Below are 72,089 nucleotides of genomic sequence, written 5' to 3' on the forward strand. Positions count from 1 at the left end.
TCTGTTGTGCCCTCAAGGCATAATATCGTGCACTCCATTTTTCAATGTCAGCCTGACCTAATGCCCACCGAAACTCTTTGTAAGCACGGCGGCAAATGGGCTACGGGGGCTGCCCAGAGTGAGCCAGCGTTGCACCATGTGCTGGCAGAGGAGCTTATTGTTGGCGTTTCCGGATAGCCTAAGTTTGTGTTCCGAGCTATAATTTTGTTGTTGTTGCTGCTGCTGCTGCGACTGAAGGAAGATTGAAAATGAAAGTGCTCGGGCCTGCCCACTAGCTCGAACTGAGCCACAATCGCTGCCACGTGTAAACAGTAGGAGAGTCAAAAAGAGATATGAGAAGAAAGACTGAGAGACTATACGCGCGTCGCAGCAACCGCGTCATCCGATACGACGGCAACGGTTTAGCAACAGACACACCAGGTGACAAGGAGCCCCCCCCACCCTCACATTGGGGAGAGCTCCCGGATCCCAGCCTCGTAGGGCCAGGAAGCCACCATCCCCATTTATCCGCCCGTCGCGAGCTATAATGACGTTTATAAAGTCTAGGGTAATCCCGGGTATCCCGGTAAGTGTAGACAGTTCTTCCGGCGCATTTTCTGATTATTTTGCAGAATTTAGTTGATTTGGAGAGCCCAAAACATGCGATTTGAAGTAATTGAGTAAAGTGCAGAGATTTATATTGCCAATTAGGTATAAGAGCATGTTATGAGTGTTTATAAAAAATTTTTGAACGGAAAATATGTATGCATTATAACATGGAATCAGGCCAGTGGGCTAAGCCCTGTTGAAGCCGATATAGGGCCGCCTGCGGCAATGCAACGGCGGTCCCATTTGGCTTGCAGCCATTTTTCGCGTATAGCGCAAACATTTTTTTGCATCTGGCCAGAAGACCTTGTCAATGAACTTATGTGAGCAGCTTGTAGGCACGCCCACTGTCCAGTCCCGGCACAGCTGATGTGAGATCTTAGTGGTTTGGTGTGTGCATCCCCAATTACGCTTAACGAAGTTTTCGCCTCTCCGACCCGCTGTATATATTCCACCTGTTGTCAAGTACCCTACTAAGGACAAAAGTGGGAAGCATGTGAGCGCGCCCTTTTTTCTGCTCCGCCGTGGCCTATGCGGTATCAACAGAAGTATCGTGTGTGCTGCTCTATTTGGGATAGCAGGAATTTTTCAGCAGAGAACCCACATTTATATTCCATCTGCCATCATGTACCCTACAAGGAAGCAACGAGGGCATGCTGTGGGCGCACCCTTTCTCTAGCTCCGCCTCGGCCTATGTGGAATCCTACAGCGATTTCACGTGGGCAGCCCCATTTCGGCTAGCAGGGGTGTATCAGCATAGAACCAACATTGACATTCCATCTGCACTCAAGTACCCTAGAAGGAACTGATGTGGGCAGCATTTGGGCAAGCCCATTTCCCAGCCCCACCAGGGCCTATGTAAGACCCTATAGCGGTTTAACGTAGGCTGCACATTCGGGCTAGCAACGGGTTTTTCAGCACAGAACCCACATTGACATGCATTCTGGCCTCAGGTACCTTAGAAAAGGCTAATGTGGGCGGCATTTGGGCAAGCCCGTTTTCCAACCCCGCCATGACCTTTACGGGGCACTACAGCGGTTTCGCATGGGGAGTCTCATGTGGGAAAGCACAGGTTCTCTCTGCGCAGAGGCCACGTTGACATTGTATCTGCCCTCAGGTACCCGACAAGGTAACGAAGTGGGCAGCAGTTATGCACGCTAAGGCTTGACTCCGTGTCGTGTTTTAATAAGCATAAGTGTTTTATATGGTCTTAATCAATGTAATATATTCTTTACCAAAATATCCAAAAGTAGGTGATGCAAAAAGTTGTTGCTTGAGGATAACAAAAGAACAAAAAAGCAGAAGCATGGATATTATTAAAGACTGGAGTTTTTCGTTAGGCTCCAAGATTACATCCTTGGTTTGAACTATGCATTCCTAGACGATTACTGCATCTTTCCACAAGTAACGCGTGCTAAGCCATCCTTACAAAACTATCAATTTTCTCCCTAAAGAGAATGCAGCGAGAAATAAGCACGAGGTATGAAAACCTGCCGTTTAACAGGTACAGAGACAACGTTTTCTGGGTGTTCAATTTTTTGCCAATAAAGGGGCTAACAGGCGAAGTAAGCAAGAAAATGCGCTCTAAGCGGCAGTGCGCCGAGTTTACAATTACAAACTTGGCGATTGGGTGACCTGCCAACCCTGGCTACCACTTTCCTGACGGCGTTGGTGTCCCCACAAGCAAGGGCTGGAACAGTGAACATTCACTGGCCTTGGTGACGTCGCAATAAATGGGACAAGGGTACCATGTGTCTCGCTGCGGGTGCATAACTGGAACAGCGCCCTGAACAATTATGTTCCACTCAAGTTCTGCTACTGCAACTTGTTAGGAGGCACCTCATAACGCACATGATACAAATACGAGTGTTTGCTTCGGAATTTTTGTGTTTGTTCTGCAATATACAATATTCAGGTTGTATATTAAGCCACTAGAATGTCCCGGTGGTTATGGTGCTCAGCTTCTCAACCGAAAGACGCTGGTTCAATCCCGGCCACGGACGTTGAATTTCCACAAATGCGAAATTTTAGAGGCCCGTGTCAGTACACGTTAAACGTCCCCAGGTTGTCCTAGTTTCCGGAGCCCTTCACTATGGCGTTCGTCAGAGCCTCAATATTTTCGCACATTAAACCCCATAAGTCATGAACCATTAGGCTGCCAATTATATCTAATTGCGTTTCCCCTAATTCAAATCCAGTTCAAATACTGAAATTATTCAGGACATGAAAAGATAGTTTGAAACCGTGCTTTAAGCCAGGGCTGGTGAAAGGTAGCCACCAAATGGTGACAAAAATCTAATCTTTGGAGTACTGAACCCTATATTGGATAGTAGCGAGCGAGTCAGGCGCGTCAGCATCACACTTTTATCTGCCCGCAGCATGTGTATCCCAGATTGACCGTTGCCACCCGAACGAGCGTGGTGCACTGACTGGACCACCCTATCATTGAACGACATCGGACAGCTACGGACACAAAGCGCCTGCGCAAGAACGCTGTGACACAGAAAGCTGGCGGCACAGACTATACAGGATGTCCCAGCTGACCTTAACCAGCGTTTAAAAAAACACGTGGCACTCTAAGTGCCGCAACCAAATCCATGTTTCTGGCTATTGTACGGGGCAAGTCACAATATTTCTTGTATTGCAATAATTGCATAATTACTAGAGATTAATTATTTCACTTTGCCTGCAACGAAGATAGACAAAAATTCTAACGAGAAACTTATAGAACGCCTCGGAAAACGTGTGAATGAACGGTTTATACCTTTCCATCTATTACGTATTAGCTTTTTTCGATCACTGCAGATGCCCGCGGAATACAAAAATACCACGTGACATGCCTACGTGCGCGCTGCGATTACAGTGCTCTCAAACGTTCCGCGTAGGAACGCACGGACTATTTAGCCCGGTTTGCTGGTGTCACCCCATCGCGCACTTTTGCGTGCGCTCCCAGACACCTTTAGAGCGTGTGGTTTAGCGGTCTCGGTCACAGAGGAGATGCCCTCTACTCCGCGTGGAAAGCTCAGCCTGAGACCAGCTACCAAGTGAAAAGGGGGTTGGTCGTTTGGTGCCCAGCTTTCGCCGGTCGCAAGCCAGAGAATGGTTTGGAGCCAAAGGTTTACAAAACAAAACAAGTTTTATACAGCAAACAGACGATAAAAAAGATTTTACTATCACTCGTACGAGCACATACAAAGTGATTTACAAATACAATGCACTCGTGCAAAGTAACAATAGAGAGAGATACAATTCAACAAAATCTTGCACCTAAAGTGCGCTAACACAGAGCGAGACAAATAAACAAAACACAGTTTGTTCACCGGGCACTGCGACAGTCCGACGACCTGAGGAGCACGACGGGACCGATCCGCAGAGGGGCGCACATTGCCTCGCTGGTCCTTACGGGGCTGGGCGAGTGGTGTTCTCCCGGGAGTCGACCGGGCGCGCTTCTCGAAAGCTTAAACGGCGGCTCGGGCTAACAGACAGCGGTTGAAGCCCCTCATTTAGAGGCGCAGACCGCGTCTGTTTGTTCTTCGCGCCAGGGCAGGCGCGCACATACACGCAGCTTCAACTGCACTAACTCCTTCTCCCCCTTGCGCCTGGCGCGCGACCCCATTGGTCGAGCGCGTAAACCACCTTCTAGAACAATCTAGGTCATTCGCGGCACCCTGAGTCATCGGCGCAGGAGCGAAGGGGAGATGGTATCACTTTGGCGCGGTCAAGGTTACCCCTTTCCGTCGACAACGAGCAATAAAGTTCTCCGACATTCCAGAAAAATCGACCCCGCGCGCGGCCATGCCCCCCTCGGCGCCGCGTCGGCGAGCTGAGTTGCAGCAGTACGGAAAGCTACGCACTCTCCGGGGGTCCTGCCCCGCTGTTTGTTTTTGTTTTATTTTCCCGCGCGCGGGCGCGATTGCTTAGGCGCAGCGTTGTTTTTTTTTCGAAAATGCGCCGAATTATGTGACACTGCCCCTTTCTTAAAGAAAATTATGCAGAATATATTCACAAAACACAAAATGCTTGCGCATATGCTTGCGCTCACAATCTATATGACGAATGCCAGAATACACACATCATTACAATGATGTCTGCACGCACACAACACTTGACAACCGTCACGATCCACTTCAATACATGCCGCAACTCCGCAACACATTAGCATAACACAAACAGGGTGCATTCAAGTTCAAGGCATGCTTGCGCCTATACTTCCAGATACATTTCCTACTTGCGCTTCCGTGATGCGCGCTTGAGGACCTTCGCTGTTCACAAGAGTCTCTTCACCTCGCGGGTCTTTTTCTCGGTCAACATGGGCTTCTGTTTCGCCCCAACTGAACCCTCCAGATAAACTTTCTGACTCGGAGAGAAATTGTGCGCTAAGGTATGCGCACACAAACAAGGCAATCGATGGATACCAGGGCAGCTGCTTCAAAGCACGCAGGCTCACAATATTGACCGGTGTGAATACCCTCTTGGTCACCTTCCCGAATTTTTCTCTGTGACCGAAAGACAGCTGAAGTAATGTGCACAAAAGCACAATGAACATGTCCACAACCGGCCTTAAACTGAGCCTAGCGGGAGTTTCAGACACCTTGTCCTCTTGAGCTGTCTTTCTTTCGCGTTTCGCTGCTTCCTTGTGACCATTCCGTGGCCCTTTCTTTCGGCTTCGTACAGCTTTCTCTCTCTTCCGTTCTTCATGCTTGACTGCTCCTTTGTTTGAGCTAGCACGCTTGCGCTTCCTTCGCCACTTATTTTTCGCTTGGCGTTCACTACGCTGTTCAGAAGAGCACGATTCGGATTGCTCCGTCTCGTGGCTACACTCTGGGCCCTTTGGAAATTTTGCCCCCTTTATATTTCCCAATATGAGGTCGTATATGGGGTGCTTCATGCACAGTGCAGTTAGTTTCCCGCTGTAGTATGGAGTCCGCACATGTACTTCAGCTTCCGGCATGCGCTGAAACGAGCCGCCCACTAACCGCACAAGGCTCTTCGTTCCAGTGAGATCCTTATCTCTCAATAACCTTCGTTTTATGATCACAGCGCTGCTTCCCGTGCCTGGCAACACTGTAATTGTTTTTTCTCATACCTTCCCTTTCAGCACAGGCATTCTGTTCATTTCGGCTTTGGGCAGCGCGTTCACTACGGCGTTCACGACTGGTACCTTCTTGCCGTTCTTTAGTTCTACAAACCCTTTTCCATCTTCTTCCTCCAGGTGGTCACCTGAGGAGGCCCGTACGCACGATACCTGGGGAATGGGCTTGCTTGGATTCGAACAAACTACGGATCTGTGCCCCTTCTGGCCGCACTTCAAACAAGCTGTTGGGCTACTGTTTGTAGCGCTGTTGCGGCAGTTAGATGCGTAATGGCTTAACTTGTTGCACAGGTAGCACTTTGGTGGAACCTTTGGGCTAAATAGGGCACCACGGCTGTAGGTTTTCTCCGCGCTCTCGAAATTCGTATTCTTAATCTTGGTCAGATTCCTTCATCTTTGTGCTTCTAGAAATTGGTCGGCAATATATAGCATTTCGAAGATAGTCTTGGCTCTTCTTTCCTTCAGGTACAGCGACAAGCTCGGGTGACAGCTACTCAGGAACTGTTCTTTGATGAGTAGCTCACGAAGTGTACTCTATTCCTGAACAATTTCTAAATGTTCTATCCACCGATCAAAGTAAAGACTTATTCTTGCCGCATACTGGGTTGCCGTTTCGCCATCGGTGGGCTTCCCTGTTCTGAATTTACCTCGGAATCCCTCGGTGGTGAGTCAAAAAGCTTAAGCAAGGCGGCCTTTACCTTGCTGTAGCTTGCTGCATCTTCCAAAAAAAGTTGCCCGAATGCGCTTAGAACTTCCCCGATGAGACACGTGCTAAGAACGGTAGCACATTCACTGTCTGACCAATTCTGAGTTCCCGCGATTCCTTCTAATCGCCTGAGGAACGCGTTGAGATCGTCCCTTTTTTCACCAAACCTGGGAAGGAATCGCAGGCATCTATCCGCAGGCCGCTGCCTTCTTCTCTTGTTCTATGGACTCCGCTGAGTGGTTCCCAGCAAGTTGAAGCTCAAGCTTCATGGCAAGCATTTGTTTTTCGCGTTCGAATTCTCTCTCTTTCTTTCTCAGCTTCTTCTCGAGCATTCTGTCTTTACTTTTCAGCTTTCTCTCTCTCCTGGTTCACCCATTTCCGTAGTTCAGCCCCGGACATCCCCATCTGGGTGCCAATCTCAACTAGCTCCTTCAAGCTCATTTTTGGATACTGAATTTCTCAAGGCAAAGACTACCTCTACACGGCGGACCTCAATAACCGCTTCAGCGCCGCACCTCACAATATCGCTCTGCTGCTAAACACTCGTTTACGACCTCTTCGTAAACTCCTTCCGACTCTTTCTCCGTTCTCTGAGCACACAAAGCACCAAACGTCTTGTCGCGAACACCAGAATATGTCACCACTTCGCGCACTTTTGCGTGCGCTCCCAGACACCCTTAGAGCGTGGGAGGGTAGCGGTCTCGATCACAGAGGAGATACCTTCGACTCAGGGTGGCAAGCTCAGCCGGGGACCAGCTACCAAGTGAAAAGGGGGTTGGTCGTTTGGTGCCCAGCTTTCGGCGGTCGCAAGCCAGAAAATGGGTCGGAGCCAAAGGTTTACAAAACAAAACAAGGTTTAAAACAAAAATATAAACATACAATTGCAAACAGTACAAATTGGTTGGTTTGGTGTATGGGGGTTTAACGTCCCAAAGCGACTCAGGCTATGAGAGACGCCGTAGTGATGGGCTACGGAAATTTCGTCCACCTGGGGTTCTTTAACGTGCACGGACATCGCACCGTACACGGGCCTCTAGAATTTCGCCTCCATCGAAATTCCACCGCCGCGGCCGGGATCGAACCCGCGTCTTTCGGGCCAGCAGCCGAGCGCCGTAACCACTCAGCCACCGCGGCGGCTCAAACAGTACAAATTAAAACATGCAGTAAATAAATGAAGAATGAAATAATGATATAGTGCAACCTTACAATTATCAAGTAGACGATACAATTATACACTAGCAAAAAGTACAAGCTGGAAAAAAGAAATCGTTTTACACAAATACACAATTCACAATGAGAATAAGATGCTAGAGCAAAATTCAATCTAGACAAAGAAAATACTGCTTTAGTTTGTGACAAGTAACGTGCTCAAGAGCAACATTATGTATATGAAGGTTGTTAAGTAACCGCGGAACTTTATTTTTTACTGTTTCAAAACCGTAATTATTCTATATATTTTAATCTTCCATTGACCAATCCATTTTGTGTTCTACACTTGCTTGTGTTTTTGTGTATTTGACAGCTACCTGAGAAAATATGTTGTGTTAGTAATTTCACGCTTAAAGGCACGACAGAAGCGGAAGTCATATATTTTGGTGAATAAAAACAATAATTGGTTTTGGGCGAAAGGAAATGGCGCAGTGTCTGTCTCATATATCGTTGGACACCTGAACCGCGCTGTAAGGGAAGGGATAAAGGAGGGACTGAAAGAAGAAAGGAAGAAAGAGGTGTCGCTGTGGAGGGCTCCGGAATAATTTCGACAACCTGGGGATCTTTTACGTGCACTGACATCGCACAGCACACGGGTGCCTTAGCGATTTGCCTCGATAAAAACGCAGCCGCCGCAGTCAGGTTCGAACCCGGGAACTCCGGATCAGTAGCCGAGCACCCTAAATACTGAGCCACCACGGCGGGTATATATTTTGGTTGCCGGCAGAATTCTGTATTTGAGAAAGAGTTCCTTTGTGTAATATGTTCTGTGTACATTTGCTATCATCGTGATGAAATTTTTCTTTAACAGATGCAGTCTTCGCAAGTTTTATTGTGATATTGAGGCCGAAATTTAACTACAGTAATTGAGGTGGGAGTGAAATAGTGAGTGATACAAAGTATGCAGCTCAGTGACTGGCTGTGTTTGACAATTTCGATAAATGACACTAAGTATTTGAGAAATCTTTGTAACAGTGTAATTGCCGCGACATTTGGTGATTAAAGAAGACACCTAGTGATTAAAATACTGAAACTACTTCTATGCGGACAGAGTTAAAATTTATTTCCTTGGTTAGGTTTAATGGCTTGTTCTTACCTCTAAAGAATTACAACTTTTTCTTCGCAACGTTCAATTTCAAAGCGTTCTTCTGTGATCATTCATTTAGATTTTCTAAATCATGATTTATTATTTCTATATTGTCAATTATGATGTCGCCAGAAAAAAAATGGTGCTATGATCCGCATAAATTACGAATTTGGTTCAAGGAATCGCTAGAACTGTTTTTAATGTAAGCGTTAAAAAGAAACAAACCTGGAATACTATTCTGTGGAAAACGACAGTGAACTGGTTTTATTTCTGATAGAAATCCAGTAGTGCTGCCTGCTTGTTTATGATAGGTGAGATAATATTTTATAAAAAATGATTCTTGACGGACCGTACGAAAATAAACAGTGTGGAAACAAAGCGTCCTTTAGCGCGCATAACAGGGCTTTAGACGTACGACATGGACAACTTCTGGTCTTACGCGGCGTCGCTGAGATGCAGTCATTGCGCCAGAGAAGTCTTGATAATCCAGTTCACCCAGCCGACGAAGAACCTTGTACGGGCCGAAATAGCAGCGCAAAAGCCGTTCACGCAATCCGCGGCGGCGAATCGGCGTCCAAACCCAGACTTGGTCTCCTAGCTTGTGTTCCGCGTTGGATCTTCGTAGGTTGAAGCGTCTGGCGTCGGTCCGCTGCTGGTCTTTGATCTATAATCGGGAAAGTCTTCGGGCGTCTTCTGCGCGTTGAAGGTAGGCGGCTACGTCGATGTTGTCTTCTTCGGTAACGTTGGGCAGCATCTGTGTGGCCTCCTGCACTGCGGTGTTGTAAGCGAAGACGACGTAAGGCAGGATGACGTCCCAGGCCTTGTGTTCGGCATCGACATATATGGCGAGCATATCAGCAATGGTTTTGTTCAGGCACTCGGTCAGTCCGTAGGTCTGTGGATGGAATGCAGTTGTTCTCCAGTGGCTGGTGTGGCTATAACGCAATATGGCTTGCGTTAGTTCCGTCGTGAATGCTGTTCCTCTGTCCGTGATGAGCACATCGGGGGCGCCGTGTCGCAGAAGAATGCTCTGCGCGAAAAATTTGGCGACTTATGATGCTCTTCCATTCGGTAGGGCCTTTGCCTCGGCGTAGCGCGTCAGGTAATGGTCGTTATGACGATCCACTTATTTCCAGACGTTGACTTCGAGAAAGGGCCATCAAGTCCATGCTGATCTGCTAAAAGGGCCTTGAGGGGTTGAATGGGGTGCAGAAATTCTGCTTGTCGTTTGGGAGGGGGCATCGTCGGTGGCAATCTCGGCAGGTTTTCACATCATGTACGACACCGGCAGACAGTCGGCGCCAGTAATAACTGTCTTGAATGCGGCGGAGAGTGCGAGTAAACTCGAGATGTCCAGCTGTCGGCTCGTCGTGTGAAGCGTATATAACTTCGCAGAGACAAGCAGGTACAACAAAGATCTTGAATGAAGCGGAGGGTGAAGAAACCTTGCCCTCCAAGTACTTGATGAACCGTTTTAGGTCGGGGTCCGAGCGTTGCTGCTGTGCAAAAGAGCTGGGGCTGATGGGTCCCAGGAAGGCGCTCTCATCGTCGTCCGGCGGCGGTGCATCTACAGGGGCTCGTGAGAGGCAATCGGCGTCAGAGTGCTTGCGCCCGGTCTTGTAAACGACGGTGATGTCAAACTACTGGAGGCGCAGACTCCGTCGAGCGACGCGGGCCACAACAGCGCGTGGTGATCGCTGGCCGCATCGAAAGGTGGTCCGTACAGGTACGGGCGGAGTTTCGACGTAGCCCAGATGATGGCAAGGCACTCCTTTTCAGTTATCGAATAGTTAGCCTTGGCCTTGGAAAGGGAACGGCTAGCGTATGGGATGACTTTTTCCAGCCCGTCGCTTTTTTGAGAGGACGGCTCCTAGGCCCACGCTGCTTGCGGTGGTATGAGCTTCAGTATCGGCGTATTCCTCAAAATGCACGAGGATTGGTGGGGACTGCAAACGACACTGGAGTTCTTTGAAGGCTTCTGCTTGCGGCGCTTCCCATTTAAGTGGCACGTCTGCATTCGTCAGTTTTGTCAGGGGCTCGGCGATATGCGAAAAGTTTTTCACAAATCGTCGGTAATGTGCGCACAGTCCGAGGAATCTGCGCACTTGATGGCGTCTATAGCGTTCGAAGTCTTTTGAGGTGGTCTTCAAAGTTGGAGGCGAAGAAGACGAAGTCATCTAAATATACAAGGCAAATATGCCACTTCAGGCCGGCCAGCACTGTATCCATTTTCCATTGAAACGTCACTGGTGCGGAACAGAGACCAAATGGCATCATCTTGAACTCAAAGAGACCATCCAGAGGGATGAATGTGGTCTTCTCGCGATCTCTTTCGTAGACGTCATTTTGACAGTAGCCGGTCTTGAGGTCCATCGATGACAAATACTTTGCGTTGCAGAGCTGTTCCAGTGTGTCGTCGATGCGAGGGAGGGGGTAGACGTCCTACTTTGTTATGTTGTTCAAGCCGCAATAATCAACGCAGAATAGAAGTCCGCCGTCTTTCTTTCTCACTAGACCAACCGGTGCCGCCCATGGGCTCTTTGAAAGCTAGATGACGTCGTCGCGAATCATTTCTTCCACCTTGTCCCAGATGGCTTGTCGTTTTCGCAGAGACACAGGCTAGGGTCTTTGACGGAGAGGGCGGGCGTGCTGCTCGGGTTATAGTGATGCTTGGCAACTGGCGTTTGTCGGGCCTTCGGCGATGACGAAAAACACTCGCTGTAGCTTCGAAGCAGATTACGGATCTGGTCTTCTCTGTACCGGGGCAGGGCTGGGTTGATGTCGAAAGTGGGCGAGTTCTCTTGATCAGGCGAATCTTCTGCGGATGGATCGGAGAGGGCGAAGGAGTCTCGTACGTCGGATATTTCGTCGAAGAAAGCAATCATCCTTCCTAACTTAATGTGCCGGTATTCGTCGCTAAAATTAGTGAGCAGTACTTCCGCCTGGCTATTGTGGAAATGCGCCATGCCTCTTGCGATGCTGATTCCTCGATCTAGAAGAAACTGCATGTTCCCCTCGATGATGGCTTCAGCGTTAATGGCTTTCGTGGCGCCTACGGTCACGATAACGCTTGAACGGGGTGGGCCGCTTACTTCTTCCTCCAGGAAACTCAGGGCAACGTGATTTCCCAGAGTTTTCATCGAAGGGATGGTCTCGTCCGTCCAAAGCATGATCAGCGTGGATCGCAGGTTGATGATCGCCTGATGCTCATTAAGAAAATCCATGCCCAAGATCCCTTCGCAGGAGCACTGCGGTAGCACAACAAAGGTCGCAGGATAGATATGTCCTTCGACAGTCACTCTCGCTGTGCATCGTCCTGATGGCGTAATGAGGTGGCCCCCTGCGTGCAAATTTGTGGGTCATCCCAAGCGGTCGTGACATTCCTCAGCTGCGCAGCAAGTGTTCCATTCATCGACGAGTAATCGGCTCCTGTGTTGAGTAGAGGGGTAACTTTCCGGCCGTCGATAGTCACTTCTAAGTCGGTCGTCCTGGTTCTTGCGTTGCACGTCGTCCTAAGCGTCTGGTCACGGTTTTGTCGGGTATGGGAATCATGAGTAGAACGTGTCGTCGGAGCTTTTCTCGGTAGCGGCGTCGTTTTTAAGGAGGTTCGCGTCGTGGTCGAGGTTGTCATTGCATGCAGCGTCGGCGTCTTCGTGCGGCATCGTCGTTGGAGAATCTTCGGTGTTTCGCTCGGGAGGAACCTCGCCTCCAGTGGTTGCTTGCCGTCATTAAGGTCCCCTACGTGGCTGGGAGACCTTCCACGTACCGCGGCTGCCTAGCTGCGGCGTGGCGCCGCAAAGCGGGAGGCTGACGGCGATGGTGATTGCGAAAGGCGGTTCGGCGTGTACTCCTCCCGACGCAGGTACTCGTCGATAACCTGCGGACGTTGCCCGAAACGTGGTTGTGGGGCATCAACAACAAAGCCTCGAAGACTGATACGTCGGCACGGGCAGCGACGAAGAATATGGCTGGCCTCACCGCAATGGAAGCGCAGCGGATAGTTGCCAGAAGTCTTCCAGGCGTCGCACTTCCTGGGGCTTGAGCGTCGCTCAAAGACTGGGCGGGCGGGGGCAGAAAGGAGGCGTTCGGGAACAAGTTGTTCATGTCGGAGAGGAGGTAGGTGTTGTCGTTGTGGCTGAGGAGTGCGTATTTCAGCGGCGTAGGTTATGGTCTGGGGTTCTGTGGCCGTCGGATTGCCAAGCGCCTGTTGCACTTCTTCCCGTACCACATCCATGAGAGTCGCTGCTTGGGGCTGCGGGGAGGACGGCAGTATTAGGCGCAGCTCCTCGCGGACGATTTCGCGGATAACTTCCCGCAACTTATCGCTGGTGGTGGTCGTCGTGTCCGGACGGATTGCACAGAGAGAAGCCCGGTGATACTGCCGAGACCGGACGTCGAGGACCTTTTCGATCGTGCATGCTTCTTGCATGAATTCATCGACTGTTTTTGTCCGTTGGCGGATGAGGCTGGCAAAGAGTTGTTCTTTTACGCCGCGCATTAAAAACTGAACTTTCTTTTCCTCGAGTTGAGTTGAGTTAAGTTGAGGTGTTGAATGCTACAGGTGGGGTTAGCCTTGCTTTCTCGGCCGGCAATTGCTCCACCGCAGCGTCCCTTCGATATTAACAATGCCGCATCTACCCCGCTAAGCGCACAGTCTCTTATAATAGCACACATTCTCTCCCGCAGACACCATCTATGCACACAATCAATCCACACAGTTCACATCACAGTCCACTCCAGAAGTCACCATCTATGCACATATTCAGTCACAGTAGAACATAGGCCATTGTAGTTGCACACTCCATACACACATTCACTCACAGTATAAAGTAGTCCACTCAGGAAGACACCATCTACGCACACACTCAATCGCAGTAGGCCATAGTCCGTTCCTGCTGTCACCATTTAAAACAAGATCCGTGTTCTGCAGAAATGTTAAAAGAAGGCGTGCAGCCTCCCTTCTGCATGTCTAGTTTCCACTCGGGTAGACAATGTCCTGCACTGTGCTGTGACGGGTTCCTGTCTTCTTGAAGGAAGCGAACATCACATGCCTTTCCGCGTTGTACTCTGGGCAGTACATAATATAATGTACGATATCCCCGCACACACCACATAAAGAGCAGAGCGGAAACGATGCTATGCCGGTCTTGTGCATCCATGCAGGAGTGCGAGCAGAGGCCGTGCGAATTCGATGTAGAAGGGTCGCCTGAGATCTTCTCAGTCCCTTGGTCACACATGGCTTGTGGGACGCACTCCACAAGGTACTGGAGTGATCGAGCACCGTTTTCCTGCAGAGACTTTTCCCATCTTGAGGTACTTTTTTGATAGAGTCCTTGAGAGAGCTTTGTGGGCGAGACTGTCTGCCACCTCATTACCGTTGACTTCTATGTGAGAGCTCACCCACTGGAAATGTAGAGTAAAGCCTCTGCTGTGCAGATTCTGCACCAAGCGCAGAGAGCTTAGAGACAAGGCGTCAGTAGGGAATCCGCGCTCTAACCTCTGAAGGGCAGATTCTGAAGCAGTTAGGACGACAACAGGTTGAGCCGGACAAGACCCTAACTTCCGTAAAGCCGCCTCAATAGCAACACTTTAAGCCGTTGTGGAGGATACGACAGCAGTACAGCGTACGGACCACTTACTGTCCTAAGAAGGAATGTAAAAAGCCGCTGCGCTAGCTTGTTTGACCTTGTCCACAGAACCATCCGTGAAAATTTGAAGATGGCCAGCATACTCTGTTTCCAAGTATTCCAGGACAAGCTAACGCGTTGCTGCCAAAGGAGAGCTGCGCTTTGCGCTCACATGGGGAATTGTGACCTTACAGTCGAGGGTCGGAAAAGACCAGGGGGGTTTCACCGTTTCCTTTGCCTTCGGACATTAATGCCTAAAGAACTGAGAGTATTGAGTGCCAAGTAAGCCTTCGACTCATATCTCTTGCAGAGCCGCTGGAGAAGGGATCGCCCAGCTACCGTCTCTCCTAAGCGGTCAAGATGCATTAATAGTCTCTGAGAAGCGATAAGGCTAAGAGGTTTCGATAGGGACTCATGAAGTACTGCCTTATTCGCAGCCGCCTGGGGAACTCCAATGGCTCTTCTTAGGCCCTTTCTGTGGAAAACTTCGAGACGCTCAAGTTGTGATGCCGAGAGGGAAATTAAAGGTAATTGATACATTATCCGGCTGACCACCAGCACTTCATGAAGTTTGACCATTGAAGAAGGAAGGTTTCCCCATTGCTCGCGTGCAATTCTACGGATCACATTGAGACGAAAAGATATAGATGAAACAATCGCGTCTACAGCTTTTAGCCACTGTAGAAGGGAGTCAATAACGACGCCCGGGAAACGCGCGTGGTTGAATTGACGGATGCAAGAGTGACCGAGGTCTATCTTAAACCGCGCTTGACGTCTTCTTACACCTGGAAACAGAATAAAGCCGGATTTGTCCACTGACAGAGACAACCCCACACCTTGAAGGTAAGCTTGTGCGGAAAGTAGAGCCTGTCGAGCTATCAGGGCTAATCGCTTGTGTTGGTAGCCAGTAATCCAAATACAGATGTCAGCATAAAGTGACGTACGCACTTGCCTGCAACTTTTTTTCAACGAATCGGGTAGGCCAGCCATTACGGCGTTAAAGAGCGTGGGGGAAAGAACACTTCTTTGAGGCACACCTCGTGATAGAACCCTTTCGGTGCTTAACGTACTCCCTAACCGTACACGAACCACGCGATCACTTATAAACTTGTAAATGAATCTTAAGATATGGCCCTGTATGCCCATGCCTTGCAAACTGTTTAGAATTGAGCTCTGAAGCACGCTGTCGTAAGCTTTCGCAACATCAAGAAAAATGGCTAAGGTGGAAAGGCCGAAAGCTCTCTGGTGTTCAATCAGACTGATCAAATCTAAGACGCTATCTTGGGCACTAAGACCTCGGCGGAATCCTGTCATACAAGATGGCAGCGCCTTGCTGTCCTCAAGCCACTATGATAAGCGTTCATTTACCAGCTTCTCCATCAACTTAGGTACACAGGAGGTCAATGACACAGGGCGATACGAGGCAAGGTCTGTCATGTCTTTGCCAGGCTTCAGTACTGGAACTACATGTGCCACCGTTCATGACGGAGGAACATCGCCAGTCTCCCATACTCGATTGATGAAGTTTACGAGCTCCTTTCTGAGTTGCAAGGGCAGATTATTCAGCATTTGTTTGGTGATGCCGCCGGGACCTGGTGAGCACCGGCGCCGAAGGCCACTGAGCGCAGTCTGAAGCTCACGAAGCGTGAACGGGACGTCCATGATAGACCTGGAGGAAGCAGGTGGGTTATATACATTTCTATTCGAGAATCAGCGCGTACGAGTGCGTCTGCAAATTCCTCTACCAAGCCCGCAATAGGTTTTTCCTTGCGTATGGCAAGAGCTCCAAAAGGCTTCGAAGGGCGAGATTCTCCAGCAAGGCTGCCAATAACTCGCCATATTCTCGTCATCGGTGAGAACACAGTCAAACTAGCACAGAATGAGGCCCATTGCGACCTGTACAGCTTGTTCGTGTGCCGTCTAATAGCAGAATTCAGCCTATTGAAGGTCGTCTTCAGTTGCCTGTCGTCCTTCTTCCGCACGAGTTGGCGCTCCGCCCTTCTTCGCGCTGCGCAAAGGTTCCTGAGTTTTAAATTCCGGGGCCGGAAAATTGTCAGGTAACTTGACCGCCGTAGTTGCTGCTAGCTTACTAGAAATCATTTTGTCAACAACATCACCAGAAACACGTTCTAGGTGCTCTCTGTACTTGTCCCAGTTGACCACGTTGCTAATTTTAGGACCATGAATACGAAAGTCGGCAGCAAACACAAAAATCGGATAGTGATCACTTCCCATGCGGTCAGGTGCTGTTGACCAGCTCACGCGGACGTTAGGTGAATGCAGTGTCAGGTCTATAGCTTTCGCTGAGGCTGGAGGCCGGAAAAAAGTGCGGCTTCCGTCATTGGGAACACACAGGTCCAAACTGTCAATAACCTCTACAAGTTTTCGCCCACGGGAATCCGTGTTCCTGTCGCCCCAAACGCCATGATGGCATTGAAATCACCGCAGATTATTCTAGGTGCTGGGCAGCGGTCGCAGAGCTGCTGTAGAAACAAATCTAATGCTACCTTCTTCCGCGGAGACACGTACACGGATGCAATAGAAAGGGTTCGAGAGCCGAGCTGTATTCTCACAGCCGCTACCTCAATGTCATCCGTGCAAACATCGGCAACGCTTAGAGAAACATGTGGAATTTCTCTTCTTATGTAAAGCGCTGCACTTCCTGCAGGAAATGACTTTATGCTGCAGTTTTTATGGGCGACATATCCAGTCAAACATCTCCCGCTTGGCAGGCCAGCTTCTGACGGGGTTAATACTGGAACACAAGTCTCTTTCAAAAATAGTTTTAGTTCAGCTAACCGACTTAAAATCCCAGCGAAGTTCCACTGCAATATAAACGGCACTTTTCGGTGCATATGAAATACACGAGGTTTACCCCCTTCAATTTTAGTTCGCAAGGAAGTTTGCTGCGAACGTGGAAATTAGGGACTCTAAAGAAAGCACCAGTTGAAGGAAGTTCTTCAGGTTACCAGGCGCCATCGCTGGAACATGTGAACGGAGGGCCCCAAACAAAACATGAAGAAGGTCAGACATACCTTGATTTTTGAGCTCCTTATTTTGCGAAACGCACTCACTTACAACATCGACAAAAGGTGCTGACGGGGACACACTTTTCCTCGCTCATGTCGGGGTCGGCGCGGCGAAAGAGGCGCGTAACTGCGGATGGGCTCGTTTGTAAGCTGGATTCGTAGCCCGAGGAGTCGTTCGATCTTTCTTTCCTCACGAAAGTGGTGAAAACCTTCAAAAGTTTCTTCTTGAATAGGTTCCAAGTCGTTACGGACGAATCGTGGATTTCGTACCACGTACGTGCTGAGCCCTCTAGTGAGAAAAATACGTGTCCAATATTTGCCGCATCATCCCACATGTTGAATGATGCCACGCGCTCAGATTGGTCCAGACATTCTTCGGGGTCTTTGCCTAGAGATCAATTGAAAGTTGGCGACACCTGCGGCTGTTGCAGTACGATCGGTGTCGACATCTTTTGCGAGGGTGTGGTGCTTGTAGCAACGTCTTTTCGTTGTCGGGTGCAGTCCGGCAGGCTCCCGAACTCAGGCTGCTCTCCCTGGAGACGTCGGCTTGTCCGGTGACCTGGGGCCTCGTCCACCGATGCGAAGCGTAGGGGGCTGACGTCGTGACTTGATGGGGCCGTCCGGAACATGAAAGGGAACCCAGCACCTCAATCAGATGTAACGTAGTGGCGATGGCAGTCAGGAGGGATGAAGACGGACAAAAATTCTAAAAGAAAACTTTATTAGGATGACTTGCGCCTACAATGGACTGAATCACTCGGCGGCAGCGAAGCGGCAAGCGTGCTCGGCGTTGGTTGAACAGAATGGCCCGCCGCTGTCGGCCGTGCTCAATTTAAAGCTGATAGCGAAATTTCGAGATAAAGCGCGCAAAGTTACTAGAACATTCTGGAACGATGTGGAATCAGTTCTGCCTGGCTTCGATCAATCGAGATAAATCTAGTCGCATCTTGCATAACAAACAAAGCGATAAAGCGGCTTGCCGCAGCTTTGAAGAATGAACAAACACTTCAAAGATTTGCGGCAATATTTAGGCTCAATAGGAGGTACAAGCTTAAGGTAGTGCAGGCGTATGCGTCTACATGCAGCCACGAGTACCAGATTGTTGAGAGCTTCTATGAAGATGTATAATCGGCAGTGAAAAAGTTAAATCACAGTACACTGTACAGATGGGTGACTTCAATACGAAGGTGGGCAAGAAACAGGCTACCGACCAGGCGGTAGGCAACTATGAGGTAGGTTCAAGGAATAACAGGAGAGAGCTATTTGTAGAATTCGCAGGTAGAAATATTTTACAGAAAGTGAGTACCTTCTTCCGCATACGATAGAAGAGGAGGTGGACCTGGAAGAGCACCATTGGTGAGACAAAAACTAAAATCGACTTCATACTATTCGCTCAACCTGGCATCCTTCAGGATGTGGACATCGTCGGAAAGGTGCGATGTAGCACCACAGAATGGTAAGGTATCGAGCTAGCTTAGACGTGAAGAGGGAACGGGAGAAGCTAGAGAAGATGTTCAATAACGAGTTAGCTGTAAGAGGGAAAAGAGAGGAATTCACGATATTCCTGCAGAAAAGATATTCTGCTTTAAGTGACAAAGATGATCTTAATGTTCATGCAATGAACGACAATCTGACACTTATCGTTACGGAGTGTGCAGTAGAAGTAGGCGGTAGGACTACTCGACAAGATACCGGCAGGCTACTTCAGGAGAAGAAAGATGATTAAGAAATGGCAAAGCATGAGGGCGTCTAACCCAATAGACTGAATAGAACTAGCAGAGATATCGAAGTTGAGAAATAAGCGCAAAGAGGGGGGGGGGGGAGGGTAGTCGACATAAGGAAGTATAATATGGAGAGAATCGAGCATGCTCTAAAGAACAGAGGTGGCCTTAAAGTGGAGAAGAGGAAACTAGGCGTACGTAAAAACCAGATGTGTGCGTTGTGAGACAAGGAGGGCAATGCCATTAGCAATACGGATCGGATAGGTAAAGTAGCCAAAGAGTTATACACAAATCTAGTAGGCAATGTAATTAGAACGTTAACGCGAGAAACTGTAGCGCTCAGAAATGCGTATTCCCACCGGTAACGAAAGCGGAAGTAAAGAAAGACTTAGGAGGAATGCAAGGGGAAAAGCAGATGGTGAGGATCACGTAACAGCAGATCTCTTGAAGGACGGAGGAGAGATTGTGGTAGAAAAAGTAGCCACATTGTATACGCAATGCAATATGGCGTCGACCGTACCAAAAGCTTGGGAAAACACAAAAATTGTCTTAATTCATAAGAAAAAAGACGCCAAGGACATGGAAAAGTACACTACGATAAGCTTACTGTCCGCCGCCTACAAGGTATTTACTAATGTAATCGCTAATATAGTAGGGGCAACCTTAGATTTTATTCAACCAAATGATAAGGCACGCTTTTATAAAGGATATTCCACAATAGATAATATTCACACTATCATTCAGGTGATAGAGAAATGCGCAGAATATAACCAGCCCCTATGCGGAGTCTTTATTGATTACGAGAAATATTCGACTAAGTGGAAAACTCAGCAGTGATACATGCATTGCGGAATCGGGGAGTACAGCAGCCCTAAGTCAAAATATTCGGAGATGTCTATAGCAACTGCACAGCTACCATAGTCTTCCATAAAGTCAGCAATAAAATTCCAATAAGGAAGGGCGTCAGGCAAATAGACACGATCTCGCCAGAGCTATTCACCGCCTGTTTACAATAGGTACTCAGAGGCCTAAAGTGGGAATAGTTCTGGATAAGAGTTAATGGACAATACCTAAATAATGTGCGATTCGCTGATGACATTGGCTTGCTCAGTCACTCAGCAGGTGAACTCCTAATCATGATCAATGAGTTAGACAGGCAGAGCAGAACGGTGGGTTGAAAACTTAACATGCAGAAAACCAAAGTAACGTTCAACAGTCTAGCAAGGGAGCAGCAGTTCACAATAGGCAGCGATGTGCTGGAAGTGGTAAAGGAATACGCCCACTTGAGGAAAGTAGTGACAGCTAATCCGGATCATGAGAGGGAAAGAAATAGAAAGATATTAATCGGGTGGAGCGCATATGGCAGGTTCTCTCAGATCACGAACGGCAGTTTACCGATATCCCTCAAGAGAACAGTGTGCAACAGCTGTTTCTTACCGTTACTCAACCACATGGCAGAAACGTGGAGGCTAACGAAAACAGTCCTGCTTAAGTTAAGGACAACGCAGCGAGCCATGGTAAAAAATGATAGGCTTAACCCTAAATGTCCGGAAGCGGGCAGAGTGGGTGACGGTACAAACGCGGTTTAATGACAACCTTGTAAAAATCAAGAGGAAGAAATGGGCTTCGGCAGGGCAAGTAACTCGAAGGCAGAATATTCGCTGGTCCTTAAGGGTAACAGAGTGTATTCCAAGAGAAGATGACTGTAGCAGAGGGCGGTAGAAGGTTAGGTGGGCGGATGAGATTAAGAGAGAGAGAGACTCTTTAATGAAGAAACAGAGAATTTAGCCGGCGTTTCAATATCACTGGCATGCTACTCTGCGTAGGCAGGGGAATTTGAGAGATAAAGACTGAAGGAGAGCAGCGTGGAAGAGGTGGAAAAAAAAACGAAGATAAAATGCAGCCATGAAATGGGTACTAAGGATACAGTGGCGAGTATTGATGTAACCTGTGGAATGATGGAGTGCATAGTCCGACGAATGGGCTGACGAAGTTCACTGCAAGAAGAATGCATGAAGGTAACCTGCAAGTGAATTTAGAGCTTATCGAGATGTCCAATGTCTTTTAAATAAGTAAAAAGAAAGTTCATTGCAAGTCTCTGTTGCCTGAAGCAGGCTAAGGGGCCTAAAACATTGTCCATTGTTAGGGGCACTGGGCAGAGCTTCTGCATGCAGAAGTTTGCAGGCATAGGGTGGGCGCAGCTGGCAACGGACAGGGTTAATTTTAGAGACATGGGGGAGGAATTTGCCCTGCAGTGGGAGTAGTCAGGCTGATGATGATGGTCACTCCGGAAGATACCGTGATCTTAATATAGCAAGCGTGACTTATGAGTTGAACGGTGGGAATCCAGACTTCCTCGTGAATTGCCAGCCTATATCAGTCACATTAACAATTAAATCAATATTTGAGAAGCTTCTAACAAAACGAGTGTTAAGCTTTTTATAACGATACAAAGTCATAGTTCCTAATCAGCCCGGAATTGGACTGAAGAAATCCACAAGCACAGCCGTTACATCTATTGTTAATACGATTTATATTGCTTTACGCGACAAAGAAATAGTTATTGGTATATTCTTAGACCTAAGCAAAATAGTTGATACGGTTTACTGTCAGTTATTATAAGGAGTCTAGCTTGCTACAGATTTCGTGAAGAAGCATTAAAATTTTCGCAAGCCACCTATCAAACTGACAGAAAAGACTACATGTAGAAGCACAAAATTCCGATTTTTTGCCTAGTCTCACTAGGGGCACTAGACTAATCGTTGTTATTACTAATTTTGTTTCCTCGTTAACAAATGATTGCCCAGAGTTCATATAAGGTGCGGGTGCCATTATATATGCTGAAGACACAGCTGTACTCATTTGCGGTAAAGAGTTATTAAATGGAATATATTGGCAATCAAAATTAGGTGACATCCAAATGGTTTCAGGCCAAAAAATTGACGCTAACCTGCACAAAAAGTAATGAGATAATGTTTTCACATTCAGGCACCAAAAATAAAGCTCCTATAACTTTAAAAATTGGCAACTCGGTGACTCTGGACTTTTTATTACACTTCAAGCAAAACATTATTAACGTCTAAAAGAAAAAAAGTCAGGCCATGTTTTGTGCTGTATGAAGCGCCTCACAGCTTTTCACTAAAAACATTAGGAATTATGTATTTCGCAATTTTTCTCTTCCATCTTACATGCTGTCTTGAATCACAAATTTATACTTATTCTTCCTATCTGGAACCGCTCAGCGTTTTGCCAAACGGTGTTTGCGCATTTTCATCTTTTAAATTTACTTAGATCATAGGAGCATCCCTTTTTACCAATCATCAGATTATGCGAATCACAGTCGCACGCGATTCAAAGTAGCATATGCTGGCCGTACACTTTTGCGAAATAACAATCCTCTTCTGCACACGAATTGACGATAATTATATTTTAACAATCTGGTATTTCACAATTTATGCAGGATGGAATTGTTAGCATATAGTCGCACAAAGATATCAAACACTCTCTCAGCAGCAGTGAAAAGAAGCTGCAATTTTTCGCGCTCACTGAAGGACATGATTAACAAAAAGAAATTTCTTTTCGTTGCTTGAATGTAGTTCTATGCTCCAATTACGTTTTTCTTGTTGTACAGAGGGCAAAACGCTTGTATAGAACGCAGGAATTTTGCATTCCGAATCGCTCTGGGCTGCGCGCGCTACATACATAAATAAATGTAAGCGTCCATGCGTATGATGCATGGGTTCATTTTTGGGTTTTTCGTGGTCGGAAGCTTTGGCGCGCAACATTTCTTGGAGTCATGATTCCCCCGTTGCACTGCGGGATAATAGCGAGCGAGCGACTTAAATTTGCATGCAGAACTTCGCAGCCTTCCGCGAGATCCCAGATATCCACTATTGAAAGCACCCGCCGCGGTGGCTCAATGGTTACGGCGCTCGGCTACTGATCCGGAGTTCTCGGGTTCGAACCCGACCGCGGCGGCTGCGTTTTTATAAAAGAAAAACGCTAAGGTGCCCGTGTGCTGTGCGATATCAGTGCACGTTAAAGATCTCCAGGCGGTCCAAATTATTCCGGAGCCCTCCACTACGGCACCGCTTTCTTCCTTTCTTCTTTCACTCCCTCCTTTATCCCTTTTCTTGACCGTGCCTTTAAAGAGACCGTAAACACCTTGCCCCAATTATCGTTTGCTCGTTAGAGGCGACGTAGCTTAGGAGAAGAATTAAAAACTTATGCTACGATACAAGACTATCGCTTTTTGTTGGTAGTCAATCCCTGCTAAACCTGACACCATCGAACCGTCAAATGCCCCACCCCCCACAGCCGATAATGAGCGTTACAATAAATTCGTTAAACAAGGTTTATTATACCTCTAATTTAATTGCACTAAGGTAGTTTCAAACAACCTATCAATAAGCTAAGAGTGGAGATGTGTATTAGAGACACAAGCAACCAGCTGCCCATGGGACGCCACTGCCCGCACTATAGAATTCACTTCTCCAAAATGTTTTCAAATGATAGGAAAGAGCAGCTCTTATCCTCGTAGTAAACGGCGACAAGTTGCAAAGAAAAACCTATAGATAGCTGAGATTTAATCGAGTAAAAATAATCTTAAGCATTGCACTCCGACCTCCTCTTAGAGCTGTGCTTGTGCGCAACTAGCGACGCAACCCGATTACAACCGGGGCCTCGAACTTTGAACTCAGTGGGGGCGCTACAATCGGCTTTAGCCTGCATTTCTTTGCCAATTTCAAATAACGATTTAAAATACGAATGCACAGTGTGATTGCTTCTCTTTAACTTGTCCCTAAATTTATGATTGTTGACACTAATACTAACCCTATCGAGGCTCTTCGACAGCCTAAGGCTCCCCACTGCATGTTATACTTTACACAAATAATTCGAGAGCTATGTAAACAGTACCAGTGTCTGTTCCCGGTACATTCTGAAGAGCAAATTATCCATGGAGGGACCCTGATACTTTTCAACAAATGAATGGCCAGATTTCACACTTCCCTGGACACTTTCCCGCCTCATTCCTCCCTATCTTATGTCCTGCACTACCAAACAAGGACGCTAATCTCTTGGCGTTCGCACTCCACAAACCGCAGGCTTATGCTAGACGGAGTGGTATTCTTTTCCCCTATTTGGGCAGGGATGGTTCTCACCCCTAATCGATGACCGATGGTTTGCAAGTACGCGCCCTAAGACGATTCACTAGACATTTCTGAGGTGCGTCACTTGAGCGCAAGGCTAGTGAAGGCACCTGTCATCTGCATCACCATCATCATCATCATAATCCTGACTACACCCACTGCAGGGCAAAGGCCTCTTCCATGTCTCCGCAATTAACCCTGTCCTTCGCCAGTTGCGCCCAGCGGTTACCTTTAAATTAAGGACCAGCGGTTTCCTTGCCTTCGCATTCCTGCCCTGCCAAAACCCATTTCTTTCTTTCGATTTCGAAGGCGCTTTTGCGCGAATGCACCTGTGTTTTTCTTTTATGTCTTATGCACTTCTATATGCGAACGCCTCCCATAGAGGCCCGCTTGAGTCGGAAGGGCGGTCGCCAGTTACTGCACGTGAGTTACAGTCTGCGTCACCGTTGTGTAGAGCGCTCGGGCGGTGCACTTCCCTTCAAAGAAATCCAGAACTTGTCACCGCCTCTAGGGTCCAGAAGTAACACTTGCACGGAAGTAGTGCCAGATATACTCGCAAACGATGTAGAAACGAGCACATTTCCCATGAATTAAGGACTGCTCTGTAAATTAATTTTGTTGTGTACATAATGTAGCCAGGATTTTCAAAAAAAGATAGAGTGCCGTAAGCGAGCGATACGAACAGTGTGTTGTCACCTAGTGTTCACTGTATTTCACTTCTGTAAGGAAGTAAACTAGCCGATACGGACTAGCTAACTTTTTAAATACTGGGTTCGGGAAAAAGATTCGAATTTGAAATTCGCAGGTTACTTTAAATATAGGGCCTAGAATATACTGACTTGTGTCCTGAGCGTGGCCGCCGGAGTGGCACAGAATACGTTACCTGCTGGAGGCGGCCGCGCGGAGCGCTGCGTAGCGAGAGGGTACGGCTCCGTCGAGGGCTGCGCGCTCCACGGTGGGCGGACTGGCGATTGCGAAGCGGGTAACTTCTGTTAACGGGTCATGTTTTTGGGTGCGCAATTATTTATTGATAGCTATAAGATAACATCTGGATGAACCCTATTTTTAATAAGGTTTAATAATAGATTTTGTAATGCTACATCCAGACTGCTTGAGCCGTAAAGCCGTGGGACCCACCTCACATGCTGCGCTCACTGTTTCTGAACATGCAGAAGCTAGAATGAGTGACGGGAAGTTGTTTTGACAAATTTTTTGCTGACTGATGGACTGTATCGGCTTTTACGAGCAAACTCAGTGATATGCTGTCTGTGAGCCAGGCTGCAGTGACGGGCTCTTGTTGAAATTCTACCGCTCGCGGTTCTTCAACCTTTCTCCACACACGCTCATTTCGAGGTAGCACACGGAAGGAGCAACTATTGCTTGATTGAGATACAGCGAATGCAGGTTACATCAGCACTCAGCACGCATGTTCTGTGAGGGGTGCACAAAGATCCTCAGCGATATTTAATTCTCGTTCTCAAGTAAAATGCTTATCTTTGCCCTTGGTTCTGGCTGCGTTGTTTATTCAGCAGTTATGCCTGAATACATCGCACTGATGTTGTTTATGTACACTGCTATTCCCTCCACCTCACTCCCGCTGATGATGATGATGGATTTTTATGGCGCAAGGGAATCTGTAGCCAAAGAGCGGCATGGAACAAGGTTAATTTTTTCTACTCAAGATGGTGTCAACAACCCATTTCCGAAGCACACAACCTTAAATAAGCCGAGCACCGGGCCAGGCGAAAGCTTGTACCCTTTGTATCACTGGGGGTACACGGCGGCACTGGGGATCGCACCCCGCACCTCCCGCTTACCAGGCGGATGCTCAAACGACTATGCCAAAACTGCGCTGCGGTCCATCACTCCCCCCATATAATATCCTCCTAATGATGGCCTGGGGCTAGCGTTACCTGAATAAAAAAATGAATAAACACGTTTAAGAGCGGGGATACATGCAGTGACGTAGTCTCAGCAGATTTAGTATATCTTGCTCCCCTTTTCTTTGTTGTTGATGCTTATAGGAAACAAAATCCTTTCAAAAATAGTTTAAAACTACAAATGCCGACATTTGTTGACACGCTCAAGGCATGCTCTGTAGCGTAGGGAGTGAAGTGTTTAAAACATTCTTGACCTCACCAAAGCTACCCACATATAGTTAATATTCCTACTGAAGAACGAAAAAATATCGTGATTAATTAGTTTCGGCGCGTTTCAAAGGGCGCCGTGTGTTTGGCAGCTCGAAGGGACCCCCCCCCCCCCAATAAGAATATAACTAGGGTAACTCACCACAGGCATAATCGACAGTCACTTGAGCGCAGTTCAGGGTGCTTCGTTTTAAAAGGTGACCCGCACAGTCGGGGCAGACAGTTATCACTTTATGTTTTGCTACATAGCCAGCAATACTTCAGAAGCATCTGCCCTATAGTCTTTTCTGTGTACCCTGCATGCGCATTTTTAGAAGGCGCCTTTGAGATACTGCTCCATACAGGCATCCATGGTCAACGTAGACCGTCTTCAGAATCAAGGATTTGATTTGTCTTGCATGAGTCGCTTTCGTTCAACAAAGCTTGGAATACTGATTGTGAACAGTTGCAATATCTTAGTTTATATGGTATAAAATACTCTCACTGTAACACAGGGCCTAATTATCATTCCAGTATATGAAAGCCTAATCAGGCCGGACCTGTTTTCTAGCCCATCTGGCTTAAGAGGTATATTTAAGTCTTTTAAACCCTAACCTATTTAAGATAAAAACTACAGTGCACCTAATTTCTACTGCTTACATTTGCTTAAAGTGATTCTTTAAGAGCTGCGAAAGCGTTAGATGGCCAAGCGGCCCACGTAAAGCAGCACAGAGGCAATGAATGCAGAGTTACGGCACAAGGAGCACCCTGCTTGTCGCTTTACTCGTTGTTATCCCAGAGCTGTTTTATTTTCACTGTACGCTGATGCTTCATCAACAAAGCATCGGATTGGCGCAGAAGAAACAAAATGCGAGAAAGCTCGTGGGAAAAAGCCACCACGCGCGGCAAGTCTTAACGAGAGAGGCCAGCGAAGGCGGCAAAGCCGGCGCCTGTGGCACCCTGCCGACACACCGCGCCCTCTGTCGACAGGCATCACGGACGGCGCCACCCTCTCGCACGGCGGAGCCCGTGCGCTCAGCACACTAGTCAGTTTGTTGTAGGCACTAAGGTTTGAAGAACAGGAGGGTGGAATGGTTTGCAACAAGGCGCCGCTCACGTAGCTATTTTAAGGGATGAAAACGCGCCATTCAAAGTATATAAATAAAGCGAAACACATCTGACCGCCCCAAAACGTGCTTGCACAGAAAAAAAAAGTCAGCTTTTCAACAGAATGCTCTCTCCTACAGGGCTTTGCGTTTGTACTGGGAACGGGATATGAGGAAACTTAAATTTTCTGTCTAAGCTCCTGTGCTTTTCTATCTTTTAATCTCATATGCTTTTTTTTATGGCCAGTGAAAAAGCTGCTTAACGGCACAGTTTCAAACTTTCAGCACGGCTGTTTTTCAAGGTTATCTACAAATTTCGAGTGAAGAGTTCTCTCGCGAAGCGAAAATTTTGAAAGTGTGTTAGTGCTCCCCTGTTTGCGAAATTTGCGCTGCTAACGCAACTCTCAACAGCACGGAGTTGGCTTTAAGCGCCTAGGATGACATGACCTTCAAAAAACTAGGTGATATTTAGCTAAGACACCTCGCAGAGGCTCAATCTGCGGATTTTTAGGAAAAGCAGTCAGACCTTTTTTATTGTAACATTTTTCTACATCGCAATCATCTATTTTAAATCTGTGTAGTGGCACACTAGTAGACAAAGACACACAAAAAAATTGGCGGTGGACTAACTCTGGTTAAACCTGGAGTGACGTGTAAGCTACAGCTGGCCGTGTGAAACTTGGTCAAGTGACCAACCACGTGACGAACCACGTGATCAGCCACGGCGCCGCGCCGCGGGCAGCTACTCCGCACCACGTGGCCAACCAGGTGACTGCGTGGCGGCGTCGCCACGCTGAAGGCTTGAAATGCTAGCATAATGTAGCTATCGCTACAAAAGAAAATCCTGCCTTGCGCGTTGCTTAAAAAAAGAGCAACGAGAGGAAGCTAGCGCTCACTGAAAACTTGTCCGAATAGGCAAACGCTAACGTTTCTATCTTCGAAGAACCGTTATGTGGCCCTCAATGACCTGCTTAAAGCTGTCATGATACCCTTTAAATTATAGATAATTCTACCGTTCCTGGACAATTAGGCGTCAGTTCGGTCAAGGCCCTTCAGCAAAAGTGAAATCGCAACAAAATATTATGATTCTGTATGCGGCCTTGATATGGAAAAACGGGGTGGTCGCCTCAGCATCACCTGAGATTAGCTCTTGAAACTGCCTTAGAAACGAACGCGCCCAGATCGATGCAGCATATTCTCATCCAAACATAAAAATCGCAGGTCCTGCTTCGTCTCCTCTTCAGACATGGTCGATCATTTTTCATTACCTTTGCGACGCGTGTATATCAAAAAAGCGCCACGGCATTTCATGACTCTTCTTGTCAATGTTAAAGCGTTTGTGATATTTCGTGCATGCCACTTTTATTGTATTTGCGATCATAAAATAAAATTCTGGCCAGATATTTTGCAACCTTCATGAAATAACAAGGACTTCTTTGAGCATAACTTTAAATGTAAAGAAAATTAGCAGGAATACAATCACCGTCAGTTTATTGTCTTCGTATGTAGTGATTTGTTTGGCATTGTCGCCCTGTCAGGGCGCTAAAATTTTCTCCAGCGCCGTGCTGATGCAATTAGGCCTTCATTGTTTGCCCTCTTGGACTTGCGTCACATTTAGTAGTGGCCAAAGCACACTGAATTTTGCAGGTTATGCCACAGAAGACTCTACAGTGCTAACCAAGCTTTTACCTGTAAGCGCCCGCATATAATTCGAACAGTTCCAACAGAGGGTCTCAATTGTGCCACAAAACCTAAATACGTATAATAGGTCTTATGTTCAATCGAGCAGCCTGAAATGTAAAGCTCTCCTTTTTATTGGCTGCAATAATGATCTAAAAGGAGCGCTGCTAAATTTACACTTTCCTTTCTCGCGTTCGTGCCACTGATGAAGTGCGCACATAAACGAAAATGTGGAAGACTGATCGCAGTGCACAATTTTCAAGAGATGGCTAACCCGGAAGTCAATCAATAGCGGGTCACAGTGAGAGCATGCGACTTTAGTTTAAACGCAATCTTTTTATCGAGTGACCAGGAAAAAAAGGGTCAGCCCATGACGACAGTGCGGATTTAAAGTTATTAGGGTTATTAGCATTTCTGTGCAGTCGGGAAAATGTTGAGATTGTATATATATTCTGAAACTCACACCACAGCTTGTTTAGTCTCCACACATTCCGTACAAACTCTACATGACCACACTAGGCCGACCATTTCTGGGTCAGCGGGAGCCTTTACAGAAAGGCGTGCAGATCTCGAGGCCTTCCGGATAAGGGATGCAGGAGCAGCCATCGCTGCACTGTTGTCCCTTGTTAATTGGATCGCCTATTTGGGCTACAAATATCAAGCGCTAAGTTATACCGAAAACTATTTGAAAAATTTACCGGTCAGCGTATCATCCCTTCAGAAACTCTACCGTGGAAAAGAAAAACATTCTCAGTAAGGCGGCCCATTATTACTGCTAATACTTTTGCAATATCATAAGAGCTAAAGGTAGTGCACCCTATTTTATTGGGCCATTTCAGCCAGCTATTGAAATGCCACTGAGAAATCCAAATAAATACAATGACGGTTATTTCCCTCAGGAGTAAGCGGTTCAAATATCGGACAAGTAGGAAAAATTGGTAAGGACACTTCAGGGTCTGACACGATACCGTAGTGGGTTAGGCTTTCCATTTTGAGCAGTTGACACCTTTTAACGCTTTAATAATTTTTTAATGCTTTCAATTGCCTATTTAATAAATGACACATACTATATTTTCTTAGCATCTTCAAGCACTGCCTTTTCATACTGACCATTTGACACGTTTGAACCCGACTTATTATAATTTCTTCAATTCAGTGGTTACTTAATTACAATGATTTCAATAACTGGTCATCGCCTGTCCCACACCAACCAATCAAAAGTCACTAGAACCAAAGATTACAATGATACGATTTTTTTACGCAGCCTTCGATTACTTCAGACACGCGGTGCCGACTGCAACTACGGCGACCGCTTTTCGACGGAACAAGTTGTATATGCAATCGCGAAATAAGGCTTTATACATGAGATATTGCATACAGTTCGAATACTAACTCCTTACAGACCACTAAATGTTTTAACGTTAGGGCGGTGACATGATTAATATTGGGGGCTACAGCTCAGCTGATAGTATTGATTACTGGAGGAAAGGACAACCTGCGGAAAGGAGGGAAACCGCTGGTCCTTACTTCATCGTTGTCCTTGTATGATAGATGTGTGTAATATGCTTTTTTCTTGCACAGCTCTTTGCCAACACTCCTTTATGTAGTATGTGATACGGTGCTATATTTTTCGGCGTACTCTAGAAAGTACATTTTGGTAACTCATTGCGGCCTTTCCCTTTGAACAAGTCGTTTTGCATATTTAGAGAACCTTTCAAATTGAAAGCAACTTCGCACTTTCAGACACACACCAAACGGGAGCCGCTACACAAATTGGCACTATTTTTTTATGGTTTACAGTGCATGCAACTGAATTTCTAGAGACACAGAATGCCGTACTAAAGTTCGATTGAAATACTGTTTTCTTCAAAAACAAAAAATGACCGAATTTACATCCGCAGATGACACCACAGTTGCTGATGACTCTTAGCGCCTCGGACGCGAGGATATGTTTCCAATCTAGGCAGCGATGGCAGCTTGTCGATGAAAGTGAAACGCTAAAACCACCCGTGTGATGTGCGGTGTCAGTGTACGTCAGGTCACCAGGGGGTCGACAATATTGCGGAGCGCGCCACTACATCGCCTTTCTCACTTTTCAGTTTTTCATTGCCCCTTTCATTCCTTGCTAAACGGAGTGGTTCGAGTGTCTACCGAGATGAAGACGTGAAGGAAGCCAACAGCTACCGAAATTAAGTAGCGTAGGAGGCAGTTTTTCTTACAGTTTTGGGCTTAATCGATGAGATATGAATAGGGCATTTATTAGAGGGCAGGTATTAGGCGCCTGTTCCCGCATTCCGAAGTAGCCGGCTTCCAAGACACAGAGCGATACGCCACATAGAAGGTGGCTGCCCCAGAAAGGTCCTGAGGTGTCGTTAGCAGCGTAACAAGCCACCTAGAAGCAGTTGCAGGCGGCAGGTAGAGAGCTGCGCTCAAATCGCTCGGCTGACTATTGTAATTATCTGTCTCTTTTCCATCGCTCAGAAATGACTGATCAAAAAACGGAAGCAAAAACAACTACATGCCACCGGTGGGATCTGAGCCCAAGACCTCCGAATTTCGCATCTTGCGTTTTAACAATGAAGCTATGGCTGCGGCTGTCCAGTCTTCTGCGTTCAAGGGTATTTATTTTCGTGTAACCTAACCTTGAGCATTTTAATCAGCGTGAGCCTGGTCTATAGTAGTGGATGTAGTACATTCTGTATTAGCGCAAGCGCCACGTGGAACGCGATCGAGCGAAGAGGGAGGAACCTGTGCGTGGACTCTTATGATACCAATAGCATCAAGACTGCCAGAACCCAGGCTTTTTGTTATGCTATTGAGCGAACAGGGGAAGGGCAAATTAGGGGCTCGTTGTGACATCGATATGCAGGAAGCCAACAATCACCACAACGAAGTACAATATAGCAGTGTATCTCTTTTTTGTAATTTGCGGGTTTCGCTTGAGCTATTTAGTCTTTTCAACTCCTTATTGCTTAGACAGTCCTGTATTGTACGGATGTCTTGCGCGTCGTGAGTCCATTGAACGAGAAACATACCAACATTTACCATAATTTCGGTATCGGTTGCCTTTGATAAAGATTCAGCTCTTTGGATAAAAGTGTTGTAAAAATGTTGCCTCTTATATATAACCGCACTTCGACACAGCTAAAAAAGGAAAAGCAGATACCCCCCAAACGAGGCCCTCGACCCAATTGCATCGACTGAATTTCACGACTGCGCGGGTAATTCGTTTAAATCATGCTTCATCACCTTTAATCTACCAGCACCTGCGATGTCATGCTAGAAACTCCAAGAGAATTTATCATGACGTCTTCAGAATCGGTCGACGCCATTGGCTGAAGGAACTCCTGTTAGGGGCATTTTCTGCTTCGCTCTTGAGTTGTGTCCTACTTTATAGCATATAAAGGCAAAGCACTTCACTGCCTCTTCCCAAAATTTTTCCAGTGAATGATGAACATTATTCGTTGCGGGCTCATGTGAGAGATAATTTCCTGTTATCTCGACGACATCGTCGTTTCTTCCGGAACATTTTCTCTCCTATCTAATGCGCCTACAGCGTGTTTCCGTGTGCCTTGCGTACACGGAGCTACAAATTAACTTGAAAAAATATTATCTGTTGCTTAGAAGCTGACGATATTAGGACATGTCTCCAAGTGTCAGCCGCGTTATGTATAGATCTACCGTGGCGGAGGTTACGATGAGAGAGGAAGAATGCGCGCGCGTCTTCTAATGGTTCGAAACTCGCTGCTGAGAGCGAAGTCAAGCAGCGGCGGCGCCACGTGCCTAGAGTGGCGGTTGAAGAGGAATGTTAGTTGAGTCGGGTGCCGCAAGAAAGGTTTTGTATAAGTGTTGAAAAGAAAATTCCGCACGTATGTTCTCTGCGCACACTAGCGATATCTGAAACTTCCAGCGAGCTTTCACGCACCCGGAGGATCCCCTTCTAGAGCCTCCTTTTGAAATTTTTGCTCGCTTTGTAGGGGGAAAACACGGGGGACACTAAAAGTCCTCCATATCGATACGAAGGGATAGCGTTTATGGGTCGTTTCAATGGATTGGGGTCCTCTGCAGATCACTTCGCAGGCAAGGACACTGTGCGACAAGATACGCAAGGACTCCCCTATTCGAATGAATTTGCGTTGATGGCTTCAATATAGAGGCAGGGTCTCAAACTCGCCCTCCAAGCGACGCAGTTCCGATTTCCAAATATGTGCCTCAATATTGTTTCGAGTGAAAATAAATTACTTTCTTACACGTTACAACGCTTTTGTGTCTTAGTGCTACCTTAAATTCAAATTTTTATCCTGACATGATAAATATTTTCATCGAACCCTCAACCGTTGTTCAAAACATAAAACAACAGCGCTGCAAGCCCTTTCGTGCCCAGGTGCCCACCTACTATAGGATTCATCGCCCTGCTCTGCCTTCCAGGGAGTGTCTCGAGCCTGATCTCACCCTGTAATGCCCTCAACAGCCGAGTATGTTACGCAGCTGTGCTTCGCCCTGGACAGTCCTTGAGTTGCATAGCGCAGCCTGCAGCATCAAGCTTTCCCTTACATTCCCACTGACGTGGAGAAGGCGACTCCTTGTTCGTCCGTGGCTACTCGGTGCGAAAACTTTTACAGACTTCTGACGATGACCGCATGGCATTATGGTTACTGACGAACGATATGCGCTCTATGTCTACGACCACCATGACACTATGTCTCTTGGTCGCCTTGTTGAGGAAAATGTTGACGACCCGCTGTCACCATTTGCTGGCGACTAGTCAGTCGACCCTCTTTCCATACCCTTTCCCTGCGACCCTTGCTGCAACCAAATCAAGATGATACGTAAATTTCGGTGCCCATCCTAAAATTCTGCTTGTTCAATAGCCGTGGCCCCGCCGCGGTGGCTCAGTGGTTAGGGCGCTCGACTACTGATCCGGAGTTCCCGGGTTCGAACCCGACCGCGGCGGCTGCGTTTTTATGGAGGAAAAACGCTAAGGCGCCCGTGTGCTGTGCGATGTCAGTGCACGTTAAAGATCCCCAGGTGGTCGAAATTATTCCGGAGCCCTCCACTACGGCACCTCTTCCTTTCTTCTTTCACTCCCTCCTTTACCCTTCCCTTACGGCGCGGTTCAAGTTTCCAACGATATATGAGACAGATACTGCGCCATTTCCTTTCCCCCAAAACCAATTATTCAATAGCCGTGGGGCATCAGTATTAGCATCATGCACCCCCATTATCATCGGTCGAGAAAAAAAAGGAACCGAAATATGGCTCAGCTCCGTCGGTGCCTGTCGCTCGTACATATCACTTTTTGATTACAGCGTTCGGTGCGAACAGTGCCAGTACTTGTTGCCTAGCACAAATCTGCTTTCTGATGTAACTCGTTCATTGCAAATTTTAGTTCCTAACGAGTTCCCACGAACGCGACACTCTCACGTATAAAATATGTAATGTTAAAGGCAGGCCGCATAATATTTTCTTAGGGTTAACCTCACACGGAGTAAATACGTGCATGGCCCGGCTGAGTAAAGATATAGCTAGAAATACCGACAGAATAGACAGCTTTAACGACAGTATAGCAATTATTGCACATAAGCCTCATGTGGGGTAAATGGTGAAGGATATATAGGCACATAGACCCACGTCCAGTCATGATGATTAGATGGCTGAAAGATTTACCAAGACGAAGTATCGGCAAAACATTTGGCAACAACACTCAAGACTGCATACGTGTGAGAATTTCAAAGCATTTAGGTGGTGATTTATGGTACATTGTAGAATGACGATGAGTACCGAGTTGTGGCTATGACTACGAAGCATGACTAGGCATTATTCTTGTACAAGTCTGTAACCTCAAATCACGTTAGTTCGCAAGTGCTGAATCATGTTGCGTTGCTGAAGCAGAGCTGAGTCCTGCGTCAGGACTATGACTACGAGCGATGACTTTCGTAGGTCATATACTTTAGTTTTCATCATTCGTGACTATGAATGTAATTCGTATACAGTTGTTGCGGTGGCATTGTACACCAGCGTACGGCATCATCCGAATTTCGTACCATGGACGGCGATCGGCGCCGGCTTTGGTGCTATTGAGGTATATAATGTCTTGCTGGGATAATTACAGTTAAAATGCCGTGCACCTTCCTTATAGGAGAGTTCTTAGTTTATATTTAAGGGCACAGGCAATGTCGCTATGGCTAGTCCCCAGGTAGGTATCTGGGGCTTATCCATACTGCAAATGACATTGTCCTCTTTGTTTCTAAACGCATACGTCTGGTTTTTACTTATGCCTAGTTATACATCTGGTTTTTACTTATGCCTAGTTTCCTCTTTACTGTTTTTGGGCTAGCTCCGTTCTTTAGGGCATGCTGGATTTTGTCCATATCAAACTTGATTATGTCGGCTCCCCCCCCCCGTTGCAATTATTTATTAACCTCGACAGCTCTGCTAGTTTTATTCTCTCTGTAGGCTTACATTCATGCTTTGACGTTTCTTAATCTGATATTTCGTCACCTGAGAGAGCTTGCCGCTATCCTGTCGAAGCATCCTGCAGCCTACTTCTACTGCGCAATCCGTAATGATAGCAGCGAGATTATTGTTCATTGTTTGAATATTAAGATATTCTTCCTCAGTTAAAGTCGAATATCTGTTCTGCAGTGGTATCCTGAATTCCTCTACTTTCTTTCTTACCGCTAAAGCGTTAATGGGCTTCCACTTGACTAGTTTCTTCCGTTCCCTCTTGAAGTCAAAGCTTATTCGAGACCTTAACAATGTGTGGTCGCTACACCGCAACTTTCCGAGGACCTCCTTTCAGAGGCCTACTAGTTCTGGCGAGCGTTAGCTGCCTTCTGGCGCGCTGCACCAGTTTCAATAATATGCCTATAAATGTCTGGCGGTTTAGCATTGCTAAGCAGGAAATATTGTTCGAAAGCACAGCAGGCAACTCAAATTTCGGGGATGGGCAAAACTCATTCTCCGGATACCCCAGTTCCATTCCAAACCTGGGTCAACTCAGTTTCCAAATTTTTGGTTTGGGCCACCCAAGTTTCGGAGGTGGGCCAAGCCCATTTTGGGGCGTCTAGTATCGGTTCCGAACATTGACCAATCAATTTTAAATTTTTTTCAAGCCGGTCGAATACTATTTTAAGACAAGATCAAGCCTCTCTTCCACCCAAGCACACCTGTACTCACCGGCAGTCAAATTCGGCCAACGTCGTCCCAACGGCAGACTTCGGGTGGTCTACTTCATATTTAGGCCGGAAAAAGTTGGGGGTTTGCAGTACTACATATCAGGAACTAACTATTCAATTTCCGTCGATTTCTGTCAAGCTCGCATGAAGGTGATTTCGAGTGGTCAAAGCCATATTTGGGTTTGAACTATGTGATGGTAAGTTATAATCACATCACCAAGCTTCAGAGCCGTGGCCAAATCTTTTTAGAGGTGTTTTTACAGCCGCTGCAAATTAAGTCACGTAACCGGCCAGGAGGTATGTTTCACTCATCCCACGGCTTTTGCCAGGAATGCAGCTAGAAACGTTTTAGCAATAAATAGTATTCTTCTTACTCAAAAGCCAATATGAAATTTCTAGGACATCTGGGGTGAAACACCCGTTATATAAGAGACATGCTGCTGTAGCACATCATACGTGAGGACGGTTGGAGGCATAGGCGGCTATTTCTCGCTAGCACCGCCTACCACTGTGGCTGCTGAGGGCAATGTGCGGCCCCAGGAATCAAGGATATCGACAAGGATATGGAACTGAACATCGATTATATGTAATGTCGAGTTTATTCGCAGGGCGTTCTGCTGAAATGCTAAGCCCAAGGTACTGGGCAGCGATCCTCTTCGGCAATTCCACAGTTCCAACTCGTCTTCACCTTCTGTATTCTGCTGCGCTATATGGCGCCGTCTGTTCCATTATATTATTTATTAGGTTCATTTGTTCCGGATTTTATTAAACACGTTTTCATTTTTATTAGGTTCATCATGAACTTCAAAACCGCCTTTAATATTAGAAACCACTGCCATTTGATTTATTTGAATGCCTGATTGCTGCTTTCATCTAATGCTGCCGGCACGTTGCCGTCGCGCCAAATGATTTGGTAACGGATAAATATATGTGTGCAGAATACGGAAACAGGGCTGTTACGAGGGCAACATTTTGTAACTGCTTTATGGGTTCACGCGGTAATTCACGTGGTGTTGCCTATTGCGAGTCCACATTTTTGTAGCCTTGCTTTAAAAACTTGCTTAAGGCAGGCATATCAGGTAAAGAAATTTATATGGAAACTGTAACCGCGCAGGGCGTAAGAAATGTTTTCCCTGACAAATGAATGTAGCATTGTCTATGAACCAAGGGACATACTTTTAAAGAAGCGCCATGCCATATGCTTTCAGGACTCCGCCGCGTTTTTCATACTGTGTTTTATAAGGTAACACATTAGGTGACGTTCTTGATGCTGTAAAACCGTGCTGCAGATAAGGCCGGCAGCATATGTCTCCATAACAACTGGCGTCAGATTAGCTGGTGCGGCCTCGAGCACGTGGAGAATGCTGGTATAGATTATTTCTCTTGGAGGTTGCGTTGCGCTATTGAGCAATCAAGCGATATTTGATAAGGTAATAGCGACGAAAGAGGAATAGAAAAAGCGGCATACAGTCGATATATTCTTGCCGACTGTCGATAGCGTTTTCTGGTATCTCAACCGTCCTTAAATGTCACGAAAGGCAAGTTTTTTTCATCGGAATGATGGACGAGCTCGAAAAACATGTTTCTCTTTTACTTTGCACAATTCGTAACTTCGAAACAACGATCTTCGCATGTCGCCTTTGCTGGCTGTCTGCGACGATGAGCTGAGGCAACATCAGTACGCATAGTTTTGAATACGAACTGAAGAAGGCACGAGACGCTCGGTAACGTTGTTTCATGTCGAAATGCTGTAATTACAAAAATAACTAATGATGTGGCTGCATATTGATGGCGTCCATGAGTACCTTTGGATGCGCTTGTGCTGTAAATGAGACTCAGTCGAACTACCGAGGATGAGTAGAGTTATACGCCGCGTATACTATTTAGTTCGAGCCACACGAAGTCTTGCTCGCCGCTCCCAAAGAAAAAAAAAACAGGAAAGTCGAGATTCAGGAGCAGATTTTAATATTGGAATCTTCTCCTAAATTTCAGTTTGACTTAAAATGCTTTGCTTACTGTAAGGCATCAAAAATGGTATTGATGTTCTGGTTAGAGGTCTCAAGAGCTAAAAGGGTTTGTGCTAGTTTTAGTGGATAGGAGAAAATATGTTTTGTTGAAAAAAAACTTATTACAATCTCAAAATTCGCATTCTGCAGGAGATGTTCAAAAGCATTCGCTTCCTGTCTGTCTATTTTTAATTGTTATCATTTGCGCCTTATTTAAATCAAAATGTTTTGCATGAGTTACACAGTATTAAGTCATTTATAGACCGCAATCTCCATACAACGCAAAAAAGAAGACATTTAGAAGGTTACAACTTCTAGGAACTTTATGTGAACGTTGACTCCAGCCTTCCATGAGCAGGCGCGAAGGCTGTCAATTTCAATATTTCATAATAATAATAAAAATTACCCTTTATTTTCCATCATTGTTATGAGAGACGAGGCTCCCACCCCCCCATAATTAATAAAAGGGGGAAAAAAAGCTGTTAGCAGAACAGGGTAGCGTGTACAGAACAATAAAATTGCACTCGACGACACATTCATAGATTGTCGGCACAAGATTTGCAGAATAAAAAATGACGACATTTGCACGAATTATGCGCAGAAATTTGTTTCGTCAAAAACAAAAACCAAAAAGGAAAGAAGTAAGGTAACAATTTACAAAAGGAAAAAGAAAAAACAAAAAAGGAGCCATTATTGTTTCCACTAGAAGCAAAATAGTGATAAAAGTGAAACTTCAGAGCCTTGAACACCCCCCCCCCCCCCCCCAATGTCCAACTTTCGCTCTCAGAAAATAAGGAAACGCAACAATAAAACTCCCACTTTTCACATTACAAAATGCAGGTTTCTTTAAAGGAAAAAAACGAAGAATCACGATCACGGCAAAATCAAACAAAAACATTGCCTACTAGAACATATCAAGAGCATATCAGAAATAGCTTCAGTCGCAGATAAACCTAATCTGATATCAAGTTTAGATGCTCGCTGGAGTTGAAGGCCATGTTTATGTAGTGAATTCAACAAGTTTGGAAGATGATGCCGTATCACCTGTTGTCTATCATTTGTGCGACATAACACTTTATTCCATATCTGCCTTCACTGCTTTCATGCTTTATGCCATCATCCTCGATATTTTCTACGGGTTGGGACACACTCAAATTCAACAGTTTACAGTGATTTATAACATCGGTACCCTTATATATATAAAAAAGAATCAGCCGATGTAAAAACTCCGCGCTGGACGCTCTAAGCGCACCTGTAGACGAGAACATAAGGTAATTCGCAGTGTTTTCTAGGTATGCGCAAAAAAGGCGGTGAGACCAGTGGGAAGGGGGAAGAAGTCGAAGAAGATGTTCGATCTGTTTTCGCCACTGCTGTGTAGTTTTTCCTAATATTGGCCAATTTTAACGAAATTTATTCATTTTCTTCAAAGACAGCCGCATCTTCAAGGCCCTACTGTTCTTATGGGACAACAAGGCTCCTAATAATCCTGGACGTTCGCAACCTCGGTGCTTATTTTAGAATTATCATTTGCAGCATATCTATATTATTGTTTTATGCATGAGTTACGCAGTAGTGAATCATTTGTAGGCCGGAATAACCATATAAATAAAAAGAGAGAATTTTAGAATGTTATAGCTTCCAGGAACATTATGTGAACGTTGACATTAGCTTCTCATGAGCGGGCGGGAAAGCTTTCAATTATAATTATTGCATGGGAACACTGCTGTGATGCTTTATGGCATCGTCCTTGGTCTTTTTTGTAGGGTGCGACAAACTCATATTCAACAGTTTACGGTGATTTATGGTTTATAGTTTATCCGGGTTTAACAGCCCAAAGCGACTCAAGATATATGAGGCACATCGTAATGAAGGGTTCCAGAAATTTAGAACAGCTGGTGTTCTTTAACCAGCGCTGATATTTCACAGTACATGGGTATCGAGCATTTCGCCTCCATAGAAATTCGACCTCCGCAGTCGGGATTGAACCCGCATCTTTCAGGTCAGTAGCCCAGCGCCGTAATCACTTAGCCACAGTGGCGACTTGGTGATTTATAACATTGATACCTGTACAACTCCGTAGTGGACGCTCTATGCGCACCTCTAAACGAGGACGTACAGTAATGCGCACTGCTTTCTGTCAGTGAGAAGAAAAGGCGGTGAGCCCAGTGGGAAGAGGGAAGAAGACGAAGAAGACGTCATTTTGGTCTTTCGTCGCCTCAACTTTGTTTTCTTTTTAATTTAACAAAATTTGAACTTGCTGAATGTATTTATTTCGAAGACGGACGCATCATCAGAGGGCGGCGACCAGCCAGACCACGGGGATGGCCACCAGTCCAGCGAGACATCATCGCTCAATGAGGACGAATCAACGATCGTGTACTGTGGCAAGTTAGTGGCCGGTATAGGCGACGTGGATGACGAGAGCATCAAATCTGTGACTCATCGGAAGCAAAGAGAGGTCGGAATCCCGGTGATAGTGTCGCCCGCAGAGAAAGGGATTAATTTAAGAGCTCTGTGAAGCCCTATCATGCTCTTCGCGGCCATTCTGCCATTGCTAGGATCAGCTCTGATCGGCAGCCGATTCACCGCGCAAGGGGGTCTTCATTTGGATATCTCAACAGAAGTGTAGGTTGGCATTCCTCAGATGTGCTCAAAGATTGGTGACGTTAAAGTCCGATTGCCCCATTCCGATACGAAGAGCACCTGTATTGTTGAGCGTTTGCTGAGGCGTTACTCAGAAACCGACCCTCTTGATTGCTTGAAACTGCAAGGTGTTCTTCATGTGAGTCGACTGGTGCGTCGTGTGGAGTCTCAGGGAATGGAGTGGGCAGTGAACCATACCACCTGTGTTGCAGCGACATTCGCTTCCAGCTAAAAACACCCAAAAAAATGAACATAGTATTCAGATAACATGCAGTCACCGAGTTAGCATAATCGCCTCCACAATGCCAATGGTCTGGGCAAGTTGCAGACCAATGCTGCAAGCGATGCGGGGCGCCCACGATTCTGAACCTTATAAAACAGATTTTGCTTGTGCCAACTGTAGCGGTGACCATCCAACGAGTTTCGGCGGCTGCCCCTTCCATTTGAATGCTCAACACTGTCGCACTGTTCAATTTTCAACAATTTTCAAGCAATATGCTTTAATCGAAAAATCTTCCTTTATTTTACTGACGTTACTTTTCAACCAATCTGGTTTCTTCTAAACATCTAACTCATATATAAAACACTTGAACAGCATGCATTGTGCACGCTAATTTTAGTTATTGTTTCATAATTTGGCATTTGCATATTCATATATTTATCCCAGGTTGAGCCAATTAAGCAACAGCAGGCAAATTCAAACATTCGGTAGTGTTTACAGCGGTTTTGGTAAAATTGATGACCAAGCTCCAGGTTTTCCCCTTCAAAAGTTCTCGGGGTGGAGCATGAAACACGCTTGTCACTCTTGCTTTTCCTTCTACACCGAGACAATAGTTTCGCACCTTCGCGTCGTCGTTTCATTGGCATTTGTCCCCTTCTCAACAGCCTGTGACGCATACTGGAAACCTGTCAGTCGTTTCACCCTACCGCTTTCCTTCAAATCTCATGTGGTCGCCTTTTGTCCCGGCCGAGCTCCTCTCCCGGAAGAGCGCTGGCCCTCACCGCGTTAGGCACTTTTTTCTTTGTGATTTTATGTTTAGTCACCTTCTCCAACCTGCTAGCCTATTGTGTCCACCTACACGCGGCGCCGCTCATCCAATCTCTCTGGATTTAATTCCATATATTTTTCATTTGCTCCTTATCTCGGTAGAACAAAACTTCCAAAAAATTGGAGGAGACATTATGCTCACCCTTAAGGGTACGAGGCGGTAGGTAGTGTGTTAGTACCCATATATACAAAATTGGGCATTATCCACTTAACTTTCGTAGATCCCTGAAAATTCCACACCATTTCCGGCGCCGTTGTAGAGCGGTTAAGCGATGTGCCACAGCCCCGTGTTGGTATGTGCAGCCACCGCTGTGACATGTGCCATCAAGGTTGCTCTTCCCAGAAACCTCTCGAGACCGACCATAATTCGAACTGCCACTTGCCACGGCGGGCAGTGCGCGCAAAATCCGGTGGACAGGTTGTGATGACGCTAAGGGTCCCGTGACCAACCCCATGGGTTGCTTCTTTAAGGATTTTTCACTCAGTGTAACCGACGCCAACTACAACGCCAGATTTTCTACGACACGAGCTCTCTAACGCTATCGAATTAAAATAGAATGCACTTATGGACCAGAATTCTCTGGAACTGGTTAGCGCGTACTCTCCAACCTATGCATCAGGTGCCATCTTCCGCCGGGCTCCGAAAACACTAGAAGTGGCTCTGCGCTATGCACAACAAGCGAGCTTTGTAAATTCTGAGAGTGCTTAAACATGGCCATTTCATCCTCCTGGAAGCATAAAAAGTCATCTAGGCACTATTGCATTGTCTACGCAGCCAGAGGAAAAGAAACAGGTGCGTTTTAAAGCGCTGTGTGCGATGTGCGCGGCAATTGTTGACAGCTGTGGCTCTGCGGAGTGTTTAGCCTGCATTATTTCGAATAAGGGGACAAAGATGCCCACCTGAGTCAAATATCATTTGCTGCGGTGCACTGTACGAAAGCACCAGTTAGTACTGTGTTTGAAAGGGTAGACTTAACCGAGGGGCCATCGCAAAGAGGTTAGTACTCAGTGACGTTGTTATGGAAACATGCAGGCATGATCGCAGCATTAGGGAAGGCTGGATAGGGCCTTCTGCTTGCACCAGTCTAGAACCAACGGCGGGTAACGGCCCGGAAATGCCGGGATCCGAGCGCTTGTGTCGTGTTGTCGTCTTTTTCTCTTCGTCTTCGTCTTTTTTGCGCTCGTTAACCATGAATACGTACCAACTAGCTTAACTTCTTACCTTATCCTCCATGAACCCAGGATTTCAAATTATCACGGCTACGCGCGTTCGTAATTCATGGCTCGGAACAATAGGCAGCCTAGGAGGGATTGAAATAGTGAACTGACAAGGCGATATCATGCCTTCCATCTGTACACGTATTCCGGCATTACCGCGTGAAGAGTAGGCATGCAGGTGATGTTTGCAACAATGCTGCCGGCATTATTCAGCTCTGCCTCATCGTTACGCGGACTTCTAACAACACAATTAAGGTTTGAGAAAATCGCATGCGATGCTCCTGGACTCTCCAGAGGCATTCGCTCCGGTAGTAGAAAAGCGCCTGCAAAACCGATCGCCAATGGGCACAATGGCCGAGATGAAAGTCGCAGGATAATAAACTTGGTCACTATACGTCAGGTCTTCATTTAGAGCGTTAAGCAACGTTTATACAGTGGTTTTTACCCGATCCTCCCGTATGTATTCTCTATCATGTCGCCCCGCGGGAAAGCCGGAGTGTCTGCGTTCGACAGATGGTGCCACAACGCTCTCAAAATGGTGGCGCCGAAATTTCTTTCGAGTTCTGGTCTACCCTCTTTGTCTTCTCGGCTTTACCGCTATGGCTTATGGCTAGAACAGCGCGCCAAGAAAGCATGCGCATTCTAGCTTACGGCGAGCGTGCTCTGCGGAAGCGAAAATTCACAAATGATGCGTTATGAGAGCTCTAACATAATTAGCCCGTCCTGCAAAATTATATTTGCGAGAAACGCCGTCCTGTTATCTTGAAGTACGTTCGGAAATGAATATGGTTCTGAGTGGAATTGCTGCTTTACTACACTGCGACTTGTTCTTCTCCGCCTGGAAAAGAGAAAGCGGCAAAGCACTGGGACCAGTTGTGTGTGCCAACTCTCATCAAGAAATGTCTAGCTTGACGTCGTGCGCGAGCCAGTGCGGCCAAAATGGTGACGACTTCACACTTCGTCTTTTGTGAAATGGATTCACCGAACATTGACCACTTTTTCGATTAGCGGGATGAAGTGTCAAGTGGCCTGATATGTGCTGCTTTTATGATAACATTAATCCTCCATGGTTTCTGCAAGATGGAAATCGGAGCCGCTCATTCTTGCACTGCAGAAGGCCGGCCAGACAGAGTATGTGCAACAGTTCCATACTGTTCCTGTGCTGCTTTCCCACTTGAATGACTTCCAGAAATTACTGAATTCCTAGGTCAAGCAGATTTTGCCTATGTTTTCACTGAATTAAAAGCCATTGAGAGACACCAAGTTTTTTTTTACCCAAGCTGAGATATGTTCATTTGTAATTATTCGTGTATTATCTCTTTTTGTGATTTTTACAAGTGTATTTCAATAGGCAACACGGCGCATTAAGTTTAGAAATTAGCCATGCAGTCCAAAGAAAATTTCATAAATTCGCTTCCATATTTTGCAATTAATACGCCAGTTATTCATACGTATGATTTACAAATTAATTGAAAAATTGGTTTTCCGAGTACTTTCGCTCACGCTGTGTGCCGCAAAATTCATTGTATTTTTTTTCTTGCTATAGTGATACTTATGCTGATGACCACAACGTGTATTTCTTTGCAGCTTCGACGCATTGTGTGGCCGTCAGGCAAAAGCTGGGCGAGGAATCGGTTTCAAGGTAGTGCAACAGTTCTGTTGCAACAGGAGAGCCATAAGTCACTCCGATATGTCTCATCAGTTACCTTGAGGACAGCTCGAGGGAACACTTTATGGGTGCTTCAGCCGTGCCTCATGAGCTTCATAATCTGCTATGCCCAACCTGAACCATCACATCGAATATTGCCTTTATATCGGCAGAAAACTTGACAGAAAATGGTGCTTTAATAAAATATGTCCGGCTTAGAAAAAGTGGCGCTTTGCCGAAATGCCAATAAACGGCTAATTTTGGGGTTCGTTCTCGCCACCGTTTTGCCGTCGGTCGTCAATTAATAGCATGCTGATTGGGTCAGCACCTCTCAGGTGAAGATGCTTTTTAATGCAGCATAATCTAAATCTCCCGATCAGATACCTCATTCATATATATCAGCATGATGACTTTGTGGGCGCGTTTTTTATCGTACTTCTTAAAGAATGTAACAGGCTCTCGCAGTGGCCTATGCCGGTTTAGAGCAATATTGTACCGTGAGGGTGGTTTCCAAGGGTTGCTTAGTGCCTCTGTGGGTGGAGAGGCCGTAGCCTGCCGCTATGAACAAGCGACTAAAACGCGGGCCAGAATACATATCCCTGGTTCTTGTACCTCGATAAGATGGGTGGGTGCAGCCATAGCGACGCAAACAGGGAGGGCAAAAAATTTATCATCCAAAGTTATCGCGTTATTCAGCGCAAGCTGATTGGCATTTTCGGATTGGCAGTCTGGAATTGCCGCCCCGTTTTAATGTTTCACAGGCGACTGCCTGGCTAGGCGCCTCACAGGCCCGTTTTGACGTCTATACGCTGACGTGCATACTTAGCCTTCTTGCTCTTGCGGTCTTCGGTTCCATCTTGTTCCTGGCGCACTTCACGGACTCCAGGGTCTACTTGCAAGAGGCAAATGCTTTAGTTCCTTGTGTTGCTTTATTCGCAGTGTAAACTCCTAGCTGGTTTTGAGAATATAAAATGTGCACAGCTGGCTCGCTCGGCCAGTGAACATCTCACGCTATGAGCAAGCTTTGGTGTATACCTACAAACTGAAGCAGTTATGTACAGTACCTTGGCTTTTCTCGAAACCAATGAAGGGTTTAGACTCTGTTCGTTTTGAGGCAAGGAAAGGCCCGTATCTAGCTGACTCGATGAGCGGACAGTTCAATCTTCGAGGTAGGGTGTGGTGGCGTCCACCTACAAACACCATTTACGTGTGACGCGTTACGTTGCCGCCGTTGTGCTCCCTAAATTGCTTCTACTAAATAGCTTGTCCAGAGCTATAAGACCCGTCACTGTAAAAAAAATTTCTTTCTCGTGGTACCGCTAGATATCAAACTGCAAGAATTCATGCGCAGAGCTAAACGATTTTGACTATATAGATAATGAAAGGAAAGCCAAGAAAGGGGTGCAACAAGTCACGTGGAAGCTGGGACGGCATAGCATGCAGGACATACGAATATGGGTACTCTTTCGTTCTGCGCATATCAGCGGAGCGTATGTATTTAGATGGCATTGACTTTTTGATAGCGTCATGCGCTGTCATTGTCGGCTAAGAAGTGGTTGAAAATTTATCTTTCATTCTTGTGTCAACTTCCATCCTCTAATTGCACGCTATACAATTATCCTGTAAACCTGCTTGTTTCCGCACTCTAAAAATATAAAAACAGGACTTCATTATGCAGAAAAACAAAACCACTAGTATCAAACAATTTTATATTTACGAGAGTGGCAGTCTAACACTCTACATGCAAATGCAAATGATATACGGTGGTCGCGCTGAAATATCGCAGTGGATTTCATTATGAGCGAACTAAGGCAATGAATTTTGTAGAGTGGGATGACCGGCCAAGTGAACCGGGTTTATAGTACTGTCACGAAGTGTTGACTCTGATCCGGAGAGCAGAAAGACACGAAAATGGCGCCTAAAGGAAACTTTTCTGGGGGGCTGAATTGTACCCACAATGGGCTGAATCACTCGGCGGCAGCGTAGCAACAAGCGTGCTCAGTGATCGCCGAACAGAATGCCCGCCGCTCTCGGCCGTGCTCAATTTAAAGCTGATGGCCAAATTTCGAGGTAAAGCGTGCAAAGTTACGACATTCAGAAACAACATAGAGTCGGCTCTCCCTGGATGTAATCAATCGAGATAAATCTGGTCGCGTTTGGCATCGCAAACAGCGATAAAGCGACGTGGTCGCAGATTTGAAGAATGAGCAAACACTATAAAGATTCCCGGAATCACTCCCTCTAAAAAAGCATCAGCCTGATTCTTTAAATTATAAGACAACTACAAACAAAACGGATTCTTCAAAATAAACACCAATGTGGAAACACACAGTCCTTAACTTTTAGCGCGCGTAATAGAGCTTTGAACAGACGGCATGGACAACTACTGGTCGTACGCGGCGCCGCTGGGATGCAGTCATTTCATCAGGGATGATTTCGTAGTCCAGTTCACCTAGCCGACGAAGATCCTTGCACGGGCCGAAATAGCGGCGCAGAAGCTTTTCACTCAATCCGCAGCAGCGATTGGGCGTCCAAACCCAGACTCGGTCTCTTGGCTTTTGTTTAAGCGAAATTTATTGCCCCAGGGCATCAATGATGGGTGAAGGTGTGATTAATGATGTAGTAGTAGTGATTAAATAAATGGAAAAAGGCTAGCTGATTTGATGAAGTCCAGTAGAGAACGATGGTACAGTCCCTGCGTCCAGGCAATGTATGAAGCAGGGTTGCTTGATGAAAGACCCGCTACCTTCAGGTGCTGGATCCTTGTAGGCTTGAGAGCTGGGCAGTCCCACAGTAAGGGATGAATGTCGGCTTCAATGTGCTCGTGTTTACATATCGGACACCCTGGCCGAGGAAACAAATCTCGGTACAGAGGCCATGTCCGAATTACGGCAGGAGTGAGGGCAACCCCGACCTGGATCCTTTTCCTATGCGCAACCTCCTCTGCACGGGTAAGACCGCGGGAGAGGGTTACCGCGCACGGAGGGATGAGAGCACGTGTGCGGCGCCGGAGGAGTTCCTTTCTTGATGAAAGGAGGGTAAAGTTGTCGAAATGAAGACGCCTAGGCAGTGATGAGTATGGGTCTCTTGGCTTGCATTCCACGTTGTGTCTTCATAGGTTGTAGAGTCTGGCGTTGGTCCGCTGCGAGTCTTTGATCCGTAATCGGGCAAGTCTTCGGGCTTCTGCGCGTTGAAGGTAGGTGGTGACGTCGATGTTATTTTCTTCGGTAATGTTGGGCAGCATGGCGTCTTGCGTGGTCGTGCCCTCGCTGCCATGAGCCTTAAAGGCGTCATCTGGAGGTCTCCTGCACTGTGGTGTGTAGGCGAAGACGACATAAGGCAGGATGACGACCCAGGTCTTGTGTCTGGCATCGACATACATGCTGAGCATATCAGCGATGGTTTTTTTCAGGCGCTCGGTCAATTCGTTGGTCTGCGGATGGTATGCATTGTCCTCCAGTGTCTGGTTTGGCATTAAAGCAGGATTGCTTGCGCCAGTTCAGCCGTGAATGGGGTTCGTCTGTCTATTATGACCAAGCACGGTACACTTTGTGGCACGGGCAGGGACAATTTATTTTTCGTTATTTTTATTTTCACACAATAATTTTGTCCCTAATGTGGCCAAGAAACCGCAGCTCTTCATAGTCACATTCGCACTTCTCTGCTTTAATGGTTAGGCCGGATGACTTGATTGGCTCTTGTATTGTTCGGGGGTTTTCTAGGTGCTCTTTAAAGTTTTACGCGAAGAAAACGACGGCATCAACATATGCTAGACAAACATATAACTTCAGGCCTGCCAGCACTGCATCCGCTATTCGCTGAAACGTCGCTGGTTCGAAACATAGACCAAAAGGCATCACCTTCAACTCGGAGAGGCCATCCGAAGTGACGAATACGCTCGTCTCGCGGTCTGTTTCATCAACCTCAATTGCAGTAGCTGCTCTTGAGGTCAAACGTTGAGAAATACTTGGCGTTGCAGAGCAGGTCCAGTGTATCATCGATGCGGGAGAGAGGGTAGACGTCCTTCGTTGTTTTTGTGCAAGCGGCGGTAATGAGCGCAGAATCGAAGTGCGCCGTCTTTCTCACTAGAACAAGCGGTGCCACCCAGGGCCTCTTTGAAGGCTCGATGACGTCGACGCGAAGCATTTCTTCGACTTGGTTCTGGATGGCTTGTCGTTCTTGCAGCGACACACGGTAGAGGCTTTGACGGAGAGGTCGGGCGTATTGGTCGGTTATAATGCGATGCCTTGCAATCGCGTTTCTCGGACCATCGGCGATGAGGAAAAACACTCGCTGCAGCTTCGAAGCAGATTGCGGATCTGGTCTTGTCTGTTCTGGGGCAGGGCTGGGTTGATGTCGAAAGTGGGCGACTTCTCTTGGTCAGGCGAATGCTCTGCAGATGGGTCGAAGAGGGTGAAGGAGTCTCGTACGTCCGATATTTCCTCGACGAAAGCAATCGTCGTTCTTCCCTTAATGTGCCGGTATTCGTCGCTGAAGTTAGCGAGCAGTACTTCGGCCTGGCTATTGTGGAAATGTGCGATGCGTCTTGCGATGCTTATTCCTCGGTCTAGAAGCACCTGCATGTTCCCCTCGATGATGGCTTTAGCTTTAATGGCTTTCGTGGTGCCTACGGTCACGATAGCGCATGAACCGGGTGGGACGCTCACTTGTTCCTCCAGGAAACTCAGGGCAAATTGATGCTCCGGAGTTCTCATCGAAAGTATGGCCTCGTTCGTCGAAGGCGTAATCAGTATGGATCGCAGGTAGATGATTGCCTGATGGTAATTAAGGCAATCCATTCGCAAGATAACTTGGGGGGAACATTGCCATAGCGCAACGAAGGCCGCAGGATAGGCGTCCCTTGACAGTAACTAGCGCTGTGCATAGTCCTGATGGCGTAACGAGGCGGCCCTCTGCTATGTGAATTTGTGGCCCGTCGCAAGCAGTGGTGACTTTCCTCAGCTGCGCAGCGAATGTTCCATTCACCCCTCAGTAATAAGCTCATGTGTTGAGTAGAGCGGTAACTTTCCGGCCGTCGATAAGTAATTCTAAGTCGGACGTCCTGGCTCTGGCGTTCCACGTCATCCTCGGCTCCGGGTCGCGGCTTCGTCGGGTATGTGAATCGGGGTAGGAAGTGTCGTCGACGCTTTTCTGGATGCCGGCTTTGTGTTGCCGGCTTCGTTGTTCAAGGCGGCGTTCTAGAACAAGTGGTTCATGTCAGCGGGGACGTTGGGGGTATCGTTGGAGCTGAAGTGTGATTACTGCAGCGGCGTCGGTCAATGCCTGGGGCTCTGTGGCTGTCAGGGTGCTTCCCGTAAGACATCCATAAAAACTGCTGCTTGCACCTGTGCCCGAGATGGCAGCAGTCGTCGTAGCTCCTCACGCACGATTTTGGGGATAACTTCCCGCAAGCTGTAGCTGGTGGTGGTCATCGTGTACGCACGAATTGCAGAGACATAAGCAGGGCGGTTGTACTGCCGAGCGCGGTCATCGAGGGTCTTCTCGATGGTGCAAGCTTCTTGCATGAATTCCTCGACGGGTTTTGGCTGATGGTGGAGGAGGCTAGCAAAGAGTGTTCTTTGACGCCATGCACTGAAAACGCAGCTTTCTTTTTCGCAGACATATTGGAATCAGCGCGGCGAAAGAGGCGCTTCATTTCTTCGACATAACAGCGTACGGGCTCGTTTGGAAACTGCATCCTGGACTCTAGGGTTCGTTCGAGTCTTGCATTCCTTACGACACTCGTGAATGTCCTGAAAAAATGTGTCTTGAATAGCCCCCATATCGTTAGGGAAGACTCGGTTTTTTCATAACACGTGCGTGATAGGCCCTAAAATGAGAAAAAGGCTTGTCCTATTTTGATCGGATCATCCAAACTTTTGATGCAACGTGCTCAAATTGGCCCAACCATCCTTCGGGCTTTTTGCCTGGGTAGCCATTGAATGTTGGCGACATCCGCGACTGCTGCAGGACGATCGGGATCGACGCCTGTGACGAGGGCATAGTGGACGTTGCGGAGTCTTTTCATTGTCGAGTGTGGTCCGGAGGTATCCCGATCTCAAGCTGCTCTCCCTGGAGACGTCGGCTGGTTCGGTGAACTGTTGGCTAGTCTTCCGGTGCTAAGCGCAGCCGGCTCGCATCACGACTTGAGGGGGGTATCCGCTACATGAACGGGTTACACCGCGGCTCCACCAGATGTCACGAAGTGGTGAGTGCAATCCGGACAACAGAAATTCAGAGAAAATTGCATCTAAACAAAACTCTTTATTTGGGTTGACTTGTGCCCACTGTGGAATGAACCTCTAGGAGGCGGCGTAGGAACAAGCGTGCTCAGCGGTTGTCGCACAGAATGCCCGCTGCTCTTCGCCGCGCTCAGTTTAAAGATGATAGGGAACTTTGGTGATAAAGCTTAACGTGATGCGCTGCCACCCGGCAGCATAGACTCTAGCGGTGTATCCTATGGCTACGCCACGGCGAATGGCCACGTAACGAGCGCGCCTCGAAAGCTTGGACGCTCGAGCTGACGCCGTGAGTACTCTGTGCAAGCTAAAATTGAGATCTCATACGTTATGAGAGCTATAACGTAACTAGCCCAGCCTGCAAAATTTTATTTGCGAAAACCACCGTCTTTTATATTGAAATGCGATCGAAAGGGAATATGGTTCTGGGTGTAATTGCTGCTTTGACAACTTGGCGTCTATTTTTCTCCGGTTGAAAAAGAGAAAGCAAAAAAGCTCTTAGACGAGTTCCGTGTGCGAGCTCTCATTGTTAAATGTCTAGATTGACGTCATGTGCAAACGAAAGCTGACAGAATAATGAGAACATCCTTCTTCGTATTTTGTAAAATATATTCAGCGAACGTTGATCATTTTTTCCAATGAGCAGGGTGAAGTGTCATGTGTCCTTATTATGTTATGCTCATAAATACGTTGGTCATACATCGTTAGTGGAAGATGGAAACCAGAAACTCTTATCCTTGCACTGCAGCAGGCCAGTCAGAACATCTGTAACAGTTCCACACTGTGCTGCTTCAGCTTTCGAGCTTGCATGCCTACCAGAAACTACTAAATTGCTTATTCCAGCTTCTTTTGCCCATTTTTTGTCTGAATTGCCTCTCAGAGGGCTATTTTTGGGGGGTTTTCAAGGAGGAGTTCCGTTTCTCATGTTATATTCGTGCGAAGCAACATAGATAAACTGATTACTTTTTTTTAGTAAACGTGCAATTAGTCTCCTGCTTCAAGGAATTTCGCAAAACTCTGCAAGCTGTTTTTGCATGGCATGCTTTATTCCATACAAATGAAAAATTTGGTGCCGCCGTGGTGGCTCAGTGTTTACGGCGCGCGGCTGCCGACCCAAAACAACTGGACTCGACCCCGACCGCGGCGGCCGAATTTCGATGGAGGCGGAATTCTAGAGACCCGTGTACTGTGCGATGTCAGTTCACGTTAATGAATCCCAGGTGGTAGAAATTTCCGGAGCCCTTCACTACTGCTTCTCTCATAGCCAGGGTCGCTTTGGGACGTCAAACCCCAAAAAACCAAACCAAACCAGATATTAACTTCGATCAAAGTTCTTGTTTTGAAGTCCATGGGGAGGAGATGCTACCACGTCTTCCATAACTTTTCTCGAATAGAAAGATTAAAAAATAGCTCGTAATTGAGAGATATCTAGTTATTTTATTCAAGCTAGAACACTTTCATCTGTAAGAAATTGTATATTTATCGACATTTGTTAATTTTATATGTGTGTTTCGGGGTGTGACACGGCGCATTATGATTAGAAATCAGCCGTGCAGTGGGTAGCCAAACTTGACAATTTCAATTCCATGTTTAAATTAATACGCCGAATCTTGTTGAGATGACTGACAAATTATTCTGTCAAAATGTTTTGGGAATATCTTCTCGCACACTGCCCGCCGCTAAATTCAGTGTTCTTTATAATTTTGTTTTTCCTGCCATGGTAATGTTTATGCTGATGATCACATCGTGCTTCTCTTTGCAGCTTCGATGTATTGTGAGGCCATCGTGCAAATGCGGGACGAGAAGTTTGGTTCTAGGCAGCTCAACAGTTCTTTTGCAATAAGCAGCTCCTATATGACTCATCAGTTAAATGGAGAACAGCTCGACGAAACACATTGGGGATACTTTAGCCATGTCACAACCGCTTCCCAAGCTACGTTGCCCAACCGAAGTCATCAGAACAGCAGAAAACGACAGCAAATGGCACTTCAGTGAAGTATATTCGGCAGGATTGTTTGAATCACTTAACTGTTGCAAGTGAAACTCATTGGATAAAAGAACTGCTTGCAGTTTGACTTCAAAGTTTGCTGACAGAAGAAATTACAATTTTTAAGCAAAAGATGGCACAATATTTAAAATTACAGACGGAAAGTCGAATTGAATGCAATAATTCTCTACAGGACCTCTCAGAAATGCCTACTGTCTTTCATTTATGAAGCGCCTGTACGCAGCAAGGCTATGCCAAAAACTGAAAGCCAACATTACCTCATACAGCGCCGTGCAATTACAGTGAACTTGGAGCGTTTATTGGCTGCCAGACTGGAAGAACATTTGCCCATTGCTGGCGTGAAAGATGATTCATGCATAGAAACAGTGCCACTATGCCCGAGAGCCAAACAAGAACCGATTTTTGTGCAAATGGTCGTCACCGTTCTGGCTTATATAGTCTATTATTGGCGTGCTGCTTGGGACGTTTGAGAGCGCTGGCGCTTTGATGGTTTATGGGGATTTTACGTCCCAAAGCGACTCAGGCTTAGAGCGACGCCGTAGTGGAAGGTCTGAGGAAATTTCGACCACCTGGGGTTCTTTAACGTGCACTGACGTCGCACAGTACACGGGACTTTAGAATTCCATCTCCACGGAATTCGAGCGCCGCGGCCGGGATCGAACTCGCGACTTTCCGTTCAGCACCCGAGCGCCATAAGCACTGAGCCACCTCGGCGGCTGGCGTTTTGAGGAATATGCGAGGCAAGGAGAGGTTGACTGGAAGTCCAACAAATGGACTGAGAATCAACGGTGTGTGTTAGTATCAAGCATAAGCACGTTTCTTACTGTGCCTTCAAGTGGAAAGATGAACGCGAAAGGAGCTAAATTGATATGGAAGTTAAGTGACTACGAATCGAGTGAGCGTATCGCGCGGTCCGTTTCGAGTTCCGGCCATGTTTTTTTTTTTAACGAAAATATTACTACTCCCCTCCGTAGCTTTTTCACCGTGTGCGCAGTGTGCGCGCCTTTGACCTTGAGCTGTGCTTGATCCACGTGACAACTATGACGTCTCTCAGCCGCCGCTGCCGCTGAAACGAAGCGCTCGCCTTTGTTTCCGTAGGCCATCGGCGTTCATTGTATTCATTGGCGTTTGCATTTTGAAACGTTCGAGACTTTGAGGAGAGCAAGGGCACATAACTTGCTCTCTGGGTCAGTGGACGCCTCAATCGCGGTTTTGCATGCCTCAGCGCTGACAAAGTTGTGGCAGATACGCGGCACTGCAGCAATAGGCCGCAACGTTCATTGGGTTACCAACCTCTTGCGATCAACCATTAATTTAATTGCCACGTGCCGGGGTGGAAAGATGGGCGCGCTGCCTGGCCAGTGTGCGGAACGCACTCAACGTAGCAGCGAGCAGCCGAGTGGGCGACACAATAGAGATTTTTCGCAGTTGCGAGGTAAATATATTTTAACTCAAACTGCACATAAACAAGCTGGGAATATTTCAGCGCAAATATATAGTATGACAATTTAAAATCAAGGCACCGCTTTATCAACTACAAATGTCAAGAAAGAATTGGACAGGACTCAAACTCTCGTATATATTTCTTTTCTTTCTTTGTTAAGTAAAAAACAGCCACGGCGCTGTACCGATCACTTGTAATTGCCGGAAACGCGATCAATGAAGCATGTATGAGCGATTGTCTTGCCTCAATTAATGACAAATTAAGTGCATCTCTCAATAGTGATTATTAAGCATGCATTATTCATCAATGTTCTAGTTCGTGATGATGTTTTTCCTGCATGAAAAGGTTTGTTTTTATTCAACGAAAAAATATATTTTCTTGAAGTACCGTCCTTTGTATGCGCACAAAGCTTTCCATGTGCTCGACCACGAATGGTGGTTGTTAGCCAAGGACATCAGGCACAACGGGACAATAATTCGGTGCAGCGCAAGCCGACCTTCTGCAAAACTTCTTAGGTCACCTTTCTCGCATAGCAAAAGCCCTTTTACCGTGGCATTGTGGCCCGTCTTAGGAGCAGAAGTTGGGTGCAGCGCTGAAGACTGCCAAAGCTTCGTTTTACACTTCAGTCGTGGAGGTGAACTTGCGCGCAAATGCTACGTCTAAATGGAGTCTATGCAGCAAGCAGGAAAAAGGGCGCGAAATTCCGCGGAGAACACAAAATGTCATTGCCAGATCTAGAATTTTAAGACATATGCCGATGCTCTGAGGAGGCCCAGTATCCCGCCGTCACACTCATAAGAGTCTGAAAGAAGACATGTCTTGTCTCGTGTAGCCAAAGGCACAACTGTACAAAGGACATAGCTAAGGGCGTTCTTTCCTTTGCAGTGGCCCTATCATTTTCATTCAGTCTGCAGTGCCCAAAGATCCATTCTAACAATGTACGGTTTCTGTTTCGAAAGCAGATGAAAGGAACTCAGTAATGTCATCTGCCAGAGCCTGGTGGGCGGTGTGGTGTAAGAAACGTTAAAATTTGTAGAGCAAGTTTTGAGTCTGTGGCCCAGGATCGGGAGAGGGATAAGCGAGGTCCTGAATGTGAGACATAAGTGATACCTGCTGAGCGAATTTTTCGCGGCAGTAGTGTTTGACCTCCTGCAGGAAATAGAGCGGGTCAGAAGGAAGACCAACAAGGGCCAAACGAGCAAAGGCATGTCGAGTAGAAGCTTGTTGCTTGGGTAATTTTTCATAGGTTTGCCGTGCTTGGTGAGGTCTGCTATTGAAGTTGAAATATTTGCCCGGAGGTTTGAAGAGGTTCGTTGGCGATTCCTTTCAGGATGTTGTTGACTCTTCCCTGCTCCGGCATAGAAAGGTTTACATGTTTCCAGAAGTCAGCAATGTCCTGTATGTAGTCAGTGAACGAACCATCACGTTACAGAGACTGGGCTCGAAGATGTGGTTCGGCGCGTAGCTTCCGTGCCGTGCAGCGGCCGAACACATCTACGAAGGCTACGTCTGGGTGTGAGCTTCATGTTTGTGAGACCAAAGATTCGCAATGTCCGTGAGGTAACACAGCAGGTTGCTCCACTTGACGGAATCGTCCCATCAGCTATAACTAATGACCTACTTATTGGAGGTCCTGGTCATCGGTGCCCCTGGACATCTGCAGTTTTATCCAAATTGTACTGTAATTTTCAAAAGTTGCCTTTTTTAATTAGAAAAGTGCTTTCTTCGGCTTACCATTGCCAGTGGTATGGTGTATCAGAATACAGCTAAGACATGTTACGCTGCTATTGCACTTTACAGCAGAGGTGAGTTGTATCAACGTGCGTCGATTTCTCGCTCTCATGGTCTTGCACAGTTGGCGGTGAGGGCAACGCGTGGCCCCAGAGTTCAGTGCTGCCGACAGTGATGGGAACCCGACCCTGCACAAGATGTATAGTAGGGTTTATTCAACGGGCTTATTTCTGAAACTTTGTGCCCAAGGTACTGAGCTGCCATCATCTGATGCGCTGCTACAGCGCCAACTCGTCTTCGTCTTCTTTTGTTATGCTGTTTTATAGGACGCCATTATTATCTATTACAACATTTATTACATATAGTTATTTTCTTCATTTCATATTGAATTTATTGAATTTATTTAGTTTTCATTTTGTTCTTGACGAGCACCATTGCCACCGTCGACATGTGGACCGGCTACCCTCTCATTTCTTTGACTGGACGCTTGCTGCTTTCATATGATGCTGCCCTCACAATGACGTCACAAGAAATAAAGCGGATAACGCGCAAGTGGACCTGTACATAATGCAGCCAGAGATATTTCGCGAGGGCAAGATTTTGCAGCTTTCTTGAGAAGTAAATGCCGATGGTCTTCGCCTTTCGCAAGTTACATCGTGCGGCCCATTGTGAGCCTTATTTTTTTGCAGCTTTGCCTCAGACACGCGCTTAAAACACGAACATCAAATGAAAGAAAATTTATATGGGGTCTGTGATCGAGCTGTGAGGATGAATTGCTTGTCCTGACTAATAGCTTTACTATTGTTTATGAGACCAGGGACAAGCTTTTGAGAGAGTGCCATGTAAGGAATTTTCAAGAGACTCGGCTGCGTTTTACATAGTGTGTCGCATAAGGTCACAAATTAGGTCACGTTCGCGATGCCATAATTTCGTGCTAAGCATAGAGTCAGCGGGAAGAATCTCGCTAACAGCTGCCTCCTAATTAGCTGGTGCGGCCGCAACCTTGTTGAAAACGTTGGTGTAAGGTGTGTCTCTTGGTGATTGGACGGTGTTTTGTGCAAGGAGCGATATTTGAGACGGTATGCGACAACAGAGGGGTGGGAAAAGCGGCCCGCTGTCGATGTATTCATTCTGACTACCGCTAGCCTCCTCTGCATTCTCACTTGGCCCTAAATATCAAAAGGCAGGTTCATTGGATCGAAATTCTCAAGGAACACGAAAAACATGTTCGTTTTTAAATCTCACAATTCGTAGTTTTGAAATATCTTCGCATGCCGGGTTTGCTCTATGTCTTAGAACATGCAGCATATGCTCACATCAATACTCGTAGCTTCGAATACATATTTTACAAACCACAAATGTCTGTTTAATGCTTTTTTATTTTTAAATGCTTTAATTTTAGAAATAACAGATTATGTGACTGCAGATGGTTATTGGCTAATAGATATCTCTTCGTGTGGCCACGTGCCATCTTTCTCGTCGTTCTCAAACTCCATAAAGAGAAAAGCTGTGCGTACTAGAGCACATTTTAATATTGATACTTTTGAAATTTTTGTTTTAATTCAATGACTTTTCGCAATATGAGTCATGAAAAAAATTGTTTATGATCTTTTTATTAGAAGACGTCAAGGCCAAAAGTGTTAATGCCGGTTTGACTAGACATCGTAAGAAATATGTTCTTGAAAAAGAATTGATTAGGTTCTCAAAATTAGTATTCTTAGGAGATGGCACAAAAATTTCCCACCAATCTGAGTTTTCCTAATTGTTATCATTTGCAGCATATTAAAATCAAAACTTTATGTATCACTTACATTCTACTGAATCATCTATAGACCTCAATGGCAAGAAAACCAAAAAGGAAATAAATTGACCTTTTCTACACTTTAAGGAACTTATGTGGACGTTGACATCAGCCTCTCAGCAGCGGGGGGAAAGCTTATAATTTTCATTAGTGCAAGAGAACTCAAGCTTTAAAATATCATCCATTTTTCTCTGGTATGGGAAACCCTCTAATTCAGCAGTTTACGGCTATTTATGATATCTCTAACGTTCAAATCCGAAGAAAGCCCGCTGAACTCCTCACTGGACGCTGCAAGCGCATCTTCACTCTGGAACATACTTTAATGCGCAATGCTTTATAGGAGTTTGCAGAATGTGCATGCTGGTTGGATAAATGCTTTTTTGAAGCTATCGCAGACATCAAAATTTTTAATAATAAAAAGATTGGGACCAGAAGCAACCCGAGACCAAGAGCTGCCACGTAAATATAGAAAGCACCCCACTTAAGCATTACATATCGCCATTTAGAAACGACTCCTGGAATGCATGGAGACCTAGTCGTTGTGTTAGTAGGCTGATGCTTAATTCGAAGGGTTTAAGAGGGTGAACCTGACTCACAAACAAGGAAAAACTCGGCAGCACTGCACACAGCCAGAGCATACTCCCGTGGTCGGGACAGGAGTGATTGCCATTACCGGTTGTGCTCTACCTAAAAATATCTCCTCAGTGAACTAATAACACAACCCAGATGAAAACAAAGTATCGTAGATGCTTAAAGGAACAAAGCTGTCAGCCGAGCAAGAAGAACTTCACAGACAAGTTTTTATTGTTTTTTTTTGTCTTAGAAAAACTAGTCGAATGCATTAAACCAGGACATTAATTAGCTCATACATAACCTACAATATGACCTTAATTCTCTTGAGCGATGATGCCACATTAACCGCCTGTCCGTAAATGTCACTCAGACATGTTTTCAGACTTTTTATCCCCCTCAAAAGCCATTGCCCATTACACCACTTCTATACCTCAGTTCTGTCGCTATTTCGTCACAAGATCGAGTTTCATTTCTGGTTGTAATCATTGACCCTCACTTAAAATTCCATCATCAAGTAGCTGAAACGTGCTAGAAAATTTCGTATGGGTTACGCGCACTAATTAAAGCCTGAAGCTGTTTCCCAATCCAAACTTTATTATACCTTTACTACACATTCATCCACAGCCACTTAAACTGCGGTATCTCATCTTGGGGTAATACCTATCATATTCATCTCTGGCCTTTAATAAAACTGGAAAAGCAAGCTATGCGCATCAAAGCCTATACCTCCCGAAGGTCACCCTCACGCGCTTTTTTCATAGATTTAAACGTTCTACCTATCTCGGCCCTTTATTTTTACAACATTGGTATCCTATTCTTTAAGATTCTGCATCATCAGATCCCGCTAAGCATATTTTCACACGGCACGCTAATAAGCTACATCGTCACACGTTTTGCGCTGCGTAATAACTTTTTACTACCTAAGATCAAAACTAACCACGGGAAACAATGCTTTAATTTTTCATCCATACCATTTTGGAATTCTTTGAACGTGGACATCAAACAAACTAATACGCTTTCATTGTTCGAACTCAAATTAAAGCTTTTCCTTCTAGATATGTGATTTTCTTCTTTTTTGCTATTGATCCTATGTATCGCGACATCTGTGAGTGTTTCATTGTACATTCTCCTGCATTATATTGTTTATATTTAAACATTTCAATAACTCATATTTCACTATGTATTCATTCTCTGCGTCGCTAATTAATGTGTTGTGTATTTCTTATCTTGTTGCTTATAGAAATTTATTGTCATGGGAGGTCCCGCCCGCGGTCTTGTACCATGGGACTTCTCGCTGTATACGTTTGTAACCTTTTTTGGAATGCATTAATAAACTTTCAACTTCAACTTCAATGTTTACTTTTATTGTTCAAGAAGAGAATAGCAGTAAGAGACTGCTGACAGGTGAAATGAATCAAAGCAGTATGAAGGACACAGTGAGGATAGGAGGGTCATTGGGAAGATTAGATGCAAACAGCGAAGTAAACAGAGTGCAAAAAAATGAGGGTCAATATATTGGTTTCATGCCCAGAAAATACCAATGTATTTGCCCTTTCATCCGATACGATATGACAATTGTGATTCTGTTATAATTCTGACTGAAAATTCCAAATCTGACTTAGCATATACACTAAACGAGTCAATTTGATAGATGGTTGCGAGTGCTATTACCAATACCGGCGCTGTGGCTCTGTGAATCAGCCAAATGCCATGCTACCGGCAGGTGCCTCTTACAGACACTGCTACCGATGGGGCTTGAGTGACTCAGTTTGCTCTTCCCAAGCAATACGAGAAATAGCTACCGCATGGGTTCCTTTTTCATAGATAACCTCGTCAGTTTTGCACCCAGGCCTGCGGTTGGCCGAGCCATCTTCTTAGTCATAAAAATATTTGCTAATTCATTCTTCATTCGGCGCATCCCTCCTTTCCTCTACAAGCGCAGAGGGAGATAGGAAGATGAGGGGCGCGGGTTGAGTTGGTTGGTCGGCAGGATCAAGTGGACAAGGGAAATCCTCCTAAACACCACCTGGCGCGGCTGGGAGGTGGATGCTCTAGACAGACACCGCCGCTGACGCAGGACCCTTTAGCGAAAAAAGTGTGTGCTAAAAATGCATTTCGAGCACATTTATTATTTCACATTAATTTTGCATTTTTTGTCCCTATGCTTAAATTGCAATAAAAATGCTTTCTAAGTATGCAAGAAGTAATATCGTGAAAATTTTTAGAATTGCATCAAAAATATTTTTGTCCGCTTGGTGTATTTATTGATCATTGATAATGTACTAAAATATGCATTAAAACATTAAAAATGTGCTACAAATATACATTAAATACAATAAAACATACTAAAAATATACAATTATTACATAAAAAATATATGAACTCCAGTCGGATAATACTGTTGTCAACACAACGAGTAATGACTGAATTGGCTATAAGCATCAGGAGACAGACAATGTCAGAGAAAACGCCTTGTCATCAAGAAGTCTATGACAACGGAAGGTCAACTTAGGGATCCTGAACGGGAATAATGCCTCTACACAAGCAAATGCCGACGAAAAGCGACGTCAGCAAGCTGGAACTGCTCCGACAAGCGTGATACTAAGCTTGACTTATATATACACCCCCAAGAGGGGACACATTACCTTGCCCAATGAGGCGCTCTTTGCGCACAGACTATGGGCGCCCAAATTATCGCACAAGCTTCGGAGTGGTCGCGTTCGAATCTGCGGCCTATCTGGAACCGAATTGCGAGTCGTGACTTGCGTCAGGCATTGGTCAGGGGTCGAACTGCCCAACAACAAATATATGGACGTGTATGGGAGCCGTTAGGCCTTGCCAGTCGGGCTCTTTTTCGCTGGTATGTTCTGGCCTGGAGGTGCGCATGGCGCCGTTGCCTGTTTAATGCTATCATGCTGTCCACACGTAATTTAACTAAGTGGTGATTGCCTTCTTGCTAGAAGTTACCATAAACGAATGGACGACCGAAAAGGGAGATTTTTCATTGTTCCCGGATATGTGATTTCGAGCACCTTGTTGTTCTACGGCAGCTTGAATTGTGCTGCAGTTATGCTGACGCGGACTACCAATTTGTTAGAATTGAAGTATACTTTCACGAATTAATTTTGTATTTACGAAAGCACATTTTAATTGTATTGCCAACATGTCATTTCCCGAAACGCGATTTTGAGCACTAGATTTTTCTACGGCAGCTGAAATTGTGTTTCAAATATGTTTAAAAGGACTGCCCGATTGTTAAAACTGAAATATACTTCAGACGAATTAATTTCATACTTACGAAAGTACACTTTTAATACATTGACAAAATGCTAAAATCACCTACATATTTTTTAACGCGTTTGAAACGTGCTCGAAACATGTTTTAAGTGACGTGTACTTCAGACGAAATAATTTCATCTTTACGAAAGTACACATTTCATACACTGACAAGATGCTAAAACCGCATGCATATTTTTTCACATGTTTGAAACATGCTCGAAGCAAGCTTTAAGTGACGTACACTCCAGACGAATTAATTTCATATTTACGAAACTGCACAATTAATACATTGACAAGATGCTAAAACCGCAAACATATTTTTTCACGTCTTTGAAAAGTCCTCGAAACATGTTTTAAGTGACGTATTTTTGGCAGATTTACGAATGTATTCTGAATACCAAGCATGAAATATCAAGAACCTATTTCCGGCATATTTTTACTGCATTCAGCAATACAAATGATGTTTAAAATACATCCTAATTATCCCGCCGTATATTCCAAACATTACTTTTCGCTAAGGCACAGCTTTCGCCATTATTGCTCTCCTAACGTTATCGCTTTAAAAATTGCCTTGAGAACCTAGTTTCACAGTTTGGTGGGGTCGCAGTGGATGTTAGACTTTATCTTCCTTTACTTTTTAATTGTCAGTTTTTTTCTCTTGGCACGAAAAATGTTTATTGTTATCGATATTATGCCCTTTCATTTATTTTAGAACTGCCCTAATTTGAGTATTTCTTTTATAGTAGTGTAGCAGTAAGGTTTTTTCCTTCGACCTGCGCAAGTATTCAGTAGAGATCTCACCGCGCTCATGCAGATTCAATGGACAGGAGATGTAATTATTGGAAGTCGTGTGCGATCAATCCTTTTCCCGTTACTCTGCAATGTCACTCTTGTTGACCTTTTTCACAAACTACGAACCTTCAACCACCATTGGCATATCCTCTATGCCGATGATGTCACGCTATCGACCAGCGATGGAAGCACGCAAGCGACACCTACGCAACCCAGGGTTACCACCCCAGCAGACCACCAGACACAAGCATCATGATCCACGGGCCCCAACACCTGGCCTGGTTGGCATTTATAGCCGACACAGGCGTGCATGTGTGCATATGTACACCGATGACAATACTGGAGTCATAGAGGGTACTCTACAGTCGGCAACTATCCTCACCCAAGAACACGCGCGCAATATCAGACTCTCCTCCACTTTGAGCTACATGGGCAGCAGCACGGTCTCCGTGGATCTGCAAGTAGGTTTTTGCAGACAAGATAGGGACAGATTATACTGTGTCGTCAATGGCTGGCTGATGAAGTCGAGCATATGGATCAGATGACACAGAAATGTTTTGCTACATTTTATCCAGAGCGGGCGATGCTGTGTTGAGTGAAACACCGAACCGAACTAGCGGAGCTCAGCGTCCGCCCGTCACCAAAAGAATGTGTGTTGTGTTGTGTTGTGTTGGGTTGAACTGCCGGGCGAGTTGGTTCTTCACGTTCAAGCAGAGCATCTTTTTCACGTTCATTACGTTCAAGTTCTTCAGGTTCGCTTCTTCACATTCAAGTAAAAGCGTTCATGATAGTGTTACCAGTGTTGCCGGGCACCAGAAACCAGTGAATCGCCTTAAGCACTAGGCCGGTTAACTAATTTTTATTAACTGACTTTCTGTCAATAAAAATTAGGCGTCTAGTTGCAATTAGAGGTTTACAGGCGTTCGTTAGTAATAGCGATATCAGTTTTTATATTTTCGAATACGCGATTACGCCTGGCGCTGTGGCACGACAAAATTGGTCTTTCTTGACTGCTTATGTTCACTCAAAGGGTTGCTTTTCCTGCATGTTGTTCGAAACAACGTATAATTTGGCACAATGTAACGAAATTTTGTCGAGCAAAGCGTCGAGAATAATCGCGTTTTCGAAAATCGAAAACTGAAATGGCTATTACTAACGACCGGCTACAAATCCCTACTTGGTACCAGTTGCCCTTTTTGTTATACTTAGGAAGTTAATTATGAGAAATCGTGCCGCAGCGGTGGCTCAGTGGCTACGTCGCTCGGCTGCTGACCCGAAATACGCGGCTTCGATCCCGGTCGCTGCGATCGAATTTCGATGGAGGCGAAATTCTAGAAGCTCGTGTACTGTGCGATGTCAGTGCCGTCATAGAACCCCAGGTGGTCGAAATTTCTGGAGCCCTTCACTACGGCCTCCCACAGTGCCTGAGTCGCTTTGTGACGTTAAGCCCCTAAAACCAAACCAATTATGGGAAACTAGTTAACCAGCTTACTTATAACGACAATTCACGGGCTTTCAGGCGTCCGCCAACACTGCTCTTAATGTGCTCAAAAGCCATATTTTTATTTCAAAAAGCTGATTTTTGAAAATTATTATCTTCCTTTAAAACTTGGTTTAAATGAATGACATGTACAGAATTGCCTGAAATGCCGGTGTCAGCTTCATGTGCGCGTAATGCGGTCGCTTGATGATGTCACCCTATTTTTTTTAGCAGCCGCCGCGGTGGCTGAGTGGTTATGGCGCTCGGCTGCCGGCCCGAAAGACGCGGGCTCGATCCCGGCCGCGGCGGTCGGATTTCGATGTAGGCGAAATTCTAGAGGCCCGTGTGCTGTGCGATGTCACTGGACGTAAAAGAACCCCAGGTGGTCAAAATTTCCGGAGCCCTTCACTACGGCGTCCCTCATAGCCTGAGTCGCTTTGGGACGTTAAATCCCCCATATACCATAAAACCTTATTTTTATAGCATTGCGGGGATTTTCTATACCATCTGCGAACACACATAAACACACTTGCCGCCGGCTCTTCCCGGAATGGGAGTGGTAAGGCTTTCGAATTAAAAGTTGATGCATTCTTTTCCTTACGTCATTTACAAGCATCCACGTGGCAGCAGCGATTCCGTAGCGTGTAGGAGAAGTGTACTTGGATTCTCGCTCGTTCCCGGCATTTCCACGCAAGCTTATGCTTTAGAGCGCTGCTGCGCCTGTTCGTGCGCTCAGCCGCGTCGCCGTTGGTGTAACCGAGCTCGAGGGGTGCGAGGGGAGGGGAGGAGAGCATGGGGTGCACGAGCCGACAACTGGTTGTGCCGAGTAAATGAATGTACCCCCCCTCGCTCATAGATGGCGCCAGAGTGGTGAGCTGCGATTAAGCGGTCGTTGATCACTGCTCCATGTGCGGAGGCAGGGTGGCTATTTGAAGGGGGGGTTGTCTCTAACAGCACCCGCACGCACTCGTTGCGCGCAGTTGCGCCATGCTTTGCTCCGTTGGCGGCCATTGCTGCGAAGTGTGCTGCACGCGATAGATTGTCCGCGTAGGCCATGCCGCTCACAGCGTTCTCTTTCTCGCATAGACCGTCTGCGTACGAAGGAGTAATTGGTTAAACAGGTTAAACTTATTGTTTAGTAGGCAACGAAAAAAAAGCGAACGAGCTGCGGAGTAGGGGACACAAAAAGACACATATCTGCGTCCACTTCTCCGACCACTAAGCCACCTTCACGGAAATCAAAGACTGGGAGAGGAAAGTTATCTGAAGAGCGTGTGGAAAATACAGCGCTTTGTCAATATACAAATATACGGGCATCTCTGACATTATTTACGTGAATAGATCGCAAAACCAAAACGCCTGCAGAGCTGCGCTCAAATTTCGCAGTGGCGAGTATCGTAATCGTCGCACGCTCTACGCGAAGCAGGTCAAGCGGATACAAGTAACTAAGAGGCTAGCGTTGGCAGAAGCATATTTATAACCATTTTCTTTCGGCATGAGATGAGTCAAGCACATAAATATTGTCGCGCAAGGACACTGCGAACCGGCAAAGTACAAACATGTACGAGGGAGGCTACGAACGCATGAACGTGCGCAAAGTACTACAACTAGGCCTAACTGCACACAAAGTTGTTGCGTTTCCATGGAAGAGCAAGGTTCCATGGAGTCTCTCTTTGCTCATCTGGTGACGATATTGTGCATTCACAAGCGTATTTTCAAAATTATTCTGTCGTAATGTGTATTTTACACAAACCAATGTTTATATCTTGTCCTTCGTTGGATGAACAAATAGCGCCGGTTTTTAATCAAATGAATCAAACTTTATTCAGCATTTTTCCGCCTACAACAGAAGAAACGCTAGGAAAAGAACAAAAAGAACTGCTACAAGCAGCTCGACGAAGTTCTTGCCTCTTATATTGTCAGTGCGGCGTTTTATACAATGCTAAATATACAGCTTCATATACTCTAACATGATGTATACATTTAACCGAGACCGGCAGGAGAAAATACATTAATGCATTATTATGCTGGATATAAGCTCATGTGTTTAAAATCGCAAAGAGAAGCAAAGGAGAAAAAAAATGCAGACTTATGATCCAGCCCTGACCTATTCTTTGCATATGTAGAGGAACATACGATTATGCTGAACGCATATATTTGATACGTCACCGCTGTGCTGAGAGAAAATGATTTTTACACTACACATTACACATTCGATATAAGGAGACCATCTTTCGTCATTAAAATTTCTTTATATTGTTGTGGACACTAACAACAACATAAACCCTGTTAGTGTCCCCAAATTACAAACTATCAGATTAAAAAGTGCCCTTTCAACGTCTTCTAACAGAGACCTGCATTAAGGTGCATTGGAGACATAGGGGCGAAATGGGCGACGCCACTTGCGATATCTGATTCCGCAATAAAGAAGCAAATCTGTGTTCTCCGTGATGACATTGATGCTCTTAGCTTCTTTGGCGCCTGCGGTGACCATGCCGCATGAGCGGAGTGGACGCCCACATATCCGTTAAGGACACGTAGGGAACCGTGATGTTCCATGGTTGTCATCCAAGGGATGGCTTCGTTACTCGAAAGCGTGAAGAGCTTGGATCAATGTTCGCCTGATGCTCACTGAGCTAATCCATGTCCAGCATTACGTCGTAAGAGAATTGCTTTAGTACTACGCAGGTCGCAGGATAGGTATGTCCACTGACGGTCGCTCGCACTCTGCATCGTCCCGATGGCATAGAGATAGCCTCCTGCTGTGCGGATTTGTGGGCAGTCCCAAGCGATTGTGACTTTCCTCAGCTGCGCGACGAATGTACCATTCTTCACCAAATACTCGATTTCTGTGTCGACAACAGCGGTAACTTTCCGGCCGTCCATAGCCACTCCTAAGTGCGAACTTCTGGTTTCTGCGTTGCACATCGTCCTCGGTGTAAGCTCAAGGATTCGTCGGGTATGTGAATCGCGGGTAAAACGTGCCGTCGGAGCTTTTATGGGTGGCGGCGTCATTCTGACGTCGGGTCGCATCGTGGTCGACCTTGTGCTTAGAAGCGAAAGTTTCACATCGCTACCTCGCAACGATTTCGCGGTGCTTGCGGTTTTCACCTTCAAGTGAGCCAGGGGTCTAACCCGTTACGGCGCTGTTCGGATGTCCACCATATATGTGAGATAGTTACTGCGCCATTTTCTTTCTTCAATTTCTTCAAAACCAATTTTAAAAACCTATCTTTACGACCGAGGTGGCTGCGTTTCGATGGAGGCGAAAGACCAACACCCCCGTGTGCTGTGCGATGTCAGTGCACGTTAAAGATCCCCGGGCGGCCTAAATTATTCGGGAGCGCTCCACTACGGCACCTCTTTCTCCCTTTCTTCTTTCACTTCCTCATTTATCCCTTCCCTTACCGCATGGTTCAGGTGTCCGCCGTTATATGAGACAGACACTGCGCCATTTCCTTTCCCGTAAAACCAATTATTATTATTATTTTTTAGACCCTCTTTTATCGTTTCCCTTAAGGCGTGGTCCAGGTGTCGGCCGATATATGAGACAGATACGGCTCTATTTCCTTTCCCCAAACACGCATTAAAAACCAATCGTCAGTTTTTTTCGAAAGCAAAGGAAAGGCGCATAACTGGTCCCCTTGGACGATGGACACCCTAGTCGCACTTTAATCTACATGGCGGTGGTGCAATGTGCGGTGGATATTCGCTGGCATTCTCAACGTTGTAGCAAAAACGCGGCACTGAAGGTATCGACCGTCGGCGTTCTTAGTGTTCATTGGCTTTAGCGTTGAAAACGCTCTATACTCCGATAACTTTGAGGAAACTGGATCCCCGGAGCAGTGGACGCCTCAAGCGCGCTTTGAAGTACGCGGCGGTTTAAGGAGAGAGAGAGATGTGGGCTGCATGAATTAGCGCTGATAACGCTGGGACAGACAAGCGGCACTGGAGCATTAGGCCGCACCTTCCATTTGGGTGACTACCTCTCGCAATCAACCATTAATTTAACCGCCACCTTGTAGAGTCGGCGCGTTGCCTATCCAGAGTGCGGAACGCACTCAACGTTAGAGGCCACCCGCCGCAGTGGCTCAGTGGTTAGAGTGCTCGGCTACTGATCCCGAGTTCCGGGGCTCGAACCCTAACCGCGGCGACTGCGTTGCGATGGAGGCGAAACGCTAAGGTGCCCGTGTGCTGCGCGATGTCCGCGCATATTGAAGATTTCCAGGATTTCGAAATTATTCAGCTCTCCACTATGGCACCTCTTTTTTCCTTTCTTCTTTCACTCACTCCTTCATCGCTTCCTTTACGCTGCGGTTCAGGTATCAGTCGATATGTGAGACAAATACTGCGCCATTTTCTTTCTCCAAAAACCAATTTTAGAGGCCAAGCCGCGTCTACTTACCCGATACACCACAGCTTTCGCTCTCTAACTAGGTTCAGCAGTGCTTGAACCACGGCTAATTCTTTTGTGCGGCGTCGGGCTACTGAGGGCGGCGTCTTCATGCGTTGTGGTCGGCGGAGGGTATTCAGCATTGTGCTCTAAAGAGCAAAACCTACATACGTTGCTGTCTTCAGTTTCCCCTACATGGCCTGGGAGACGAAGCGACGAGAACCTGGACGGGCGTCCCGTCGTGTATTCAGCTCAACGGAAGTATTTTTCTAATTTTGCGTGGCCACTGGCCGGGTTGAGGTGATGGTGCGTATTAGGAGAAACCCCAGGGGCCCCTTCTTCTGTAAGGGGAGTGCCGGAGGACGTGGCCGGTTGTCCCGCAGGGGTAGCCGAGTGAGCGGCCTTGGTCGGTGTCCGTAGGAGGGTAATTGTCTAATATGTGATGTCATGCCAATTTTTTTTTCCGATGTCACTTTCCAGGGCGAGAAATTATCGTGTTATTTCGAAGCTCGGTTCATTATAAGTGTTGGCAAATCTATACCGTTGTGCTGCTTCATGAGGCACTTTACTCGCAAAAAGATATGTGGATGGAAACCTTGCGCACACAACAAGCATGAACCCGAAACGGGAGAGTGGGTGGTAAGACATGGCACCGCTTTAAACCTCACATGCAGTCAAACCCAGCGATACCGCACTGCTGGTCAAGAGCGAAAAGTAATCAACATCACCGGTCACTCGGCTTTCTTTGTCAGACGGAGCGTCAAACGTAACAGCTGCGTCATACCAGGCGGAGCTTCATAACAGGCGCCGCTGTGTCACGTATTTGCATAATCAGGGATATTCGGCGGAAATTTCAGCCATGAATATCACAGGACAGAGGCGCGTTACTAAAACTGTACAAAATAGAATAGTTACCAACTGCCCTTTCTCTAAATTTTCAATGTAAACATGTATGGTAACTGCCGTGAACAAAAAGGTAATTTTTGCATTTAGTTAATCACTGATATTACGACCACGAATATTCTCACCGTTTGCGTCCGCCTGGTCGAATATTCTATGTACAAAATCAACTTTTGCGTAGTGCTCATTGCATTTATTCTCAATTCCAGAAAGTCTATCTTTAAACACCCTGTAGATGTAGTATGTTGCCATTTCCAATAGTTCCCTGCGTATCGTAAAGTTTGGCTCGCTTCTATACTTGTTTAATGTTACATTTTTCTTTGGATATTTTAAGACACCCAATTTCGTTTCGCCTGTCGCTGTGCTTAATGTCGCTCTGCAGTTCATACCTTGAGTTCCTGTACGAGTTATTGAGGCCAGAAAATTGAAGGTTACCCAGGTATTATCAATTATATCTTATTCCCTCCTCTTATTTTCATTCTTTGAAAGAAGCGGTGAATAGCGTGAATGATGGTTTCCTGCAGCTTGACTGCCTTCCTGATTGTGACGTTATACATTTCCCTGCAACGGGCAGTATTTGCCGTGCAGCCGCAGCGTGCATGTGTCAACATTCGTCGTTTATTTCAGAAAAAAGTCCACCGCAGTTTTATCGAGAGGGATTTGTATCCACTGTTGCGTGTTTTATTCAAGGCTCATTGAAAAGTGAATCTGGTTGTTGTTGGTCACTTCGCAAAGGAACGCCTAAGACTGTGGCTTCCTGATGTTTAAAGTATTAGGTAATAAAAAGTAATTGGTTGACGTTTGGCTCCCTGAGCATATACGTTGGTTGGTGGGAGCACACAGTGCAGCTTTTGAATACGGCTGTTGAAGCTGAGGTTTTGACTATCATTTCGAAATCAGGGAAGGCTTTGTTTGTACTAGACCACCATGATTAGAGTGAACACTGAGCGCATAGCATTTGTCTGTAAGCATAATGCCGCATTTAGGGTTACCATGAGGACTCTGTAAAGGCTTTTCCACCAAGTAGCCACACGCGAACACAAGAGGCGCCGTCTCCAGTGAGAAAGAATGTAGGGGAAAACACGGTGTTTCTGATTACGGTTTGGGGCTCGAAGATTGCACAGGGCGGACCGGTGCTGATAAAATACTCGGTTGGTTCCGGGCAGGGCGAGTTAGGTTCAGGCTCGAGACACTCTTCTAGAAGGCTGAGCAGGGCGACGAACCGTACAGAAGGTTGCTTGGTGGCACGAAATGGTAGGCAACACTGTTGAGTTGCGCTTTGAAGGATGGTTTCAGGGTTAGATGAAAACTTTTGTGATGCTTAAACATTGGGAAAAATTTTGAATATCAGGACACACAATAATTGAAACGTCATTATGGCTTGTAAGAATGTCAAGTAAATTATTTGAGCTAAAAGAGTTTGACGTGATTAGATGGGAGTCGAACCTGCTTCTCTTAAGCTGCAGATCCGAAAGCATGCCTCTCGATCGAGGCAAACGATGCACGTTCCTTCTGACATAGGGAGGCCTTGTATATCTTGTCGGACAGCACCCATGTCTGTGAAGTGTTATGCGAAATGAACTTCAGGCAGCTGAAGGTGCCCATTGAAGCTATCGCGTCATATCACTGAGGGGAAGTTTAAGTGTCCCCGGATTGGACACCAGTGAGGAGAGCGAATGTTCCAAAATCAGCATTAGAAGCGGAACCCCCGTGAGCGCGAAAGCTCGCTGGACGATTCCGATATCATTTCGGTCAGTATTTAACGCAACTGCGGAAGAGTTTTTTTTACAGGACATATCGAGCACCACTGTCGTGGCACTGCCCTCGACTACCACGCCACTTCACCCGCCGCTCCAGGCGCATGGGCTGGCGCCGCTAAGTCTCTCTCGGTCCGGCGTATTTCTAAGCCGTAGTTGACGGGCGTGCTCATTTTTCCTCTCACACTGTACCCTCTTCAATGTTAACTATATTCCTCCTACATCCATGAAAACTGCTTAGCCATCTGATTTTTTAGGCATGCCCTAACACCATCAGCTTCATAGAAGGAAAGTAATATTTTTCGAAGTTCAGTTGTAGACCTGCATCAACAATGCTCGTGATAAAGCACTGAATGCGGAATTGATGGGAAGCAAAATGTTCCAAGAACACTAAAATATTGTGTAGATAACAGACACATATCCCGGTCTTGCGCCCGCTTAGAATATTGTGCAAGGTCAGCTCGAATGTTGTAGGAGTGTTTCACAGGCTGAACGGCATCACGTTAAACTCATACAAGCTGTCAGGGATGAAGAACGCGGTCTTCGGCCAATCAGCAGCAGCCATCGGGCCTTGTCAGTAGCCGGAGCGCGAAATCTTAAGAATAAAAAAAATCAGCTCCCTGCAAGCAATTCTGCGCATAATTTATTTGTTGTAAAAGGAAAACATCCTTACGCGTCATCTTGCTTAGCCGGCGGTAATGCGCACAGAAGCGGGCGAAACGACTTTTTAGTGTGCTAGAACTCAGGCCCCCATTCAAACATAAATTTGTCTTTCCTGTTCTTTCTGGCAGGTGGTCTGCCTGCCACAGTGGGCAGCAACCTGCAACCGCCTG

This window comes from Amblyomma americanum, chromosome 7 (genome assembly GCF_052857255.1).
Source record: "Amblyomma americanum isolate KBUSLIRL-KWMA chromosome 7, ASM5285725v1, whole genome shotgun sequence".
NCBI lineage: Eukaryota > Metazoa > Arthropoda > Arachnida > Ixodida > Ixodidae > Amblyomma > Amblyomma americanum.